Genomic DNA, 72,089 nt, shown 5'->3' with positions numbered 1-72,089 from the left:
TTTGGTTAATGCCTTTTCATCCTTTAGAACTCTACTTAAATCTTTCTTCCTCAAAAAGGATTTTTCTGAAATCTCTAATAGCCCCAAATCATCTCTGTAATCATAGCTATTAAGTGACAATGCAATTATAAGCCTAATATCTTTTCTTCCTACTAATATGTAAATTATATGAAGTCAGGGACAACATCTTCTTTTCACTGTTTTTTGAGAAACTATGTTTTAACCACAAAACAGGTACTTGGTATTTGTTGAAAGCAACATGGTGGGAAAACAGTGCTAGAGCTTTATCTGTATTTTCTTCATCTGAACATATCTCCTTTGATTTTCTACCTTAAACAAAAACTTTATCAGATGAAATATTGACTTGAACTCTTCCTTACTTATTGGTCTTCCAAGTAGCCAGATTCCTGGGGCGGTAATGCACAAAGTTGTCAGCAAGTAACATTTCCTGTCTCCATCTGTGCAACACCTCAGGTATTACTGTTATCTCCTGAAGAGACTAAAGAACATGCAATTTTTTAAAGTTTGTACCTTTAGCTATTTCTGTGTGAAATACTTTTTCCCGTTGCAAAGCACAGACCTTAGCAATATCATTCACATGCTTGTCAATTGCCTTGAATAAGAAATCTGTTTAATCTACTTCACATATCATCTTACCTTTTTCTGTACTAAAAATAGCTTCTAATTAGACCTTCCCTGGGTGCTACACCTAAAATTGCAATTACTCTCCTCTCTCACCCTGACATCTTCTTTTCCTTAGAATTCACCAGTAAATTTACTATGCATTTTATTTACCTTTTTTGGTATATCCATCAACCAAAATGAAAAACTATCAGGAAAATTGCTTTTGTTTTATCCTATTTATCCTCAACTTGACATATAACAGCTCTCAAATATTAATTGAATGAATAAACAACCTGATACTGCTCAGGGTTAAACAAAACCCCCAGATATTCCACAACACAGGAGGGTGCTCCTGTTGGGGGCACCCTACCAAACTGATCAGATTAACCCCTAACTAGCCAGGAATTAAGTACTCCATGTTACATCTTTGCTTTCAATGATGCAGGAACTTCAACTCCAGCTCTACCATCTAGCATGATGCTTGATTTGAACAAAACACTTGACAGTTCGATGAGAGTAACTGAAAGAGTAAGTAGTTTCAACTATCTCATAGTCTAAGTAGTTGAAACAATATCACTGCAGTGCAGGGTTGTGGGGTCCTTTCTTACAGTAACCTCCCAGGGGCAGCAAAACTCTGAAATCTTCATCCCTTCGCTTCCATATCCACTTTTACTTCCCAACATCATATCTGCTTTCTAGCCATTGTAAAGGAGAAAGAACATTCCTCTTCCAAGCAGAAGTGGCACATATCATTTCTGCTTATATCCTATTGGCTAGAATTCAGTTACATGTGGCCAGAATTCAGGCATATGACTTAACCTAACTCGAAGCACCAAGGACTGAAAAAATGTGTTTTCCAGATGAATGTAGGTGGTCTACAATTAAAGAAGGGGTGAACAGGGATCTGCAAAACTTCTAGCAGTTTATCACACAATAAAGGGCCTTTTCATATGAACATCATTTCTGAACTATTTATATATTGTAAATCTCTGCTTGCATTCATCATCTTCATATCCACTGACATCACTAACTTGGCCTAAACAACTCTAGGTTAATGAAAACCACATTTCACAGTTTATGTAAACAGAAAAGGCAATCAGAGAATGTTTACCATTAATTATGTTTTGAATTAATATTGACACAACTGTAGATGGGGGAAAAATCTGTCAAAGCCCACCAGACCCCAGTGCTTTTTTTCTTCCCAATTTTCTTCCCTTATACCACCCACACACACTCTTCGGCAAAAATAATCTTTTATTCTCAAGTGCAAAATATGAGTCACATATTTGGTCTGTCATATGTTCTCTCTCTCAAAGGCATTCCCAAAAGTGGCCCACCTGAGTGCCTCAGGCCTGTCCATCACATATAATAGTCAGGGAAGAACATTATGGGGCCTAGGCCAGGACACCAAAATCAAACTACAAGTTTGTTTTTTAAAACCCTCACCTCTGTAAGCTCTGAAATACAGTGCACCATTTGGGTTATTTTCTGTTGTCATCTACATCAAAGAAACTGTCCTTTCTCCTTTTTCTGGAAAAATATTAAATGGCAACAGGTTAAAGCTCCAACTTGATTGGCAATTTTATATGTTATCTGAGCAAAAAACTCAGGAACTTGATTACTTGACCCAAAAGTTCAAAGACAAAGAATTTAAGAGTGTTATAATTTCTTAGTTGTATTTCCAGCTTTCTCATGAGTTATAGTAATGAGACCTAATAAATTACTGAGCCAGAATCAATTCAACTAGCAGTTGTCATATTACATTTAAAAAAGTGAATTCTAGTATTAAAAAGGAAAACCCACTCTGCTCAGTCAACAAGTCCTGGTGTGCTGACTTACTACATGTCAGGAATTGCTCTAGCAGAGACAAAGTTCTGTCCTTAGATCTTATGTTCTCATGAGGTGTAAAAGTGTAAAGAGATATATTTTATGTGTGAAATAGTGAGAAAAGCTATGCAGAATGTTCTCTTGGTTGTATAGGAGGAAAGACTTGGAAACCAAGCCAATTTCTCTGAGAATCCTTTCAAATTAAGAAGTAATAGCCCCACCCATGATCGGCTATATATTTGTCAAAGAACATTAAAACAAATGCAAAACAAACAAACAAACAAAAAATACAAACTACCAGAACTGGTTTGAAAGGAATGTGCATAGTCAGGCATGATTGCACACACCAGTGACCAGTCACTCAGTGACTCAGGAGGCTGAGGCAGGAAGACTGCAAGTTCAAGGTTAGCCTCAGCCACTTAGCAAGATTTTCAGATAATTAGTGAGAACCCACCTCAAAATAAAAAGGGCTAGGATGTAGTTCAGTGGTAAAATATGCCCTAGTTCAATCCCCAGTATTGAAAAATCAAACAAAAGTAAATGTGTAAATGTCTAATGGTTAGCTATTGGAAGAAAGGTTTTAGTTTATGCTTTTCTGTTCTGTTAAATCCTCACCATTTATCTCAGATAAAAGTATATATTTTTTTAAATGAGCTAATGGGTGAGATTTATTGTATGGAGAAGGGATAAGAGATTAAGAAAGTTTAAGGAGTTTTCAAAAACCCATGCCCAAACATGAATAAACTGCCTCACTAGGAATTATATTCACATAACTTGGTGCAATATGAATTCTAAGAGTCTTAACCACCAGATTAAAATCACCCCTTTCCCACCTCCCATCTGACATACTATAAGATGGAGATGGTTCAGCAAGCTGGCCAAAAGCTCTTCTTTAAAATTTCCCAAAAACCCCACTACCCTAAGCTTCAAAATATGGCAATAAAAATGATTGAGGCTGAAATTTTTTTTAAAGTTTATTGAAGAATTATAAATTTGACAACAAAAATAACAGTAATATTTTATAATGTTAATTGTGGGAAGGTTTTTAAAAAATACTTCCTCCCTCTAACCATATATAGACTATGATAAACTTCTAAATAATTATTTTCTTATAGGCATTGTCCAGTCTGACAGACTTCTTATAAATGTTTATAAAATAGAGACGTGCACCAAAACTGCATTCTGGATTTTAATACGGAATAGTACTAGTCATTGAGTCTCACCATCTGAACTCATCATCTGAATGTTTGGGCTTCAGCAGTTTGAAAACTAATTATCTTAAATCTGAAATCTTTTGCCAGGAAAAGTGATTTTTGTTGTTGTTTTTTTTTTAAGAAATGCCTCTAAAATAGCCAATGAAGTTGCTACCAAGTACCTCACTAAATGCCTTTCAAAGAAAATGACAGAATGAACTCATTTGCAGTAATTGATTCTTGTAATGAAGTCTTTTCTCTAAAGAAAAGAATAAGAGCTTTCATATTTATTATTTTGAGTCAAAATATTTAGTTTAGCTTTCTCTACTTTTCTAGTCAGGGTGCATGCCACTCCCTGCCCCCAGCCACTTGGAATGAGTTTGTACCTGTTGTGTATGTAATCCAGAGGGTGGTAAAAGTATGCATCACAGTGAGGGAGATAAAAAAGCTAGTCTATGATTTACATTTTTTTCAAAACAGGATAATCAGAAACTAAAAGCGCAGCTAATTCACAAAGTGGAAAATCAAGTGTTGATCTACCAAGGACAAGCAGCCTCAGAAATAATTACTCTAAATCAAATAAATAACAGAAATGTAAAAGATATTAATTTTTAAATGAGTTCTTGTATGCCAGGTTGTTCTAAGTACTTTTATTGTTATTACTTCATTTTTCTATAAAGTGAACTTTTGTTTTACAGATGAGAAAAACTGAGGCAGAGTCGTTAAGCAACCTGCAAAAGGGCACAGAAGTATGCAGCCCAGGACTCAAATGCAGATTCTAGAGTCAGCTCTGTAAAATCTGTCTTCGTATGCTGCCTCCCAATCACCCAGCCAAGCTCCCTCATTTACAAAGACATCTAGAGAAGAAAAATTTAGTGATTAAACAACAACAACAACAACAAAAAAAAAAAAAAACACCAGAGTCTAGGTTCAAATCCTCTATCAAAACATAACAAAGCAAAACACATCAATTCCCTTACAAAGAGAAAGAAAAACAATCAATTATCCTGAGCAACCCTCACACTTAGTCAAAAGGCATGGTATATCATATTTTCAATCACTAGCACACAGATAATTCAGCAGGTTGTATCAACTGATAATCCCATCCCTCTTCTATAACTCCATTCAATGAACATAAATCAGAAAAAAATACCAAAAAGAAAAAAAGACATATTAAGCAGATTTTGAGGTTTATTAAAATAAAGTATTAGCAAACAATATGCAAAAACATATTTAAGAGTTATGGCTTTGAAACGCACAGTGTAGTAAAACATAATACATTTTTATAAGTATCAAAAGGATAGCAGAATTGAAGCATCATGCTATAATTTCGTTTTCTATAACATGAACAGAAGCAGAACAAGAACAAATAAGAAATAGTCCTACAGTGTAGCCATTGGTTTGGTCTTTATCATTTACATATGAAAGATCGTTTTAAAGAGAGTGTAGGTAGGTACATACATAAGGTTTCAATGATCTTAACCGAATTTAAAATAAGTGAATTTTAAATTGCAACTTTAAACAACCAGGTTAAAAAGAATATCTCTAGCCCAATCATCATCCTCAAGAGTTCCTCTAGTAAAATCAAAGCAACATCATTTCCAATAGTATTATACAGGAAAATCTCACCCTATAAGATTTTTTCTTTTACAAAACACTTGGGATTCTTTGGCCTAACTGGAGTTCTCTTATAGCTAACACCAGTTAGTTTTAAGACAGGCAATATCTACTAATAGCGGGTGGGGATTTATTTATACAAAATTCTGAACTTTTAAAAATTACAGCAACTTCAAATAAATCCTTAAATGATAATGGTTAATGATCATTTTAGAAATTTTAAGAACTGAGTATGTGGACAAGAACCATAAAACGCTTTTAACACTGACACGATCAAAGATCCTGCTCTTTTCAACAAAATAACTCATTACTATTTTACAGCAAATGCTACCAACAATATTACAGCATGTACTCTTACAAAATAACAATAAACAACACCAGAATATATAAAATCTCGATTATTAGTTTGCGTATACCACCTAAGTTTAGAGTGTCACTTCAATTATAATGCAGTTGTATTTTGTTTTGGAGATGAGTTTCATCATATTTTTCTCCCCACCCACCCATGGGTGGATCTAATCCAGGGTCTCCCACATGCTAGCAAATGTCTACCACTGGCCACCATTCACAGCCAGGAAAGAAAATTTCTTTTATGAATAATCCAGTTTAACAAAGGCTTTATAATACTTTTACCTCCTGTAATCAGGACACACTAAACTGCAATCCTGTGAATTCTAAAGAACTATCCAAATTTCTCTCCAGCAAGATTTGTTTATGCAGGGGAGAAAAAAAAAATGCCTTGCAAGTACATTCAAGAATCTCACCTCTATCAATGAAGAAAATAATATTGTTCAAATAATGCTGTTGGGGAGAACAGGCAGCAAAAGGAAATTACCCTCCAAAAAGCTGTCTTAGTTAATATCTGAGAAAATCATTTAGGAAAACTCACTCCCATAAAAACCATTAAACAATTCTAAGACCACCACACTATCTCACCTTAAAAGATACTTGCTTATCTTGCTGATGAAAAAAATCAGAATGAACACTTATATTTAGACTCCAGACATCAAGAGTTCTTAAAATAGGTCCAAAACTGCAACTCATCAATGAAGGCTGAATTCAATAATTATCAAAGGATTCTTCCTTCTTCAGGAAGTAAAAAGGATAATATATTTTAAATGAGAAAGATGATAGTAACTCAAAGTACCATTAAGCAAATAACTAGAAAAATTATTTAAAAAATGGACCTAGAGTGGAGTATGAGATGCTCTCTAGAACACAAGTGCAGCACTTTAATACATACTACCAAACTTTTTAGAATTCCTCTGCTATCAGTAGGATTCTGTTATTTTGTAAACTTTTTCCTCCAAAAGGACACTATTACAAGGGAAGGAAAGGTTTCTCGCAGGTACCCTCAGGTAATAACAGGGAAGGTTTTATAAGGTGAACCCTAGTTCTTATCTTGTCAATAGCCTTCAGATTTGAAGACTTAGTAATTGTTTTACATCCCCTAAAGGACGTCTTACTCTCAAAAGTTATGAAAAGCATAAATTTGTAATACTAGGTGTAGCTTGTTGAACTGAATCTTATTCTGGGTTTAACCTCAGCAACACAGCAACACAGCCAATTCAACTGCTGGGTTATATAGCAACCATGAAATGTTGAATATATATATTTTCATATTCTAATGAAGATATCTTTTTTTTTGGTGATGCTGTAGGGATTGAACCCAGAGTCTCAAGTACACTAGGAAAGCTCTCTTCCATTGAGCTATGCTCCCAGCCCCTGTATTTGACATTTTTGATGTCTTCCTTAAATTTTCTCTAGAGAAAAGTGTCAAATTCAGTATATCAGTAACATGCCTACTAGTTTATATTCCATATATTAGCCATGAAATCAATAAGATATTAGTCAAATACACTTTTTATAACCTGCTTTTTTGGCAATCAAGATCTTGTTACTTTAATTCATTATGAGATTAATTTGATTCTGTTCTGCTTTTTGCATTTACCAAACTGGCTGCAATTTCAGTATTCCCAGATTCTGTCTTTTAACTGGCATGTATTAATACAGTCTATCTGCTATAAAAAGTGATTATTGTAGTAGTACTGATATTCTTGCAAATTTGACTATAAACCAGTCTAATATTAAATAAAATCTTAATATTGTACTTTTTTGAAATAGTTTCTTTTAGAGATACTTTCTTATTGTTAGCCAGAATTTTACTTTGCTTTTTCTGTTTTCATCTTATTAATAATTTTTTATCTCATGTATGTATAATATATATATATATATATATATATATATATATATATATATATTTTATACATACATATACATATATCCTTAGGGTTTATAAGAATAGTGGAACTGAATAAAATTTTCGTTTAAAGACCATAGGTGGAAAATTGACAATCTTTAGGAAATATAACAGGTTTCTACTTCATGAAATTCTTAACAGTTAACAGCTTCAGTACTGTCATTGACAAGATAATACTTCTTAAAAAAAAACAGAGAAAAAGCCAATCACATAATACCTGCTAAGTATCTAAAAGCTGGAACAGGGTGTCTGCAAACAAAACACTTTTTAACTTGCATCTAAAAACATCTATAAAACAATTTGATGACTAAAATAATCACTAAAGTTGATTACGTGTATCTGTCATTCAACTTGAGTGAATTCTTTTTCATAAATTTGTGCCATGAGCCTTTTAAGTAAAAGAATGATAAAAATACCTACATTCTATAACTAAACAAATAATTCTCTTTCATGTGGTTCATACAACTTAGAATACATGTTACATAATACTTATGTTGAAGGCTCAGGTAACTGTCTGAAATTATTCTTCTTACCCAACAAAGAATTCTGAGCTGAAACACAAATGACATTTCACCTGAAGGCACTAAAATCATCCAATGGCTGCACTTTGAAAAAGCAATAAATAATGACACAAAAAGCAAAAGGAATAGCAAAATGCTTTCTTAAAAAATATTTTTGTGGTTTTCTTTCCTCATAAAAGCAGAAAGGGCAAAGCAGAAAGTCAAATCAAAAATAACATTTTTAACAGCCGAATGGCATGGCTCCAGATACTTACAAAGGCACTAGAAAACAAAGCTTCTCATTCTGATTAGGTACATTAGGACATTTTTCTTTTCAAAATAATTTCTGCTTTCTTGTGCCATAACTAAATGTCCATCTGACTATTCCCTAGAAAAGGTGGTTAATACTTTCAAAGCCAAAACATGATTGATTAAATGGATATTTCAGAGTTGTCATCTTTCCTTTAGAAGACTGTGTTCTGGGAGATTAGCAGCCATGCAGATACTAAAAAAGTAGAAAAAGAGCACTGATGATAAGTGAGAGAACAGTCTTTGATACGTAAATGTTTTTAAATCAGCTATCCCAACACCTACTGCCAATTCATTTAATATCAGACCAGTAGCCTCACCCTTGAGGCCCAATCAAAGAGCCTCCTCTGGCTACAGTGCATAGGTCCTTGCATGGGGAGACCAATACAAGTGAGAACAATGACATTAAGTACATGATTTTCCAACATTAATAAGACCCACAAGTCTGTAGAAATTAAAAAGGCACCTTAGTTGGAGCTACAGAAGAACAATCTTAAAACCTAGATTGAAAATAAAATACTAGAAAAAGGCCTAACTTCCGAAAACTGTAAACTATAAATTGTAGTTTGTTAATACAAAAGGGGTAACAAGGAATTCAGGATAAGCATCTAATTCCAAGTCACTTGAGTGTTTTTCCAAAGGTTACACTAAAAACTGTTACCCATAAAAGTGCAAAATAAAAGATTAATGCATGTCAAAATTACAATCCTTGCAACATTGGCCAAAAGCAGCAAACATAGCTGAACAAGGCCGTGCATGCACTGTCACTAGCTAAAAAGTAGTATTTATGACAAGATTCTGAGTAAATGACATATCCTAGAGATCAATTACTTGGCATTTTTTTTAAAGGAAATGCTTTACAAAAGATATTGAGCATGAAGTCACATTACACTGACAAACATTTAGCTATATAAATGTAAATTTTATGTCATTTAGAAAATTCACTTCGCTTTCACTGAACACTACTTGTTAGAGCAGTGCATAGTGTTCCATCAAATAAAAAAATTATTTTAGAGTTCCTTTTAAGCCCCTACCATAGGCTTTTTAAAAACTATGTGTTAAGCTTTTTGAAAGTTGGTGGGACAAAGAAATTCTTAGAAGTATAGTTTCTGGAAAATCCACAGAAGGAAGACTATTTTTCCCTATTTATAACCTCTATATCATGTGATGCATACTTTAAAAAAATTAACAAGTAAAAAACCTGTTGGGATAATAATCTAAAGCATGTTCCAGTTTAAAATCAATACCAAAATTCTGAACAGGGACATAACACTTAGTCCACGTCTTTTACAATACCTTTGAGAGTTAAGCACATGAACATGCATACAAACAAATGCAGATTCATCACAAAATACAAATGTGTTGGTCACAATTATGTAGGAAAAAAAAGCTATAAAATATGTTTTTCCATGTCAGCTCACAGTATTTGTACTGGAAGTTTCTCTAAAATTAAAATAAGTCCAGTAATAACAATTGAAACAAATATTTCTGCACTATGAAACGGAAGATATGGGATTTAAAGGAGATCCCATCTGAGTAAGGACTTTATCCAGCCACTGAAGAGGCCCATGGAAATGAATCTCAATCCAATATGGGGAGCTGGTAACATCCTGATATTCTGCTCCCCAGCCCTATGAAAATGAACAGATATCATAGTCAATCTCTCTTTAAGTTGTCAACAAGTCTAAAGCAATTATAATAACAAACAGATAGTTTAACAATAAAGATATACAGAATACTTAAATAACTATCACAAAACCAATCTTGATATTCACCATGGAATTATAAGAAAAGATTTACAATATTCAGAGATATATGAATTTTTAAACAACATATACTTCTCCTAATAGAAACACATGGCACCAGGTGTTTCATCATTTTTTTTTTAATTTTAGAAACATTATACAGTACAATATCTCATAATTAAAATATTATTTATTTCTGCTATGAGATATATTTTCACTTATTAGGATAAATAAAACCCATAAATAGCCTCACGTAACTTCATGTCAGATTATATGACCAAAAAACTTTGTTTTCAGGTTTTGTTTTTGTTACTAGGGATTGAACCCAGAGTGCTCTATCACTAAGCCAGTCCTCTTTACTTGTCAAGATAGGGCCTTGCTAAGTTGCGGAGGCTGTCCTGCAAATTTCAATCCTCCTCAGTCACTGGGATTTACAAGCATGTGTCACTGTGTCTGACTTGTTTTGATATTTTTTAAATTTTGCTTTGTTTTTATTTTTTTCTGTCACACAGGCACTGTAGATACTGATAAACACATTTATAAATAATTTAATGTAGTGATTACATAGCCATTATCCTTAAAGCTGGGAAAATAATGAGATGAAATGAACTAAAATGCTAGCTTAAAACTACAAACAAAAACACAAAGGAAAATTTTCACTTTTCTTCTATCTGGATTTATCAAGCTCTCTTTGTTAGTGCTTATTCTAGTCCTGTTCCAGGAAAATTATGGGAGGAAAAAAGGAAAAAGAATGGAGAAAATGGGGAATGCAGATAAACTAAATATGCAAAAGTCTCATTTCTATAGAGGGAGGGGAAATAACTTTAGGGTGATTGATAATTCAATGTACACATCAGATCTACAGTAAAGTATCAAGAAATCACTGGATGGATGGATGGATGGATGGATGGATGGATGAATCAATGGAAGAATGGAAGGAAGGAAGGAAAGAAACACTAGATAGGGAGTGAATGCCAAAAAGAAAAAATTCACACATGGCATATGAAAGTTGTTGTTCTTGGGCTAAAAATCTTTATGTGAATATAGTATAGGTTTCTTAAATACATCACAAATTCTTTTCAAATTCTGTTCAAGAACCATATTCAGAATATTCAATAAAATCAGGCCAAGAGGGTAAATGATGAACTTGAACTTTGCAAATTCTTAATAACAAAGCTCAGTTCAAGGAAAATAATTTTAGAACTCCAAATAATTGTCAAGTCAGTCTAATAGAATCTAATAATAATCAAAACTATCGATGCTGAGGGACTCAATAAGCAATTTTAATATTAAATGTTTTTCAATACTTTAATCATTTAACTGACATTCTTTGTAAGCTCAACCCCTGTTCAATATCAATCATGCATTTTATGTCTGGATTATAAGTTATCTTAGACTTACCATATGTTTACAATCATAAACTCAAGGATTTCATCTAAGGACCTAGTAAATCAAGTTGAAAGTAATACCCACATTTAACGATTTTTCTATTACAACCTATAGACATACATATTTACAGTGACCTATACATATTTTCAATACAGATCACACACACTTACCTTAACAAAACTTATTCGAATGGTGCACATTTTTATGAGCTCATAGACTGCCTCAAACCCATGATTGACAGACTGAGCCAGAAGCTGAGCAAATTCCTGATTATTAAAAATTTTGAGGATGCAGCTGCATCCCAGTGGTGGGATGAAAACCATGATGAAAGTTGCTGTTCCTACTCTGTACAAATATTCTGTTGTCACTGAGACACTCTGCATACACCTCCCTGCCAACATAATACAGATGAACACCTTAAAAAGATGAGTAGCATGAGTCAGTTTAACAAAGCAAAAGAGATTATATGGTATAACCAAAATACGGAGATGTTCATAGCAAACTCTCTACTATCTTTAGATAAAAGCAACCACTAGATGGCCTACTGCTGCCAAAGATAATGAAGAGGTTAATGTCTGCCTAAGTCTAACATGGTCCTCAAATAACTAAGTTAAGCCAAAAGCTGACAGCTGATTAGGTTATCTACTTTTAAGTTGTTTTCCTTTTCCAAAATCTTCTATTATCTCTATGAGAGAAAGAGATGGTTAAGAAAATAAAATTGCCTTTTCATGAATTCTTTAAATAAACAGTCATTGACATAGTTTTGCATTTTCTTTTTGTTAACAGAGGACAACAGTATTAAATAAAAATACAAACAAAACCCCCAAAGGTGCATATGTACTTTCAGGTCACCGAAAGAATTTTTAAATTGCAGACATTTTGTAATTTCGAATTATTTTTAATATATTTAAAATATATGTGTAGTGTGTATGTATGTGCGTGTGTGTGTGTATAAAAATAATGCATGAAAAGTTTCAATACAAAAATTTAAATTGTGTAAATAAAGCTGGTATTTTCCCAACATATCCATCACCTCAAATTTCTCTTCATTAAGCATAGAAATTGATATCAAAATGGTGGATATCTTTTGAACCTTTTTAAATGCATTTAATTTTATATAAATGTTTCTATGTAATTTTTGTGTGTGTGTTTGTGTGGAAGGTTGGGTGTTCTTCTTTGTTTTTTAATGTGAATGTACCACATTCTATTAATCAAAAACTTGTTCTTTCACCTTAAGCAATCTTGAAGATTCTAGTACGCTTCAAAATATAAATTTGCCACTGTATATATCCTCTAAATTCCACTTATAATTCTAGGTGAATCTACTGTCTACTTATGGACAACTTTTCATTACCACAGTGCTTTGTAGCACCATCCCTGAATACACATATCTCTCTGCACACAAGTAAGTCATAAAATTATATCAGTCTATAATAATAAAAATTCAGCTTTGATTCTGAGTAAATAAAAATGACCCATGAACAAAAGGATCCTAGAATAGTATGCTGAAAAAAAAGACAACTAATTTCAGAAATTCAAAATTTACCAAATAGATTTCACTTAAAATTATTTTTACTGGGATGGGGTGGGAAATCAATGCATAAAAGGAAGACATTTTACCACAAGCAAACAAACAAACAAACAAAACACTATCATGGCAAGTAGGCAGTGAACTCAAAAGAGAATGGGAACCTTGTATTCAACCTATTTATGACCATAATATTTTATAAAACCTTTTCTATAAAAAATGCCATCATAATTATATTTATTTGCCTTTGTTTCCACTTGTAGTAAGACCCTCTTAAGTTAAAGCAAAAAGCAGCAAGAGGTGAAAACAAAACTTCTTGATGCATGCATGAGACTCTGGCATCTCATTGCAGTGTGAGATAGTTGTTGTGGCAGCTATATTTCAGGATGAATTATACAAAAAACCTTCCTGAATTTAAAAGGTGAGGGGTGATAATAAAGCCACCAAAGAACTTCGTCATTCACACTTAGATTCTCCACCTCTAACTCCACTCCCCCAACATCATGGTAATTCTTACACATTATGGCTCAATTGAAGATGTTCCACAAATACCATAATTATGAAATCCTCATTCTTCACTAGCAGTCATGTGTTCCCCAAATATATTTGTTGTATATTTCATGAGCCAAGCACTGTCCTAGCTACTGTTATGAACATGATAAATTTCTGTGTAGTTTATATTCCATTTAGGGTAACACTCAAAAAACAAAGAAATAATTATTTCAGATCTCTAGTACTTAAGCAGAAAAACTAAACAAGATAAGGAATTGACAAGGGGAGAGTCCTTTAGCAGAAAAGGCAATATATAATGCCTGGAAACAGGAGTAGACAAGTCCAAGGAACAGAAGTCTGAGGACAGGTCATAAAGAGACCTGTTATACATGTGAAAGAAAGCCTTTAAAGAATTTTTAGTAGGGACTGACATGATTTGACATACGCTGTTTTAAATGTCATTCTGGCTGCCACATAGAAAATATAATGGGTTGAGGGGAAAGGAGAGAGAACAATTAGGAGAGTACTAAGTTGAAAGATGATGACAGTCTATTATAAAGTAGTGCTTACAGATGGTGTGAGGTGATAACATCAAGATATATTTTGAAGGTACAGTAAATAGCATTTGCTCATAGCTCAAATACAGGACTTAAGAATAAAAATGAACTTAGGCTTGGACAACAGTAATTCCATTAATACTGCCATGCACTTCAATAGAGAAACACGAGAAAAAATGATTTAGTAGGGGGAAAAATCAAAAGTCAATGTTTATTAGACATTTAAGTGGAGATGTCAAGTAGATAATTGGATGTATAAGTCTAAAACTCAAGGGAGAAGTTGACACTGGAGTTCAAAATTTAAGCATCAGCTTATAGATGATTTAACAAACATGAGGTACTTAATGCATGATAGCATTTATGATAGAATACAGAGAAAAGATCCAAGTACTAAGTCCTAAGAAACAGTAGAATAAGGCATTAAAGAGACTGAACAAGGACGGTGAGATAGGAGAATCAGGAGAAAGTAGTGTCTTGAAAGTCAAAGAGAAAAAGTTTTGAGTAGGAGGGCAGAAGACCAACTATGTCAAACTATGAGAAGGAAGTAAAACCGAGAAACAACCTTAATATGTAAAAAGGCAGTCACTAGTGATGGTGAAACTTTCAATGGTAGGGAAGAAAGACTAACTGGAAAAGTAACAAGAAAAAAGGAAAAATAAAAATGTACAGATAATGAAAATGGAGAATTCTATATAAAGACCAGAAGAAAATGCAATAGATAAGGAATAGGAGTGTGTGAATGAGGTCAGGACAGGAATTCTTTTTTAATTCTTATTTTAGGATGGGTGGTAACATAACATGATTATATGTTATCAGAAATAGTCTTGTAGAGGACAATATGATGCTGGGAAGACTGATGATATCGTTGGAACAAAATTCTTGAATAGACAAAAAGGAACAAGATCTAGTACATATCAGAAAGGAAGATCATCTAAGTGTATATATAGGTGTTTACAGTGAACAAAGAATTAGAACAAGCCAGTATCCCTCCCACATTAAGTCTTTAAAAAGACAACACAAAGTCAATAGAACCTTTCAATTTATAAACTAATTATACTCAAATCAGCCAGAGACATGTTTTTTTTTTGTTTTGTTTTTTTTCCCTTTTAGTTTTGTTTTTAATTATTCTCAGGACAATAAAACCTACCTGGACTCTCCACTCTTTTATAATGGTAAGGGTTGATACAAACTTCTTTTTGCTTAGATCCAAAAGGAAATTCACAAATATCCAATGGCTTTAGCTCATATTGACTCTGCAAATCAGGACAGCGCCAAACAAGACAATATATAACATGGGGTAAGCCCTTCCTGTGAGAAACCTGTAGGCGTCCATCTAAAGATCTGGGAAAAGTGACACATTTGCTCAGCTGTCCTGGACTGCTCAAGGCTTTCTCCAGTTCTTCCATGGCACCTTTTTTCTTTTTCATTTTTTTTCACCAAAACATTGACTGCCTTTTCTGCCCATTTTTCCTCCTCATCACCTTGTTTCCAGCCCAACAATCACTTCACTGCTGGACTAGTAAAAGAACACAAGCTGGCCATTGACATCATTTGATACAAATCTTTAGAGACCTTCCTGTAATTAAAGTCAGTAGCTACTGAAAGAACAGATCACAGGTGAAAAGTCACATACAGGTCCTAAGCAGAAGGTCCAATTAAAGGAGGAGGAGTGACATTTATCTTCACAAGTGCCATATGCTTCTTTCATTGGTTCAAGTCCTAAAAGAGAAAGCAGGAAAGGATCCTAATTTAAACCAATTCAATTTACATATATTTAAGTCAATATAACTGAAAAATGTGTTATTTGTCACTAAGAACAGAAAAGAATTACAAAGTAAAATAAAAAACAAAAATCTAGAAGAAGAAATTTTCTCTAAAGGTTCTATGACTTCTTACTTCCTTCTTCACAAATAATTAATCAACTGACAATGACATACCATAACTAAGCGTAAAAACAGGCTACTTTACTTTCTATATATTATCAAAAACAAAAACAAAAACAGACTCTATTTCCTTTGGTCAAGCTACTAAGGCCTAAAAGAGTCCTTTGCTTATGAAGTTCTTTCCTTCACCAAAATTCACATATGTTACATGCTGTCAATTCTGAACATGACATGTCCTGAGGTGATCAAAATCCCCTAAAGTTTTTGTTTGTTTGTTTGTTTGTTTTTGGTGATACTAATGATTGAACCCAGTGACACTCTACCAGAGAAGCTGAGATTATTCAAGTCACATTATCAGATGCAAATTATATTAAAAGTTGTCATAATATATACCAAACTCTCAAATCACTTATAGTACATATAACTGCCAGAAAGTGAAAAGTGTCTATTTTTAAAACTAAGAATGCTAAAGATATTTAGAGAGATTAAATATATGATTCAACCCAAAGAAGTTTATATTTTATAATTTCTACTGGCTTATATGATATTTTATGCATATTAGTTAGTGAAGATGCTCCATGTAAACTACCATTCTGACCCACTAAAAGTTCTTGGTGATGACAAGAGCAAGTGATACACAGTGGCACTCTACTGCTAAGAGTGGGTAAAAATCCCTGTACATCACTATACAACCAACTACAGACAACATGCATTTAGTGAAACATTTAAAAAAAGAATGCCAGTAACAAAAGAAACTTCCTTTCTTGTGTCATTTTACCAACCAATGCTGTAGCCTTTGACAAATGCTAGCAAATTCTATAGCCAAGATTGTTCTAGGATGGACCATATCTTCCCAGAAAAGAATACATGCACTCAGTTAAAACCAGGTAAACACACACACAAAAAAAAAAAAAAAAAAAACTGAGTTAAACATCAGGAATAATTGCTGGTTGCTTATTATGCACCATGTACTATGATCAGCCATTACGTTACGGAGCTTAAAAAAAAAAAAGAAAAAGTCACACCAAATAGGTTTCTTCTTAAGAATCAACAGATTAATTCATTCAGCATATACTTGCTGAGAGCCTGTAAGTGCCAGGTGTTGTTCTGCATGCTGATGGTGGTGACTAACAGCAGTGGCTGTCCATCCTGCTAAGCTGTAACCATGAGAGAGGGGTACAAGAAACTAAAGATATACTTCTAATGTTAGGATCCTGTGTAGGATGTTTTTGCCAGGCAAGCAAACCTGGCTACATTAAACTAGAGATATAACAAGAAAAAGCATATTTTTCTGTAATAGGCATATATAAAGGAGCTATAAGAAGAGCTGAGCTCAGTCATAGTTACATTGAGGATGTAGGATCAGAAAGTAAAGGCAGTGTTTGTCTCAGATGAGAAAAGAAATTCCAAAGACAAAGAGACACTAACAACAACAACAACAAACAAACAAACAAACAAAAACAGGCAGACATAAACAGAGCATTTCCTGACCACAAAGAAGAAAAAAAAATAAACTGGATGATTGAGATCTTATTGAGGAATAAAAGTTCACAGTGGGGTCTAGACAGAGGGTGTGTGTGGGGGTGGGTGTGTGTGTGTGTGTGTGTGTGTGTGTGTATGAAAGAGGGAGAGACATGAGAGGAACTTATAAACCACAATTCAGAATACACAGCTTATTCTAAATGTTGCAGTGATTATAGAAACATTATGATTAACTAAGTTTAAATGAGATATAGTATAAGAATGCTATATAACCATTAGAATAACATAGATACTATAACTTTTAAGGAAGGTGTTTCTCCTTGTTTCTACATCTAAATTACAACTATGCAGGGTGCATAGAAAGTACCTAATAAATTTTAACTATTCATCTATTATCATCATCATTCAAAATATGGGGGAAAAAGTTAATTGTGTATATAAACAGAGAATAAGGACCAGAAGGCTATGTACTAAATTATTCATTGCACTTATCTCTGGGAAGAGGCAGAAGAAAGACATCCTGTATAACTTGTTCCATATACTTCTCTACTGTTTTAACCTTTTAACAACAAGAGCCTATTAAGGCATTATTTAAATAGTGCTAAAATAAAAACAGTATCTAAAATCAAATTATAGTAACAGAATGAAATTAAGAGTGCTCACTGGTACAAAAACCAAGTTTAAAAAAATGCCTCCTAGTAGAGGTTAAGATGGTGGTGATCCTAAAAAGGGAAAGGTAACAACTATTAGAGAATCTGAGGGATTTCTACTATCCTGATACAGTTTGTGCTTATAGTTCTAGATGGTTATATATAAGATTTCAGTTTGTGAAAATTCAACTGGTTGGGTACTACTTATAGGAACACTTTTCTGCATGATTTTAATATATTCTATTGACATATAAAAAGTGAACTCTGATCTGATTTCTCATCCCCATTTTCTCCATCATCAGTTCCCCATCTCACAGGTAATCCCTTTTATTTGCCTTTAATGTTCTTCCAAAGAAATATTACATAACCACAATGTGAATGTATATTTTTCTTTACATAAGTAGTTACATACTGAAAAAAAGTATAAAAAAGTGTTGAAATTTATCTTTAAGATCTTTCCATATTAGATGCAGATCTTTATCTATAGTTTCCACATTCTTCTCTACAAAACAGAATTCAGTGTAAAATTAATTCAATTAGTAGATCAAAGCATAATATTTCCCTGCTCAAAAGAATCATCTAGTGGCTTCTCATGACACTCAAAATCTAAACTCCTTATATTATTTTACAGGACCTACATGATCTGGCCTCTGGCTTCTTCTTACAATCTCATTTCATAACCATTCTTCCAGCTAACTCTACACTTAACTACACTTGACTTCTTTCCATTTCTCAAGGACTCTAAGGTAATTTCTACTTCAAGGCATCTGTACTTGATATTCCCTCCTGTGGAATTCTCTTCTCCCAGATCTTAACATGGCTCATTTTCTCAATTAATTCATTTTCTCACATGACAACTCCTGAAAGAGAAATTGCCTGACCACTTTATCAAAAATAGATTTCAATCCACTTCACAAAACCCTATCCCAACCCTGTCCATCCCTCATAACATTTACCCTAAAAAACCGGATACCATAGTATCAATTTTATTTATTTACCACTGAATTGTTAGGAGGGAGATAATCTTATCTTCACTACCCACCACCAGATCTCTTGGACCTAGAGTAGTGTCTATTTATAAAATATAAACCAGTGAGTAAAAAGAAGCAACTTGAAAAAATATGTGGACACCACCAGCCAGAGGCAGTGGCCAATCCCTGTAATCCCAGCTACTCAGGAAGTTCAAGAATCTGAAGTTCAAGGCCAGCTTGGGCAACTTGGCAAGACACTGTCTCAAAATAAAATAAAAGGGGCTAGGGATACCAAAATCCTAGAATGTTCAAATTCCTTATATAAAATAATATAGCATCTGCATATAATCTATGCATATCCAAATATATACTTCCTCATCTCCAAATTGTCTATAATACTTAATACCTCATATAAATGCTATTAAATAGTGGTTATAAAGTATTGTTTAGGGAAAAATGAAAAAGCCTGTACAAATTCAGTACAGGCATAATTTTTTCTTGTAATGTTGTTTACATTGGTGGTCTTTCTCAGTACAAAACCTGTGGATGTGAAGGAGCAACCATACATAATGTACATAATATTTAAAATAAAATTTGTCATTATAGATATGTACATATATAATGAGAGAATAAAATATGAATAGAAATGACACACACTAACCTTATACTAAATACTAATTGTCTCCAGTGAGCAGAGACAGAAGAATGAAGATAGAAAAATCTTTAGTTGTTTTTGTAAACTAGATTTGAATAGGCAAATCATCTATTGTGATAAAGGTTTTTTTTTCTTACTTTTCTATAAATTTAAGTATTTCAAAATTTAAAAACCCACTAGTTTTGATTTTAAAAAATAGTATAATGAAAGCATAGAGGAGATCAGATTCTACCCTTCACTAAGGGCAGGACTAGGTATCTAGAGAGGGTCATTTCAAAGTCACTAAAATGTTGAAACAATAAAGTAGTAATGTATATATTATACATACTTTATAAACTGAAGAGTGCTATTCGAACACAAATAATGATCATTACCATTCAAAGGGAAGAGCCAAGACTTAAGAGACTGGATGAATTTATTCACAATCTAACCACTCATCACTGTACCAGTATATGTATACACCTTCTGATCAGCCCAAATTCCTATAACTTGTCTGCTTATCTGTATCTTCCAAGAGAAATCTTAGATTAAGCTCAAATCCATCCCTTCCTATGAAGAGTTTCAGCACTACCTTACCCTAAAGAAGTTACTATGGCTATGGCTAAGAAGACATTGATAAGAACTTATCTACTTCCCCAAATGGAATACAAAATCCTTCCAAGAGTCTGGAGTACCTGGCATTATTCCATGCACTGAACTGCGTACTTTAATGAACAGCCATTGATTTTTCTATCAGGTGCTGCCACGGTTTGGATATGGTTTGAGTGTGTCTCCACGGAAGTGTGTCTCGACGGAAGCTTAGTCTTCAATGTGATAGTGTACAAGATAAAAAAAAAACTTTAAAAGGTGGGACATAGTAGAAAATAATTGAGTCACTGGGGGTATTGTCCTTGAGAGGGTCTAAGATAGTTCCTGTGAGACCCTGAGTTAGTTCTCCCAAGAGCTAGTTGTTATAAAAGAGCAAAACTGGACCCTACCCACATGATGGCTTCCTGTCATGCCACATAAACATTCCTTCTCACTTGCATTTCCACCAGGATGCCATCTGCTGTGATATAAAATAGCCAGGGAGAGCCTTGCAAAAGCTAGTATGATACTGTTAAGATTTCAACCTCCAAAACTGAAGCTAAATAAACTTTTTGTTTTATATGTTACCTAGCCTCAGGTATTTTGTTATAATAACTAAAAAAGAACTGCTATAGTTTGAATATTGAATATTCCCCAAAGGCCCACATGCTAAAGGTTCCCAGAATGTTGCTACTGGGAGGTGAAACTTTTGGGAGATAAGGCCTTTTGGGAGGTATTTAGGCCAATGGAAGTGTGCTCCCAAAAAGAAAACTGAGGGACTCCAACCCCTTTCTGTCTTTCCTCTATTTCCTGGCTCATGAGGTAAGTAGTTTGCTGTACCATATGCTCCCATTACCATGTACTGCCCTTGCCAGAGGACCAAAGCTCTGGGCTACTCAATCTTTAATTGCAATCTCCAGAACCATGAGCCAAAATAAACTTTTCTCTTTATAAGCTAATTGCCTGAGATATTTTGTTATAGTAATGGAAATCTGACTAATACAAGGGCCAAATTGACTGTACCTTAGAGATAACTTGAGTTTTTGCAGGCAAGTGAACATAGACTGCACTGCTATTGACTGAAGAGAAAAAAGGGCAATAAACCTTAAAAGATCACTTACAGAGGTAGACTTTTGGACATTTGACTTTTAAAAAATAATATAGCCATATCAAAGATTTCAATAGCTTCCTTTCTTAAAAAAGTCAATTATTTAAGCAAAAGAATCATAATATTCTTTTGATAATAATAAGAGTAATTATAAAACCACTAACATTTATTGAGCACTCACTATGACAAACACCATTGAGGATTTTACAACATTTAGAAACTGAAAATAATTAAATTCAAAGCAGCAATATGTGGTAAATTGCATTATTCTCATTTTACAGATGAGAAAACAGGCAAAGGGAGACTAAATATAACTTGCTAACTTGTTTAGATAGGAAGAAATACAGCTAGGAATTGAACCCTGGGAGTCCAGCTCTAGAACCCACACTTACACCCACTGTATTACTAAAAGAAAGTCTCTTGCCAAGGAATATTCTTCCCTTAAAGAGCCTCTCCTAAAGATTCAGCTACGACACTATGGAATGTTATTCAGCAATTAAAATGAAGAAGGTATTGATATATGCTACACCCTGATTAAAAGTTAAAAAATGTGAAAGACAATCACAAAAGCCTACATGTTGTAAGATTCCATTGCTATGAGATGTGATGTTAAGAATAGACAAATCCACAGACACAGAAAATAGATTAATGGTTGCCAGGGAGTGGGGGAAGAAGAAAATGGGAAGTGACTACTAATAGGTATGGGGTTTCTTTGTTCAGAGATGAAAATATTCTAACATTGATTATGGTGATTATTCAACAACATAAAATTCTTACTTGTATACTATAAGTGGGCAGACTGTATAATATGTGAATTATATCCCAATTAAGTTGTTATACTTAAAAAATTAAATTGTTCATATTACAGCAAGGCTCACATCCTCATTCTCTTATGCATCAACTGATTTTATTTAAATAACTCTTTTTTTTAAAAAAAGGTCTTCCCTAATGCTCTATCCCTTGACTTCTCCAAAATATCCAAATCATTGTATACTGAAATAAATTTATAAAGTTTAAGAGACCAAGAATAATACAATTCAATGTGCTTATTTTCAAATTGATTTAATATATCAATGGACTTTTAACCCAATCTTCTCTCATTTGAGCTAAGTCAATTAGTAGAAATGACAGGTCTATCAATGCATGAGCGGAAAAACAAATTGTTTCTCCTATTATACCTTATAACATAGAACACTTCACTAACCAAATGTAGGGAAGAGTTTTCCCCATACTCCAAGACACATATACTTCAGATTCCACAGGTTGAAGACCTCATGCCAACAAGACTCCCTTACCTCTTTCTGATGACAACTGAAAACTCGAAAGAGATTTTTTTAACTATGCTTCAGAAGGTCCACAAATTTTCTAGAGTGACTCACAGAACTCAGAGAAACACTTACTTGTACTTATTTATAAAGGATCGGTATCACAGATTGAACCCAGAGGCACTTAACCACTAAGACACATCCCCAGCCCATTTTTATATTTTATTTAGAGAAGGGTCTATCTAGCTAGGCTGCTTTAGGGCCTTGCTGAGTTGCTAAAGCAGGCTTTGAACTTGTGATCTTCCTGCCTCAGCCTCCCAAGCAGCAGGGATTACAGGCATGTGCTAACAAGCCCAGCTGTAAAGGAGGACATAAGTTATCAGCCGGATGAGAGTTCACAGGATGAGGTCTAGAAGAATCTTGCAAGCAGAGCTTCCATCCTCATGTAGTTGGGGTATACCACCCTCCCAGCATGCAGATGTGCTCTTGTCCACCTTGCTGGAAGCCCTCATGTGTTTGGCTTTCTGTAAACTCATGGAACCATTATTTAGGCATAAATTATTACATCACTGGAATTGATTTAACCTTCAGTTCCCTCTCTTCCTCCCAGGAAGATTGGGAGATGGGGCTGTAAGTTCCAATTCTCTGAACACATGACTGGTTCCCCTATCAATAAACCCCTTCATTCAGTTGTTACCTAAGCTCAGGTATGTTTGAAAGAGCTTGTCATAAATAAGACCACAAATGTTGCAGAAACAAAAAGTCCAAATATTTTAACAAAAGATACTCTTATTGTCTAGTCACTTGGGAAGAGGCTACAGGAACTATGAGCCATGAAACAAGGAGGAGAACCAATAAATAAATTGAATAGGAAGAAAGAGCGATTATACCATTAGTACTGTAAAGTGAAAAAGAAAAAAGTGAAAATATTATATACTTATAAGACTGCTTAAGAAGAAATTAACTGGGCTGCAAGTGGCCAGGAACAGATAAAAACCAGAGGCTTAGCAGAAATCCTACCTCAGATAAACTCTATATCCTCTGCTACCCCCTAACACAAATACACTACAGAGAATTTAATAAGATATGTAGATGAGGCATGGGTAACTACTAACCATAATAGCACAAATTTTTAGAGTGAATACCAAATAGAAATATGACAATCTGTAATTCATAGTCCACTTAGTGAGAAAGGAGAAGAGCAAGAGAAATCAAGTTAAAAGGAGACAATCAGCCAAATGGAAGGGCACCATCACAGAACAAAGCCAAACAGGGAAAAACTGAATACAAAAGCCTCAGACTGACAGAAGTAATCCTATGGGCATTGCAGTTCTTTATTATCAGGAAGATAAGTTCAAAGACACATTTCAAAAGACAAAAATGGTAACAACGCATGACCAAGTAAAAGACTAACCGGGTGGGCAAAGAGGGCAAATCGAAAATGTGGTAGTAAGCCAATCATAAGAAGAACACACACACACCAGGGCAGTGATACACAGACCAGTAGAGACAGAAAAGGAAAAGATATGAAGGGATTACAAATAAACAATTGATAGTACCTTAGTGATCAAAGAGGGCAAAGAAGAAAGGAAAAGGTTTAAAAGCTGAAAGAATAATGATGTAACTTACAAAAAAGGGAAGTTCTAGTTATGTCCAAAAAGGGACAAGAAAGTGATAGTAGAGTGGTACAAAAAAGCAAGCACTGACATACATTCATGAAGATATAAAATCAAAGCTCAAGTGAAAAAGAATAAATATGTTGATTTGAAGGACCATATGAATATATATGAAAACTGAATCTTTGACAGTAGATACTTGATTTTTTCCAAAGTTTTTGGGTTCTTACTACACATCAGGCATACTACATGCTAGGAACTTCACTTAAATATACTACCCATAATCTCTAAATTCTTAGTAATGGGAAGAGAGAAAGAATAAACAACTTCATATGGCTTTTGGTACATCATTTAAATTTACCCAAGGCTTATTTCAATATGATAGTCAATAGCGATACAACATTAGAGAAAGAACAGGAAGCACAGAGGATCAGTAACTAAGCAGAGCAGACAGGAATATTTGCTACTCCTTATGTCAGAAATTGGGGGATGAAAGTTAGTAACTATGAACCTATTATTTGCATTTATCTTGCCCTTTTATAAATTGCCTCTGACTTATAAAGACCTGACAATACTTTTATTAACGTATTTTTTTTCATTTCTTAGAGAAAAAAAACCTAAGTGCCAGAAAGAAAACCTGGATAATAACATTTAGAAATCTCTATCGATGTTAGCGTCTCGAAATTTCTTTCGATGTAATCCTACACTGAGTAATAACATCACATAGAAATCCCTAAGAAATGCAATACTACTTCAACCATAAATGAAAACCTTGTAAATTTAGAGACACCGTGTATTACAAAAGAATCTACCACAATACAAATCAATCCCCCTTCCTTCCCCTTCTCTCCCTTCCCCCCCACCACCACTTCTCTTAAGGAAGCATTGCCAGACCATCCTTTTTAGGGGAAATCCCCCCATTATGTGTATCTCTTACCTCTACCTTGTAGCTCTTGCCATACCTATATTTTTACATTTATCCACCTAATCTGCCTCACAAAAACGTAAATTCTAAGAGCCATATCAGTTTTAACTCATCACTGCATGCTAGTAATATATATGCTCCAAAATACCTGTTTAATAAGAGAAAGTTAAAGTACATAAGGAACCTGTAAAAGTAAACATTTCCTAGAGAGGGAAAAAACAGATTTTAAAACTAGAGGAAGCTGTGCCTCAGCCATATTAAAACCCTCAATAGAGGGCTGGGATTGTGGCTCAGCAGGAGAGCGCTTGCCTAGCATGGGCGGGACCCAGGTTGGATCCTCAGCACCACATAGAAATAAAGACATTGTGCTGTGTCCATTTACGCCTAAAAAATAAATATAAAAGTCCTCACTAGAAAAGAGAATTCACATTATCAAAAGTCATTCATAGCAGATATGGTGAACCCCTATACTCCCAGTGACCTGGGAGCTTAGGTGGAAGGATCAAAATTTTAAGGCCAGCCTCAGCAACTTAGCAAGACTCTGTCTCAAAATTAAAAAAAAAAAAAAAAAAAAAAAAACAGGGAATGGAGTTCAGTGGTAAAGTGCCCCTGGTTTTAATTCCCAGTATCAAAAAAAAAGAAGAAGTTATTCATATTTCAAAAAAATTCCCTCTAGGGGCTGGGGATGTGGCTCAAGCGGTAGCACGCTCGCCTGGCATGCGTGCGGCCCGGGTTCGATCCTCAGCACCACATACCAACAAAGATATTGTGTCCGCCGAGAACTAAAAAATAAATATTAAAAAAATTCTCTCTCTCTCTCTCTCTCTCTCTCTCTCTCTCTCTCTCCTCTCTCACTCTCTCTTAAAAAAAATTCCCTCTAATATATTTAGTGGTTTTAAAATTTGGAGATTAGAATTAATTTAAAGTGAAATAAACCAGAAACTGGTAGCACATATTTCCATAACTAAAATACTCTAGGTAAATCAATAGAAAAACAGAAATGGTTATCATATGGCAAACCTATATCTGAAAGTACATTACCTGAAATAGCTGTCATAAATAGTTCTGGATCATTAAACATTTATTGAGCACCTACTATCTTCCAGACATTGTAGTACATTGTGGATTTATCAGAACTATGATGTCAGGTGATGCAATCTATTCACTGTGCAAGGATGAAGGAGGAAGTGAAGATGCTTTTTTCTAAGTCCCATACAAAAGTACTGTACAAGTGAGTAGCAGAGATAACAAAAACACACATGGCACAGAATCTCCCTTCATAGAGTAATCTTGCACAACAGACATCAAACTATACCATGTATACTAAGTACAATGAAACTACACTCACAGTACTACACAAGAGGGACAGAGGAGGGGCATCTAATTCAAACTTTTCATTGATATATCCTCTTACCACAAATGAGATGGTAGTTCCTCAAAACAATGAAAACTCTGGAAATAATATTCTGGCACCCAATAAATATCAGAAAGAATTCATTGCTCAAAAGCACTTCTCTTCCTGTACTGGAGTATCTTTTATACTTCTGATTTTACAAATGCGATTTTCTGCCCATTACACAATGCTCAAGCCCCAATTACCAATTTCTAGATCATTCTTCTAATTTCAGCATTAGCTATCATCTCAAGCTCTTCCCATAACCCTATAGAAAGTAGGTTTTCCTCACTCTTTAATCCAATACTTAATTCATCTCCTTCACTTGATAAATCAATTTCTAATAATCTGTTAATTCACTAGCCTTGCCACTCTCACTAGAATGCCATATTTAAGATATACTAGCACATGTACATTGAGATAACCTGTTCAATTTACTCAAGTCCTTCATTCAATTTTCAATATTTACCAAATAGTTTATTAAAATTAATAATAGAATTGCTAAGAATAAATTCAACATTTAATTAAGGTAGCATTTCAGGAGCTGGTAATATAAAAGGGAACAAAACCTTGTCCTCATGTAGCTTACATTCCAGCGGAGAAAGGTAGACAAAATACAGCGATAGGTTTGTTAAAAACTGTTACAGAAAAAAATTAAAGCACTAGAATAGATGTGCTATCAGAGAGGTGTCATTTCAAAAAAGATGACTAGGCTAGGCCTTCTGGAAAGTGCCAAATGAATCAAAATTTTATGTAAAAAAAGACAGTGAACAGGCAATACAAAGATCCCAAGACAGGACAGACCTCATACATTCAAGGAACTAGAAGACCACTGTAATCTGAGAATAAACTGAGCTAGAAGGAGAAGGTAAGAAATTGTGTCAAAGCGGAGGGGTGCCAGACTGGCTAGAATGGCTGTGATAAGGGTTTTAGGTCTTATTCTTTGAAGTAAATATGGTGCCAGAGAGCTCTGGATGACGATGCAACATTTGCTGGTTTATATTACTATGGAACTTCTCTAGTTGGTGTGCTAAGATAAAGGGGAATAAGGCATGGGGGAGTGTGGAAAGCAAGAGTAAAGCAAGGAGCTCAGATCAGAGTTGAAGTAATCTAACAGAGATGATGATGGTTTAGACAAGGGTGATAGCACTGACCTGGTAAGAAGCAAATGTGAGAGACAATAGGCTTCCTGATGGAAGAGATATGGGCATGTGAGAACAGGAGAGCCAATAATGATTCCTAGATGTCAGCCTGAGCAACTGGAAGAACAGTGTTTGTCATCAACTGACTTGGGAAAGGCTAATAAGGAGGTTAAAGAAAGATGAGGAGTTAAATTGTATGCACATTTAATGTATGAATAAAATGTTGCTCAGCTTCACGAGGCTTCCATCTTAAATGAAAGCATAACAACCCAAAGGTCCTGATTTTCCCTCAAACCACTGAAGTAGGACATACCACAAACCCCATGAACACACACACACACACATGCACACACAAACACTCTAAACACCCTCCCCCAGTAACAGACACATACTGCGGGCTCATACTCAGACTTCTAAATTCACATACACATCTCTTTTACTTTCTACTTCAGCATCTGATTGTTTCAATACAAAATAAAAGGCAAATGAAAAAATGCTCCCAATTCTCTCATCACTATTAGCGAAAACAAAATATCCTGAACACATCATCCTATTTAGATGAATGTCCATATGGACTACAACCCACCATCATCTATGCCAAACCTGTAGGAAAGTATTACAGGTAAGACTGAGTACAGTGGCACACACCTGTAGTCCTAGTTGCCTAGGATCACTTGAGCCAAAGAGAGAATTAAAAAAAAAAAAGAATCACAAGTGAGCACTTAAAAAAATCACTCAAACCATCTCTAAAAATTCATTCATTAAGCTTAGAAGTAAGTAGGGCCCTACCTCTCATATTTTTAGTAAGAATCACATGTTGAGATGGGAACATTGCTCAGTTGATAGAGTGCTTGCATCATGTGCACAATGCCCTGGGTTTAATCCCCAGCACCAGACACCCACAAAAAAGAGTCATATGTTATGCAATAGGTTTAAGAATCGAGAAGCTCAGGATCATGAGAAAAAGAAGGAAGCCTCATGCACATATACATCCAAGGGAAACTTACTAGGGGATTTGTAGAGTAAAGCTTTAAAAATTGTCTTACCCTCATGGGTATTTCTTTTGTTTTGTTTTGATACAGGAACTGAACCCAGGAACACTTAACCACTGAGCCTCATCCCCAGCCCTCTCTTTTTTTATATTTTATTTAGAGACACAGTCCCACTGAGTTGCTGAGGTGGGCATTGAACTTGCAATCCTCCTGCCTCAGCCTCCCAAGTGTATGGGATTACAGGTATGTACTACCACACCTGGCACCCTTGTGGTTCTAATGTCAACAGCAGTCATCAAGAATCTCCAAGAATAGAGACTTATGACAACTATCAAAGCAACCTAAATCCAATTACTACATTGGATTTATACGATAACTATAGAACTTAGAAGTTACATTCATGATTGCAGGCAGAAAAGAGAAAAACCAAAAGCCCATATTTCTTCTTGTTTCAGAAATTCTTTTCTTTTTGAGAATATCTATAAGGAAGACAGAATACTATCATATGGGCACCCAAAATTATTTTCCTATAGAAACACTTAAATCACCATTTTTCCCAGTTGTACCCTCCAATTTGCAAAGACATTAAAAGTTCTCAAAGCAGATTGAAAGCTCTTCAGGAGCTGAACTCATGATCCCTAACACTTTCCACTATATAATTTTCTTGCCTATTATTTGTGCCCACACAAGTCTCTACTTTTCTATCTCCCACACCAGACTTTTGTTTCTCAGTTTTTAATCACTCTTTAACCTTCACCTGCTCCTTTTAAATCCTCTAATTAAGCAGAGTCTGATCTAGATGTATCACTCACCTCCACAGAGCCTGCAAGATTTCCTACATTGCTACCAGAAGTTTTTGAGTGTGCCTCTACAGGCTTGCAGGAACAGGATCAGACACAGAACTGGTCAATCTTCACAGTGCTTTTTTTAAATTATACAATCCACAAATGCAGATATCAAATTATTACTGTTAGATGTATATCTGAAGAATAAAAAGCTAACCTGGGCCCACAACATATATTCCAATGCAAAAGACGTTCTCTAGTTATTTCATACATCCCAGAGTTCAAGTCCCTCACTTAGTAGAAAAATGAGTAAATAAGGCTCAGGGTAACTTTTCAGTTCTAGTCATTATTCATTTCATTTATATTCAACTCCAAAGAGTGGGAAATGATCAATAAATCAACTATATATTCAAGCGGGGCAAAAGATATGAATAAAGGAGAAAAAAACAGAATAATGACTTTGAATTTTTTCTGTAGTACCCCCTCTTTCTGGGAATACACAAACCAGAATAACTAGATCCCAAGTTATACAGCCTACCAGATAGGATGCTAGATGAGGCAAACACAGCATGAAAACAAAACTGAACAAAACAAAACTTGCCTTGAAAATACAAGCCATATTTTGATATCATGGTTAAATTTGAAAAGTATAAACCTCCTCTCAGCACACCAGTTGCTATGCTCTGAGAAAGCTGGGAAGGGGACACAGTTTTTTTTTTTTTTCCTGTTACATTCAGTTAAAATCTCACTACAACAGATAAAACCATTTTCATATTTCCATAGAGTACCAATCTACAAATTACAGACATTTTATAGACAGAAGTGGGCCCCCCAAAGGATTCAAGAGACAAACCTATTTACAAAATGTACCTCAGCCTTCCAAAATATTATCTCAACTAAGTTAAGATACAATAAAAGCAGGAGGGAAAGTCACTGAAAATACTAAACCAATACCTTCCCTACCTTCCCAGTTCACCACAGAATAGATATATGCATACTGAGAAATGTGTGTGTACATATATGTATATATACACATATGTGTGTGCATATATATACCTCACAAACAGCCCAGATTTAGCTGAATATTTATAAAAAAACCTAAGAACTCTGTAATGACTCTATCTTTCTAAGCTCTGAAACAAAAACTATTAGAATATATAAGCTATGAGATGGAATTCAGCTGGTCCTAATAATACTCCAGCTTTTCATAATTCTTTCAAAAGAGTTATAAATCTTGACCTTCTACTTAAAATTTAAAAAAAAATCTTTCAGGTTCAGAGTTTTGAGTAGAGGTAAAAGGCATATGGCAGTGGTAATGAGCTAAAACACCCAGCACTGACACTTACAATTACTATTATTCTAACTTCAGAAATAAAAAAAAAACAACAAGGTGTAAGACACGGGTCAGCTTCCAGGGATCCTTCATCATCCTTTTGCAAAAAAGCTTCTGTATCTTGAGTCCAGCTATCTTGAGTCCTACCTACCCAGATACTCTTTTCTCCAATATATAGATTGGTAGAGATACAAATAATTCCTCTGTTATACTTCTGTTCTTTACAAAATGGAATGTTCTCCAATGTCTAACAGACTGAGTAGACAGAAGGCCCAACCATACAATATAAGGTGCCTATAGTATCTAAAGAAATACAAATGTTGGCTTCTTTTTTGTAAGCACAAAAAGGAGACAAGGAACATAGGCTCTCTAGAAATAAAGAAAATATGGAAGACTGATAACCCAGGGAGAAAAAGGTACTTATATCCTTCAGTGTATTCATATCAGCTCTGAAATTCACCCAGATGTGGAGCTCACTGCCTAAACCAACAAATACATCTGGCAACAATAAACATTGATATGTCATAAACAAAAAAGAGTTTTTTTTTTTAATTCAAAGATTCTACAAGCTACTAATAATATTAAAATTTACATAAAACATAATCAAAGAATATATTAAGAAATGAAGTTTTTATATGGTTTTTAAAAATAAGTTCCTAAGAAATGAGAAATGGTTCGGATTTTTACTGCCCAGTTTTCAAAACACTAAATTCTTTGATTTGACCAAGTTACAAATCTATTTTCAGCAGAGAGGAAAAACACATTGACTGTATTTAACCCAAAGGACAAAAAAAGATCATCACTGCAAATCATAATGTTTGAGTTCATGATGAAAACAGGAAACAGGTTGCCCAGGTATAATTATGGTTTCACTCTTAATGTGCCTTCAGGTTCAGCCAAGAATTAAAATCCAGTGAAGAGGGTAAGCAGAATGAACTTGCCTTTCTACCTTGCTACAGAATGCCACTTTTAATAATATTCCCAGCAACATGTTACATAACCAACAGTAAACAACAATCTGATTCAAACCTCATTAGTAACAACATTCTGCCACTGTCTCCCACTGAAATTAATAGCTCACTTTGCCAGAGGGAAAAGAAATGAGAATATCAATCTACCCATTTCTGTGGCGCCTACCCCAGCAAGCCAGACAAAAAGATAATACTACTAGATGTGTATAGAACCTAAAATTTTCATTTTTTCCAGTTCTCTTCCTTTTTTTAACTAAACCATATCATATGGACACATTTAAAATTTAAGAGGAAAGTCAGTCCACCTTTACTTCCTATTTCAGCTATGATTTGAAAGTAATAGAAACACAAAATGATGAATGGGCATTTATGATAAACAACAGTTTATGTGCTAACAGCAATTAGGTAACAAGGACTGACTGCAGGAGCAGCACATAGAGGGAAGGAAAGAGGATGCATATTGATGATCACACAATGATAAACAAAAATAAAATTTTGAAAATCTAGACATAATATGTATAATCCAAAATTTTAAAGCCTGAGCACATATATAACTACTATGAAAGTTAGAATTTGTTAAACTGTCTCTTTCTTAGTTGTTTTATATTTTTATAATTTGAGGGTTTACCTTAGACACCTCCTTCAAAAAAAGTTAACCAAAGGGGTTAAATTTTAAAAAAACATATATAGAATATATACAAAGAATATGTAATAGATCCACAAATAACTTCTTACAGAATTTGGAATACATTAATTTCAAAATGATATCAGATCCATGTGTGATATACTGAGTGTAGGTATTGCTTCTGCAAACAGACACTACCACATTGGCATTTGGCAGAAATATTAAACTATTTGGAATGTTACTAATCTACTGCAACTAAGGCTTTCAACTTTTAAATTAAAATTAAAACTAGTCCACTTAGCATTCTGAGTTCTCTAAGGAAATTTAAGGACTCTAGTTTTTAAAAGAATTAAAACAACACTTGTTGCTGGTACAGTGGCACATGCCTGTAAAATTTCCAGGGACTCCGGAGGTTGAGGCAGGATGATGGCCAAGTTCAAGGCCAGCCTCAGCAATTTAGCAAAACCCTGTGTCTAAATAAAAAAAGATAAAAAGGGCTAGGAATGTAACTCAGTAGTAAAGTGTCCCTGGGTTCAATCCCCAGTGCCAAAACAAAACAAAACAAAAAAACCACTTGGACCCTTTCCCTCAACTTCAGTGAAGCCAAGCCTCAATCTCCACCTATCCAGTCTTTGTTACTAGATAAGAATACTTTTGGTAGTGCTAGGCAACAGGCATGATGTGACAAACCCAACCAGACTTCCAAAACTTTTTCCAATAGAAAGACAAGCTAAACAAGATATACTTAGCACCACACCCATTTAAACGCAAAATGGCCAGGAATGCTCCCTGCTCCCACCCACCAGACCTCCAGCTGGTCAGGAAACATTGTGTTTACAGTTCAGATAAAAATCTGGCCTAGGGTGTTCAGGCATTCCTCACCTCTAGGCTGGCCTATGTTCCATTTTCCAACGTCATCAAGACCAGAATTGAAACATTTGGTCAGGAAACGGGCAAATCTCCAAATACCCCAACTATCTTCACCCGTGTTCTTTTTTGCAACCCCAATCTGTTTTTGGTATTGAGCATGCTCAGACTCAAGACAGACGCCACATGGGAGTTTTCAAAGCTTAGGCTCCAAACTCCACGTAATAAAAGCAGTTGAAAAGGGAAGAAGGAAAAAGGGAAGGTGGAGGGAGACTGGAAAATGAATTTAGTTTTAATATTTAAGGACCTGGCAGGGGCGAACATGGTGATGGGAAGGAAACATTGCTTAGGCATTCTCCTTTGCAGATTACGGAAGTTTATATTAAGTACAAGAAATCTTTGCAATGCTGAAAGCTGACATGACAAGTGGTGGAAACCAGATCTAAGTACCAGCTGAGTGCAGCAGCAGGTCACCGATGCCCAGAGTGTAATTCCCACCGATAAGCGTGGATCCTTATCTTTGAAACACAAAGAAACAGCGGCATGGATTCATGAGACCATTGGACAGCTTTGTGGTGCAGCAGACTTAGCTGCTCCACTGAACAGGGCAATCCTATCAGGGGTGTGTATCAGGGGTTGTGCTGAGAAGCGGTAGGGTAGCAAACTGCTCCCCTGGACATAAGTGGGAGCCCTTCGGGGTCGTCCAGAACGCTTGCCACCACCTTCCAGGAGCCAAAGGCGGAGGTGAGACAAGGGCCAGAACCGGCCCCGCCTCAGGACATCCCAGACCGCAGGTGAGGCCTCCGCAGAAGGCTGGGCAGTCTCATCCCTGCTCGCCCGGACCCGAGAGGCTGGACTAGGCCTACCACCCGCCCCACAGGCCCTGGGCCCTTACTGCCCCGGCCTGCGACCGAACGCCCCAGCCTCAGCAGGAGCCCAACTAGGGCCTGAGGACAAGCCGCGTCCAGACGGAGCCCTCAGCTTCCGACCCCGTTCGCCAGCCCGAGGCCCCTCACTCACTCGCTGCGCAGCTGAGCACGCTCTTCTGGCTCCTTAGCTGCGCTTTCCAGCGCTGCAACTTTATTAGCAGCTGGGCCGCAGGACAGGCGCAAGGCGCCCGCTTGCCCAGGACCCGGATGAGGGAGGGAGGGAAGGGAGGAGTAAGCCTGGAAGGACGCCCGCTGAAGTTGGCGCAGGCTCTCCAGAGCCTAGTGACTGCTGTGGGGAAGAAGGGAGGGCTGCCTTCCCCTGGCAGCCCAAAGAAGCCACCGTGCTTGGCTTTGAGCCTGCAAACCCTAACTTCTGATCAGTCCTAGGCTCCTGGCATCAATGGCCATGCCTGCGAGTGGGAGTCTGTTGTAGGCAGTAGCTCCCTCTACAAAACAAATGCACACATATTATCATAAATTGTCCTGGGTATGGACAGTTGGAGATTTCTCTGCTATATAAAGTGCAAGCAAAGGTATTTTCAAACATAAGTTCGCAATTTTATTTATTTATAATATAAATCTGAAGGGAAAAGAGTCCTCTTTCTGTGGAAAAGTTGCTTCAAAGCAAGTTTCTGAACAATATACAGCTTCCTCCTGGATGCAGCCATAACTGAAGAAGGACAATCTTGAAGCCCTGGAATTCTCACTCCTCAACCTCCTGGATATGCAGGCCTGGACAAGTGGCCCATGGTTGCAGAGAGGACTCTCACAGGCCGATAAACAAAGGTCACCCCTCTGTTCCCAGTGAATGAGATTCTCCCCTTTACCCTCCAAATTCCCCAAAGTGTTAGCATTTCCCAGAATATGATATTGAAACCACCTAGGGCACCTGATTTGGAAAGCACTAGTGAGGAAAATTTTTAAATATTTTTGTTTTAATTTTAAAAGGTCAATACTGATTTTCCACTATTCCATTATAGGTTTCTCTTTAAATCAATTAAAAATCAATCCTGGGGCGGGCACGGGGGAGCACACTTGTGATCCCAGCGGCTTGGGAGACAGACAGGAGGATCTTGAGTTCAAAGCCCGTCTCAGCAATTTAGCAAACCCTAAGCAACTCAGCAACTGGCTCCACAAATATAAAAGAAAGCTGGGGATGTGGATCAGTGGTTAAGGGCCCCTGGGTTCAACCCCTGATTGAAGGAAGGGAGGGAGGGAGGGAAAGGAAAGGAAAGAAGAAAGAAAGAATGAAAAGAAAGAAAGAAGGAAAGAGGGCTGAGGCTTTGGCACAGCAGTAGCACGCTTGCCTAGCATGCATGAAGCCCTGGGTTCGATTCTCAGCACCACATACAAATAAGTGAAAATGAAAGTTCATCAACAACTAAAGAAATTTTTAAAAAGAAAAATTGAAATCATAGTTTAATCCATTCCCAGACTAATACAATTCATCAGTCCTAATAAATCTGCCTTCAAACACTGTACAACATAAATCTGACAATTTCTCATCACCTTTATTGCCATCTCCATTACCAGAGCTATTGTCATATCACAAATGGGGCCGCCATTTTGTTTGTTTGTCTTTGTTTTTGTTCCAGGCTCTAGTAAGCTGTTTCCATAAAGACCAAAGAAATGTTGCAAAATTCTCAGCGTTGAAGTGGCCACCTCAAATGGTGACAGCCTGGTGAGGGAGAAATTGAGCCAGAAAGTGAGCCAGAGTCGGGAACCAGAGAGTGTCTGCTCCCACCAAAGAGAACAGCTGCTGTTCCACTCTAGCCAACTGTTACCAGGGGGAAATGCAGGGATAAGGGCCCAGTGTTGGCAAATCTTATTTTTCAAAGGAAGCTGAAAACTTGTATTTTTTATGCAAAAAACAAATATCAGTTTATCTCTTTAGCAATCTCTCCTTCCACACTCACCCTTTCTCTCCTCCCCCTTCTTCTCCCTCTCTTAGACATTCAGGAGGCCAACCCTGTATAAGCCAAACAAAACAAATCCATGGTCCAATTTAGTCTGCTGGCCAACAATTTGCAATCTCAGGTCTACATCAGGTCTGCATGTTAAACTTCTTTACTACATCATAAACTTTGTGAAAGTAAAGTCTGTGTGGTTTAACTCTTTGTCACACACTGATTATTTGTTGTTAATTCAGAAATTTCCAACTCTTGGAAGGCACATATTTCTGGAGCCTGCATGGATTTACAGCTCCCAGAACTGCCTTGACCCTGCCTTAGAGGATACCTTTTATTCAGAACTGGTGTTTACGGAGTGCTTTGTTGAACATTACAGAACATAATAATTTGGTTTAAATATTTCATATGCTAGAGCCACTCCTCATTTCAAACAGCCAGTAAAATCCCTACCCAAACAAATTGTTTGCACATATGTAAGAACAATTTGTCACTACAGGATTCCTTTTAAATAGTTACATATGTAATCCTAAAGCTAACAGATTTACTTCCTGAACTATGAGTTCACATATTGATAAAATCAACCAGAGACTCCAAACTCTCTGAGTTACAATGTCAGCTTAGGTCTTTAGTTGGAAGAGATAATTATATAGAAGGGAAGAATGGAGACTCCAGCAGCCAGCATGAGCCTTCCAAAAGGTTTGAGAAATTATCCAGACTTCAAAGGTATAGGAAGGCCGAGGTTCGCTATCTATATAATGTCAAGAAGATTATCAAATGATCAGGCTTGCCAGAGCCTTGGGAATGGAATAAGGAAGACCTTGGTTTTGATCTAAGAACAAATATAGAACAGGATGCTCTGAACATGTAGATACAATCCATGTGCCACAGTCTGGCTGGGCACAAATCACGAGCCACACAAGCAGGAACAAACTTTATTTTCCGAACTTCCGGGAACACCACCTATGCGGCCCTCCTAGGCACACCACACACCAACCAGAACTCCCTCCACCAGAACTTCACAAACAATGCAAACTCCCCAAGAATCCCCGTGAGAACTCCAAAGTAGTGGGGGCCCAAGGCGCACAGCAGGGGTCTATATATAGTTGAATACTCAACCGGTTTCAATCCAGCATCATCTTAATGGCTTACCTCTCAAACATTACTTCTGGCAAAATGCCAGAGGCCATTCCAATTTGGCTGTGGCTCTCAACATCTTCCCCCTTCTTTTTAATTAAACAACAAGCATGTGGCTTAGGGAACGTGCCTGTCTTAGGTTGTCCAATACAACATATGGTCCTTACCCGTCATTGGATGAGCTGACCTCAAGGTGTCAGCCTAATGTCTTAGGTTGATACCATTGTAATTGGATCTTACCCATCATTGGCTACCGGTCCAGCATACAGCCATACTTGTCCATAGGCCTTTACAGCAGTGTGGGGGGGTGAGGTTCTTTGCCTCACCTCTGTTGGCCCCCAAATTTGGCCTTGGTGCCAGTGGAGGGGTGAGGTTCTTTGCCTCACCTCTGTTGGCCCCCAAATTTTAGACCATCACCAGCAGAAGGGAGGAGGATGCAAAATGTCATGACACCAAGCCAAATGATGGCTCCTTTTAGAAAAATTGTACCACCAATGACACCATCAGCAAAGATACCCCAGCAATACCACAATTCGCTGCACCAACAGATAGTTCACAATGCATACAAGTGATACATAGTCCAGGCAAGTTCTGCAAGGAGTTCAAAGCAGAGGAATCCATCAATATGTCCATTTCCTCCCAAAGTAAATTGACTCCTTGATTGAACATCACTTGTTGAGTTATTATTCATTGATGCATCAGTTTATACAGTTTACTGTGATAGCTATCAAAGAAGCTGTAGTTTGATTTTATCTTTGTCTTCACCGGAACTGGGATGAAGATAGGAATTCTGGCAATGATGGCTAAAAAGAAATTATGTAACATTCCAGCAGGCACTAAGAAAACAATTTTCTGAACAATTTACATTATCCTGAACAGAATTATTAAATATAATGAAAAGGAAAGGTGAAAGTAAACAAACAGGTCTGTTAACCTCCTTTTTTGTTTACATATTAAAACAATCCTCAACAGCTCTTTACCCAATTTAAATTAAACCATTTAAATAACGTGAATAAAACAAAATTTGGATCCATTTTTTCATGAGCGCTCCTCATATATATGGACATACACACATACTGACATACAACACAAAACAGAAGTGTGCACACATAATACAACACATAATAGTAAAGGCCTTGTATCTTTTCACAGGTGAAATCTTCATTGCAATGTTTAAAAACTCCACAGTCAAAAAATAGAACTGATCAGAAAAACATTAACCTAGGTCTGTATGAGCTCAAAAAATAAAACAAAACTTCATGATGTGGGAAAAAGTAATAATAAAATAGACATTGAAAAAGCCATCCTGGTTACCACCTGGGTTTGACTCTTCTTTGGATATCCCATCCTTTTTTCCTGTAACTTGCATAATGGGTCTGAAGGTATTCCCACAAGCAAGCCCCAAGGTTTTTTTTTTACATTTGAAATAGGCTATAATGGTGTTTATTATTCATAGCTTCCAGGTGTGGGAGAATCACTGTTGCAGATGTAAGGATATCAACTGTTAGGGATTTCAGCCAAGTCATCCTCATTTTGGTCTGTAAAAATCACTTTAGTTAGTCTCTCCGGAATCCAAATAGGCTGCTGTTCTTCCTGTGGAAACATGAAAATAGACCCCCAACTCCAGACAATCACTGGGTCTGGACCTTTCCATTGTCCTGATAGAATATCCTTCCAAAGTACCTTGGGTTTATGTACATTTTTTGGACACATATGCCTTTCCGCAGCACTAAGCCCTGATGAATCCAAATTTAAAAAGTTTAGAGTAAAAAAGATTATTTTAAGTTTATTTTGGGGGAATATATATACCCCCTTCCCAATTCTCTATTTTTGCTTTAATAAGTACACTTTAATAGTTTGATGAGCTCTTTCAACTATGCCTTGTCCCTGTGGATTGTATGGGATTCCTGTTATATGAGTAATGCCAAATGATGAGCAAAATTGTTTAAACGAGGTAGAAGTATAGCCAGGACCATTATCTGTTTTTAACTGTTTTGGAACGCCCACAGTGGCAAAATTTTGTAAGCAATGAGCTATAATATCTTTAGTTTTTTCTCCAGCATGAAGTGAGCCCATTAAAAATCCGGAAGAAGTATCAACTGTAACATGCAAATATTTTAATTTTCCAAATTCTGGCAAGTGTGTGAAGTCCATCTGCCAAATATGGTTAGGTATCCTAGAGGACAGACTCCAAGATTAACTTGTGGTAAAAAGGTCACACAATTTTGACATTGTTTTATTATTTGTCTAGCTGGTTCCTTAGTTATTTTAAAACACTTTTGTAAAGTATTAGCATTGACATGGAACCTTTTATGAAAATTTGTAGCTTCTTCTAGTGTAGAGAAAATATGTATGTCATGTGTGGTTTTATCTGCTAAATCATTGCCCAAACTAAGGGCTCCAGGCAATCCTGTATGTCCTATAAAGAATGGATCTTTTCTGTTCCAGATTAGACTTTATATAGTGGAAAACAAAGAGAAAACAGTAGAGGAAGGAGAAATCCTACCAGTATCTTCAAGGGATACTATAGCATTAACTATATACTGACTATCAGAAAATAAATTAAATACAGAATCTTTAAACATCACAAAAGTTTGTAATACTGCATTGAGCTCTACCTTTTGAGACAACAAAATAGACAAGCTGCTTTTTCAGTTTAGACACCTACTTGATCAAGAAGATCAACAGCTTCAATACTCAATTTTACTTTACTAGTAGAGAGAGTTATTTCTGGATAATTTAGGCCACTGCTTTTCAACCAAGAGTGACCGCACCCAGGAAACATTTGGCAGTTTGAACCCTTTCTTGGTTGCCACAAGGAGGAGGGCAGTGCTACTGGCACCTAGTGGGCAGAGGCCAGGGATGTTGCTAAACATCCTGTAATGCAAGAGCAGGCACCTTCTTCCAACAATTATCCAGCCCAATATGTCAATAGTGCAGAGGTTAAGAAACCTTGATTTAAACCCCAGATAGTTTTTCTTTAATTGGGTGTTAAAAAGGCAATGGACCTTTTCTTTCAAAAATTTCAAAAGGCTTATTCATTTCACATAGAGAATTAGCCTCAATGTTTAGTTCACATCTTGAATTGTCTAGATCTAAGAAGGAGGCAATTTTCAGGAAATGTGGGACAATGCATGGAACATGAAAAATTGGAAATAACCTACTTCATATTATTTTTAAGGTTTATTTTTATATGTCAAGTCATTGAGCCAATTTGGTTTGGTTTTGAATATCCTTAAAAATATCTCAATTCTACAAGTTGCCATAGTAGCTCAGAAGTTTCTGCCTAAATAACTCTCATGCCACAGTAGAGCTGGAAGAATGCAATGGCATTTGGGGGGTATTGCACACCATAGATGTATCAGCAATTGACATCACAAGGATCCTCAAAGGTCTCTGGGTAGATACGTCAAAGACACCTCACATGTACAGACAGCCATGAAAAGTGGACATCAGTTTGTATGGCTCCTCCAGACAGGATCCTTTGAAACAATAAAACTTCCATCCCCAACTCTGAGAAATCCTTGTATGTCCTTCTATTGGCAGAGCAACCCCTTCCCCTATCCTTAATATTGAAAACAGTGCTAGAGCCAGATCTAAACAGAAAAGAGTTCCAAGAAGGGCGAGTTCCCAAGAAATGATGCACAAACACATACTCCACAGTTCAGAGAGAGAGAGAAAAATCACTATGTTAAAAGGCCAGAAGAAATTTCATGTTTATCTTTAAAAGAATGAACCCAAATTCCATGTCAACCAGAGATTACACTAAAGTGATTTTATAGAATATTTGAAAGGCTTTTTTTCCAGTGAATCTTTGGTGATCCCGCATGAAATTCTTCCGTAAGAGTCCACAGCACATCCCTTTATTTTCACAACTGAGAAGTTGAAATCATAATGTACTGGGAAGAGGAAAGAAAAAGAATGGAAGCTGCCTCCATTGAATCACAGGGATAGTGGAGCTTCAGGGAAAGTGTCAGAGAATCCATGAGCCCCTTGGGTACATTTTTCATTTATACCTATGTACGAATTTTCTGCAGAAAAAGCCCATAGCTTTCATCATATTCTCAAAGGCTCTCCTGATCTCCACGTTTGCAGATGCTCAAAAGAGTGGTTGCATTGCATATGGTGTATGTTTAATTTTCCCATTTTAACTTATCTCTTTCTTTTTCAGAACAACATAATTAGGAGACTTCTCTCTGGGGAAGGCAGCTTGTTTTAGAGTGGAAGAACCTGTCTCCCCTGTCTCCAGCTGTCTGCTACATTAAAGAAGGCCTCCTATGGCTGGAATCCAAAACACAAAATTAAAAGGGTTGCTTGCACCCAGAGTCACAAAACAAAGAGGCTTTCTAAAGCAGGGCTTGGAGCGAACACTTGTTTCTTCCAGACTGAAGCAGCATCTGTTTCTCCTGCTGGCCACCAAGCCACCCTACCCCTGAGTTAACTCCACTAACCTCCATGGTTCAACATTCTCAGTTTTCATCCTCAGAGACGTGAGTCTCAGAGGAGCCAAACCACATGTGTACTCCACCACAAATCCAGAGCTTCACGTGAAAATCTGGGAGTGCTACAGAATTGGGGAATAGGGGACAGACAAAATTTCACATTTTCTAGAAAGACTTTTAACTGCATGAAATTTTATTTCTAAGAACTCCAGAGATGACTTCTTAGTTTTAAAACAGACTGTTGACATACTACCTGTGTACCTCAGACAAGTTTTGTACCTAATCTGTGGTTCAGTCTTCTCATCTGTAAAATGGAGATGACAGTAATATCAATTTTACAAAATGTTTGTGAGGATTGTAAGACACTTAGAACAGTGTTGGCATATAGTAAGTGCACCACAGGTGTTCGTTTTAAAAACATGCATTTCCTCATAATATACCAGAAATGTCTACAATGTCTACAAATTGATTTGTTACATAAAATATGCATTCATTTTACAGCACAATGGGCCCTCTTCCCTTCTCACTCCAATAGGTAATATCATTCTATCAGGCCTCTTGGTACTACCTGTTACAGACCATACCTAAATTTGTCTTCCATTGGACTTGGCTAATGAATTTCAGATGCTTAAATTCAACTACTGTGTTAGTCTACTTTCTACCACTGTAACAAATACCTGAGAAAGGTTTATTTGGGTTAATGGTTTCAGAAGTTTCACTTCATGGTCAAGTGACCTGTTGCTTTTGGACATGTAGGAAAGCAGTGCATCATAGTGGGAGCACATAGGGGAGGAGAACTTTTCACCTCATGGCACTTGGGCAGCAAAAAGAGAAAGAAAAAGGAGTGGCCAAGGACTCAATATCCCTTCAAAGGCATGCTCCCAATGACCTAACTTCTTTCCACCCAGTCCTTTCTCATAAAAGTTTCACCAACTCCTAAGGATGCCATGGGATGACAGCCAAGCCATAGGCTTTTGGGAGACATTCCAGGTCCAAAATAAAGCAACTACCATCTTAACTTCCTTAACTGATTATATTAGTTAAATTTTGCCTGTCCTCATATTTTACAATCCTCTCTCTCTTGCTTCTTTTTAGTTGCCATTCCTCTTCTATAGTTACCACAATCTTGACACCCAACCCCAGAGATGACCCAGAAGGGTTATCATAATATCCCAGCTACACAGGCCATTATAAATGGCTTATCAATGGACATGTGACCTCAGTGAAATAACATGCATAACATGCATCATTTCTTAGGTGATGTATGACATTGAAAGAGAAAAGTTCTCCTTCTTTCTGTCATCACTAAACTAAGGGTGATTCTGAGGATGCCAGGGTCCATCCTGTTACTTCATAATATCTCAATGAAGCCAAAATAATGACAACAGAGAAACTAAAGCTAAACAAATTCCTTTTGAGATATTTTGAAACCCTGGATTCAGATACACCTGAAGCTCTACAGATCCTCATTAGATTTTTCAATTACATTATCCAGAACAATCTGCTATGTTTCAGCTAGTTATACTCCTACTTTTGCAACATATGGTATTGACAGTCTCACTGGATTTCTCAGGTCCAAATTTGAACTCCTGATATTTATCATATGCCCTCCCCTACCTGGTCCTGCTCTGGTCTTCCCTAAATTGATAAGTGGCAATTTCACCCCTTAGTTGCTGAAGCCAGATCTGGCAGTCATATTGATAGATTGTGTTATTGTTTCTAAATTTTCACTCCTTCCCTGTTGTGATATAACACACTCCTTTTCCAAGTGGCTTTGCAGTATCCCCCATTGGAGAAGGTAAAATATGCTCTCTTGAAGTTGAATTTGGCCATGATGACTTTGGCCAGTAGATATGACATGAACATAACCTTTAAATATGCTTGATGGTTTGACTTTGTCTTTTTTTCTGTTATCCATCTTTAAAAGATCAGACCCCAGTAACAAATGGTCTAATGATAATGAAAATGTACAGAGACAGAGTCATCCCACACCCCAGTAAGAAGCCACCTCAATAGAACTGCGGCCTGAAGCACTGCTACCCAAGCTGTTTCACATATTCATGAGTGAGAAAAATCAATATTTATCTTTATACACTACAAAGATTCTGGGCCTGTTTGTTAAGTAGCAATAGCCAACTAAAAAACATCCATACATATCCCCGTCTCCCACCCTCATTTATTTCTTTACTTATTCCTTAGTTCAATAAGATGATAAATTTTTATTGAACACCTAGTATATATCAAGCATCATCAAATATATACTGTGAAACAAAACAGACAAAAGTCCAAGTAATAATAAATAGGTCATTTTTTAAAAAAATATGAAAACAAGTAACATTTAGTTTGTCCCATGGTAATAAGTACCTGCAAGAAAATAAAGCCATGAGTAGAGATTGGGGGAGATACTGCTGGCATGAAGAGCAACAACGCTGCTGTCTTGATGCAGTACTCAGGGTTAATTAAGCTTGCCCTTCCACTTTTGGTTAGTGTCAAGTCTTACTAGCACTATGTCAAACCATATCTCAAATCTACCCACTTTTTTCCATGACCTCTGTCCATAGATAGTCAGCACCACCTCACAATTACATCTCCCCCCAGATCATCATACAGCCTTGCTCTGTCTCTTTATCTCCCAGAAGCTATCATACATTGAAAAAGCAAATGAGTTGAGTTGGGGAAATAACTCGTGGTAGAGTGTTTGCCTAGCATGCTTGATGCTCTGGGTTTGATTCCCAATACCCGCATCTGAATTTTAAATAAGATTATGGCCACCCCTGAATAAAAGTACTACAATCCCATTGCATTTGAGATAAAACCTGAAACCCCACCCGTGGCCCTCCCCTGAGTGATATGGTCCCTGCTGTCACCAATATTTTTGCATGTGTCTTGCTCACATGGGCCTTATTTCTGTTCCTCACATTTCACAAGCTTTTCTCCAAATCAGGATTTGTGTCTGCTGTTCCCTCACTTATTCTCTCTCTCCATCTTGGAAAGAAGGTATGGAAGGCTGTGCCCAGGTAGTACTTTTACCCTGTCTGCCTACTTCTCATCAACTGTAAGTCTCAGCTTAAAAACCACTTGCTAACAAAGGCCATCCCTGTCCACATCCACTCTCCCTCCCACCCCATCCCACCTAGATTGGGTCCCCCCCTTACATATTTACAGAGCATCCAGCTCTTGCTATGCTGGGACTCGCTTCTCACATGTCTTAACTTGATCAAAATCTATATTCCCCACTGTAATTAAGCTCCTCTTCATAATTGAATCTTTAACACTGAGATCAGGCCTGACATGCTGCAAATCCTCAATAAAGAGCCATTTGATTTTCTGCTTCAGTTTTGGTCTTATGTTTGCTCCTAGTTAAAATCAAATTGTTTACATCTATTTTTTTTTCTAAATTTCCTAATTCAATATTAGTATGCAATGGGTGTGACTCCCCTTACCTCCCAAGCAGAACCCAGCCCTTGGATTCAGGTTTCATTCATTCATTTATTCAATCAATATAAAAACATGCATGTGGTATCCACAGTGTACCAGTCACTATGACAAGCAGTGAGAATACAATGGTAATTCCCTGCCCTGGTGAAACTCAGCCCCCTGGGTACATTTGCTTTTCTTCTGTCTTTAAAACCCTTGAAAACTTGATGTAAGATCTAGAAACTAAAAAAATCAAAATCTGTCATTTTAAAACTGTTAACTCAAGGGTTCACAGTGGAGGAGAACCTACTTCTCATTAAGTAGCTCCTTGGTTTGTAAAGATCTCCTATGTTAACACACCATTTAATCATGAACATGCAAAACAAGCACCTTTTTCTAAGGTGGAGAGTTTAGCACTAAGGGGTTAAACTATTCAGCACAATCATTCAAAAGTGGTTACAAGTATAACTGTATCTTACTGAACTACATTTCCTACTTTTCATTGCTAAGTATGGATTTAAAAAAAATAAACCTTTTTGGTTTTTATAAAAATGACACAACGTTTATTGGGAAAATTCAAATTATAGAGAAAAGGTTAAGAATAGTAAAAAATTAATTGAAATTCCATGAATTAGAAATGACCGTGATTAAAAAGTTGATGTAACACTTTGCCAGACCTCTTTGCATACATATGTACTTACAATAATAGCCAATATTGATCAAGCACTTACTTTAGGCAAACTGTTGAGAAATGTACTTATATATTTTATAAACAGCAACCGTAATCTTACCATGAGGTTCCAATTACTAAAATCATCATTCTCCCCCACCACACATACACACACACTAAGAAAAATAAGATACAAGCCATGAAAGGACTAACTATTGTGGATGCACATATTTCTACAGCAGATGTGGGTTTACAACACCCAAATATTTCTGGCCCTGCCTTAGAGTATATCTTTTAAAAGAACTGGTGTTTGCTCATCTTTAGAGAATATAACAGAATTCTTTTGAAATGGTTTGTTGAGGAGGCTTATTTCTCACTTTGCATACTCTGTAAAATTTTGCATACTCTGCTTCCCACAAACCAGTCCCTTACCACCTCCCCATCCATTTCCCTTTATACTCTCTTTCACCTGTCATCAAACTTTTCTCTGTGCTGCCTGCACTGCTCCCAACTCCCAACTGGCCATCACATTTCCATCAACACACCTTTCTTTCACAATAATCTCTCTGGAAGAAATGCTGCCTCTCACTGTCTTTCCTTCTCAGGCCAATTTATATTCCTCTTCCTCCTTCATGAGGCCTGTGTGGTCCTCAAGGATCTTCTCTTGATGCTTGGCATTCTGAGTGGTGTATAAATAGGAACAGAGGAGCAATGTTGAGATGGTGAGAGATAAGGGGGGCCAGAGAGGTCAAGTCCATTCCTGAATTTGTGTAAATAGTAAGGGAGCTTGAATTCACATCAAGTGGAGCTAAACTCCCAAACTCCTGCTCTAATCACTACACATAGTTATCTGCTGTCTTGATGCACTCTTACCAAAACACAGACCTGCACTACACTATTGCATCCCCCAAAAAAATGGTTCTTATGAATCCTATGATAAATGTCAGTGAATCACAGTACTGTGCAAACTGGATTGGGAAAACAATAGGTTATTAAGTAAGATAATAAATGTGTTGATGTATACAATTGCAATTTCTAACCTGAATCTGTGACCTTCAGTGATGACAAAATCACATAGAGCAAGTAAACCGTAAAATTTTATAAGTGTTCTAACAGCCACGTGAAGGCCCTGAGCAAGTTCAAAGAGCCCAAAGTGACTGGAGTTAGTGTTCCAACAGGTTTATCTTGAAGTGTAGTGAAACATATTCATTCTGTTTTTATAGTGACTAATACTCCTGTGGATGTGTCATTGACAATATGGGGGCATCACTAATGTTCCACATTAGAGGTAATTTGTACTGATGAATCAAATCAGTTAAGCTTCTCGAAGTCCACTCTGACTTCCCAAGTCATGCAGTGTACTGTTTCCATCCTTGAGAGGAGCCATGCTAAGTAGTCCAGAGATGTTGATCTGATATGTTGCTTCCACAAAACTTGCTTTTGTAAAGCACTGTTGCACTGTGTACAAAAAAACAAATTCGACGTCAGGCCCAGCAACCTGTGGAGGGACAGAGCTGCCCCACGTGCCTGCAGGGTAGGCGGACCTGCGACCCACCAGCACAGCAGGTCCAGCGGCCTGCTGAGGGGCAGGCCCGCCCTTCCCCCCATGCCTGCAAGGTAGGGGGAACTCTGACCACCGGCAGAGCAGGCCAAGCAGCCTGCTGAGGGGCGGAGCCGCCCCCTCCCCCCGCACCTGCAAGGTAGGCAGACCTGCGACCCACCAGCAGGTCAGGCCCAGCAACCTGTGTAGTGACAGAGCTGCCCCACGCACCTGCAGGGTAGGCGGACCTGCGACCCACCAGCAGAGCAGACCTAGCAGCCTGCCAGAGTGGTAGACAGATCACCCCAATTGGAGCAGGATCACAGCCACTACCTTCCCTGCAAGGGAGTTTTTTCAACTATACAAGAGCAATATAAATAAATAGAGGGAAAATTTCAAAAACACAACAGTTTCACCAAGCAGAAAGAAACGTGAGCAGTATGAAAAGACAAGGAAAGAAAGGACCACAAGCAATGCAGGTCAACTCAACTCTAGAAGAGGTAATAGCTGCAACAGATGGAATGTCAGACAAAGAATTAAGGATATACATGCTTCAGATGATATGGAGTCTCAAGGAAGACATGAGACAGCAAAATCAAACAATGAAAGATCACTTTGACAATGAATTACATAAACAAATCCAAGAAGCAAAAGATCAATTACACAGGGAGATAGAGGTAATAAAAAACAAACAAATAGAAATCCTATAAATGCAGGAAGCAATAAACCAACTTAAAAATTCAATTGAGAATACTACCAGCAGAGTAGAACACTTAGAAGATAGAACATTGGACAATGAAGACAAAGTATTTCAACTTGAAAAGAACATAGACAGCTCAGCAAGACTGTTAAGAAACAATGAGCAGAACATCCAAGAAATATGGGATAACATAAAGAGACCAAACTTAAGAGTCATTGGGATACAGGAAGGCATAGAGGTCCAAACCAAATGAATAAATATTCTATTCAATGAAATAATACGAGGAAACTTCCCAGACTTGAAGAATGAGACAGAATCCCAAATCCTAGAAGCCTACAGGATGTCGAATGTGCAAAACCATAAGAGATCCACACCTAGACACATTATAATGAAGATGCCCAACATACAGAATAAGGAGAGAATTTTAAAAGCTACAAGAGAACTGAAGCAGATTACATTTAGGGGTAAACCAATCAGGATAACAGCTGATCTTTCAACACAGACTCTGAAAGCTAGAAGATCCTGGAATAACATATTTCAAACACTGAAAGAAAATGGGTTCCAACCAAGAATCATGTATCCAGCGAAATTAAGCTTCAGGATGGAAGATGAAATTAAAACCTTCCACGATAAACAAAAGTTAAAAGAATTGGCAGCTAGAAAACCATCTCTTCATAAAATCCTTGGCAAAACATTACAGGAAGAGGAAATGGAAAATAACAATGAAAACCAACAGTGGGAGGTAGGACAGTAAAGGGGGGAAATAATCAAAGAGGAAAACAAATCAGGTTTAGTAACATTAATAAACAAATATGGCTGGAAGAACAAACCATATCTCAATAATAACCCTAAATGTTAATGGCTTAAACTCACCAATTAAGAGACACAGACTAGTTGAATGGATCACAAAACAAGGCTCAACAATATGCTGCCTACAGGAGACGCATTTGATAGGAAAAGATATACATAGACTGAAGGTAAAAGGTTGGGAAAAATCATATCACTCATCTGGACTGCAGAAACAAGCAGGAGTGTCCCTACTCATATCAAATAAAATAGATTTCAAGCCAAAGTTAACCAAAAGGGATAAAGAGGGACACTACATACTGCTCAAGGGAACCATACACCAACAAGACATAACAATCATAAATATATATGCCCCAAACAAAGGTGCTGCTATGTTCATCAATCAAACTCTTCTCTAGTTCAAGAGTCTAATAGACTACCATTCAATAATCATGGGAGACTTCAACACACCTCTCTCACCACTGGACAGATCTTCCAAACAAAAGTTGAATAAGGAAACTATAGAACTCAATAACACAATTAACAACTTAGACTTAATTGACATATATAGAATATACCACCCAACATCAAGCAGTTACACTTTTTTCTCAGCAACACATGGATCCTTCTCAAAAATAGATCATATATTATGTCACAGGGCAACTCTTAGACAATATAAAGGAGTAGAGATAATACCATGCATCTTATCTGATCATAATGGAATGAAACTGAAAATCAACGATAAAAGAAGGAAGGAAAAATCATGCATTACTTGGAGAATGAACAATATGTTACTGAATGATCAATGGGTTTTAGAAGACATCAAGGAGGAAATTAAAAAATTCTTAGAGTTAAATGAAAACACAGACACAACATATTGGAATCTATGGGACACATTGAAACCAGTTCTAAGAGGAAAATTCATTGCTTTGAGTTCATTCCTTAAAAAAAAAGAAAAAACCAACAAATAAATGATCTCATACTTCATCTCAAAATCCTAGAAAAAGAAGAGCAAAACAACAGCAAAAAAAGTAGAAGGCAAGAAATAATTAAAATCAGAGCTGAAATTAATGAAATAGAAACAAAAGAAACAATTGAAAAAATTGACAAAACTAAAAGTTGGTTCTTTGAAAAAATAAATAAAATCGACAGACCCCTTAGCCATGCTAACAAAGAGAAGAAGAGAGAGAACTCAAATTACTAGCATACGGGATGAAAGAGGCAATATCACAACAGACACTTCAGAAATACAGAAGATAATCAGAAATTATTTTGAATCCTTATACTCCAATAAAATAGAAGATAGTGAAGGCATCGATAAATATCTTAAGTCATATAATCTGCCCAGATTGAGTCAGGAGGATATAGACAATCTAAATAGACCAATATCAATTGAGGAAATAGAAGAAACCATCAAAAGATTACCATCTAAGAAAAACCCAGGACCAGATGGGTATACAGCAGAGTTTTACAAAACTTTAAAGAGGAATTAATACCAATACTTTTCAAGCTATTTCAGGAAATAGAAAAAGAGCGAGAACTTCCAAATTCATTCTACGAGGCCAACATCACCCTGATTCCAAAACCAGACAAAGACACTTCAAAGAAAGAAAACTACAGACCAATATCTCTAATGAACCTAGATGCAAAAAGCCTCAATAAAATTCTGGCGAATCAGATACAAAAACATATCAAAAAAATTGTGCACCATGATCAAGTAGGATTCATCCCTGGATGCAAGGCTGGTTCAATATATGGAAATGAATAAATGTTATTCACCACATCAATAGACTTAAAAATAAGAACCATATGATCATCTTGATAGATGCGGAAAAAGCATTCGACAAAGTACAGCATCCCTTTATGTTCAAAACTCTCAAAAAACTAGGGATAACAGGAACATACCTCAACATTGTAAAAGCAATCTATGCTAAGCCTCACGCTAGCATCATTCTGAATGGAGAAAAATTGAAGGCATTCCCTCTAAAATCTGGAACAAGACAGGGATGCCCTCTCTCACCACTTCTGTTCAACATAGTTCTCAAACACTGGCCAGACAAAAGAAATTAAAGGCATAAAATAGGAAAAGAAAAAAAATTGGAAAAGAAGAACTTAAATTATCACTATTTGCAGATGATATGATTCTATACCTAGCAGACCCAAAAGGGTCTACAAAGAAACTATTAGAGCTAATAAATGAATTCAGCAAAGTGGCAGGATATAAAATCAACACGCATAAATCAAAGGCATTCCTGTATATCAGCGACAAATCCTCTGAAATGGAAATGAGGACAACCACTCCATTCACAATATCCTCAAAAATAATAAAATACTTGGGAATCAACAAAAGAGGTGAAAGACTTATTCAATGAAAACTACAGAACCCTAAAGAGAGATATAGAAGAAGACCTTAGAAGATGGAAAAATATACCCTTTTCATGGATAGGCAGAACTAACATCATCAAAATGGCGATATTACCAAAAGTTCTCTATAAGTTCAATATAATGCCAATCAAAATCCCAACAGCATTTCTTGTAGAAATAGATAAAACAATCATGAAATTCATATGGAAAAATAAAAGACCCAGAATAGCAAAAACAATGCTAAGCAGGAAGTGTGAATCAGGCGGTATAGCGATACCAGACTTAAAACAATACTATAGAGCAATAGTAACAAAAACAGCATGGTACTGGTACTAAAACAGGCGGGGGGACCAATGGTACAGAATAGAGGACACAGAAACCAATCCACAAAATTACAACTATCTTATATTTGATAAAGGGGCTAAAAGCATGCAATGGAGGAAGGATAGCATCTTCAACAAATGGTGCTGGGAAAACTGGAAATCCATATGCAACAAAATGAAATTGAATCCCTTTCTCTCACCATGAACAAAAGTTAACTCAAAATGGATCAAGGAGCTTGATATTAAATCAGAGACGCGGCATCTGATAGAAGAAAAAGTTGGCTATGATCTACATACTGTGGTGTCGGGCTCCAAATTCCTCAATAGGACACCGATAGCGCAAGAGTTAACAACTAGAATCAACAAATGGGACTTAAACTAAAAAGTTTTTTCTCAGCAAAAGAAACAATAAGAGAGGTAAACAGGGAGCCTACATCCTGGGAACAAATCTTTACTCCTCACACTTCAGATAGAGCCCTAATATCCAGAGTATACAAAGAACTCAAAAAATTAGACAATAAGATAACAAATAACCCAGTCAACAAATGGGCAAAGGACCTGAACAGACACTTCTCAGAGGAGGACATACAATCAATCAATAAGTACATGAAAAAATGCTCACCATCGCTAGCAGTCAGAGAAATGCAAATCAAAACCACCTTAAGATACCATCTCACTCCAGTAAGATTGGCAGCCATTAGGAAGTCCAACAACAACAAGTGCTGGAGAGGATGTGGGGAAAAGGGTACACTTGTTCATTGTTGGTGGGACTTCAAATTGGTGCAGCCAATTTGGAAAGCAGTATGGAGATTTCTTGGAAAGTTGGGAATGGAACCACCATTTGACCCAGCTATTCCCCTTCTCGGTCTATTCCCTAAAGATCTAATAAGAGCATGTTACAGGGACACTGCTACATCGATGTTCATAGCAGCACAATTCACGATAGCAAGATTGTGGAACCAACCTAGATGCCCCTCAATAGATGAATGGATTAAAAAATGTGGCATTTATACACAATGGAGTATTACTCTGCATTAAGAAACGACAAAATCATAGAATTTGGAGGGAAATGGATGGCATTAGAGCAGATTATGCTAAGTGAAGCTAGCCAATCCTTAAAAAACAAATGCCAAATGACTTCATTGATATAAGGGGAGTAACTAAAGACAGGGTAGGGATGAAGAGCTAGAGAAGAAGATTAACATTAAACAGGGATGAGAGGTGGGAGGGAAAGGGAGAGAGAAGGGAAATTGCATGAAAATGGAAGTTGATCCTCAGGGTTATACAAAATTACATATAAGAGGAAAGGAGGGGTAAGAGAAGAATAATACAAGTGGAAGAAATGATTTACAGTAGAGGGGGTAGAGAGAGAAGAGGGGAGGGGAGGGGAGGGGAGGGGGATAGTAGAGAATAGCATAGACAGCAGAATACATCAGACACTAGAATGACAATATGTAAATCAATGGAAGTGTAACTGATGTGATACAGCAATCTGTATACGGGGTAAAAATGGGAGTTCATAACCCACATGAATCAAACTGTGAAATATGATACATTAAGAACTGTGTAATGTTTTGAACTACCAACAATAAAAATTAAAAAAAGAAATAAATAAAACTAACAGAAAAAAAAATAAAAACCAAATTCAAGTGTATAAAAAGCCAGATAACAAGTCCACAAAGTCCTCTGTCCCAAATGCATATTGATGGAGTATAAGGAGCCCCCTGCTGGGTCATTCTGACAGAAATGGGAACTCACATGATACTGGAGCTCCAATGTGGTTGTGGTTTAATGTCTCTGAGGTCAGAGCAAAAATCATCTGGGGACTGCTTCTGGCTTTAGAACGACAGGAAAGAATTCTATCTTTTATCTAAGATAAAAAATTTATTTTACTTACTTGTGATTGATGGATGAGATTCTATATATACCAGGAACTATAATGGTAAGGAATTATTTCATACATTCCTCTGTTTATTTATGAAAAATAAGGACATTCAGAGATAAAGAAAAGTGAAAAAGAACACCCATCTCTCTACTTGAATCTTCTGTCCCATCACATCCTTCAGTCATTTCTCAGATCTGATCTCTGGTATCATGATTGCAACTTCCTTTCTTTTCATTTATGGCTGAACAAACATTTACTGAGTGCCTGTTACAGGCCCTAGGCTCAACACCGAGGCTGATTAGAGAACAAACACACGCAGAGGTCTTGTTGTCATGAAATGTAATCAAGTCAGAGAGACTTGTCCCATCTCTAGCCTGCCTAGGATGATCCATGGACACCTGCTTTATTCTTCTGATAATCATCAGCTGAGCTCAACTTTTTCAATGGAAAAATTATTTTCTTCACTTTGTTTATCTTGTCTCCTCATCACCTGACTGATATTCATTTTTGAGGTCTATATCCAACCTCATGGAGATAGATCCAATGATGCCTTTCTTAATGATTTGGCAGCACTGACACACCCACAAAAAAATTGGAGTAACTAGATTCACCTGGACACTAACATCCACCCTTGCTTTGAATTCTTTAGGACTTGGAACTTGGGTGTTTTGGTTAGTGCTGCTGACTCACAAACACATCTTGTCTTCATCTAGCTGTGATATTTCACCTTAAGGACCCCAACTGTGCTGGAACCATGAGAATGTCATGAATGATTTCATCAGCAGGTCAATGTCCCAGAGCTAAATGAACATCCTTAAGGAGGAGCCAGTTTCATTCCTCATCCTCACACTTCACTTAGATTGTTCTTACTCCTTCCATGTGAGACAAGAGGATGAATGCTAGCTCCCAGTGACCATGGATGCACATGACAAGGGCATCAGGGAATGTGTGGTTGCAAGGAATGTGATTTCCTTGTCCATAAATTTCCTTTGGTACCAGGGCTATAGAGAGTGGATTGTCCAGCAGGCTTTTAGAACAATAGCTTAAGGCAGGTTGGGGTTAGAGCCTGCCCTAGAGAAGACCTCCTGCTCTTTTATTTCCTTTTCTAGAATTCACAGTAGTTGACCTCTCTTGAGAAACTCTCAAGTTTGCCACTGCCCAGACGAAGTCTCAGTATTTGGCAAATTTCATGCCAAGCCTCCTTGGAATGTATTGGCTTCTATCATAACTAGTTGTTTGCAATTTGGCATGGCACATGTCAGTCCTTAACTGGGCAGCTGTGGTCAGAGCTATAGGGCTGCTTCCACTCCAACTGTACAGCACATGACAAAGCCCCTGATATAGGAAGGAATTGGCTTAGGTCACTTTCCTGATGAGGCAGTCATGGCATGGCAGACACCATGGGCTTCCTGAACTCCACTGCTGCCAGGCCAGCACACAAAGTGAGATCCAGGGATCTGCTTGGTCTGTGTAGATTTCCCCACACTGGGCACACATTGTTCATCAGTCACCTGCACACTTGTCATAGTCTTACTGGTAGCCTACTACATGGCAGGCTCTGTAAAGACTGGTGCCAGACACCATGAGTGAAAAACAGACCCATCCCTGTCCACACAGATTCTCTAACTCAGTGGAGAAAATGGTCAATAATCAAATAATCACACTGTATCAAAAGAGCACAGGCCATGAGGGCACAGAACTAGGGGCAGGACAGGCTGCTCTAACCAATGGATGTTAGGGGAGACCTGAAAGATGAACAGGAGTGAATTAAATGATGGGAGATGTTTGGGTGTGGTTAAAGTGAGCAGAGCATTCTAGGCAGATGGACTGATGGGTATCAAGACCCTAGCAACATAGGGCAGCATGGTGGTGACAATGAGAAACTAAAGAAAGATCAATGTGTTGGTCAGAGGAAAAAACAAGGAGAGATGGGCCTGTAGAGGTGGGTAGGACAGTCCAGGGCTTGGGAGGCCATGGTTGTGTGTTAGAGCTATACTAACTGTGCACCACTAGATTGCCAGGTTCTTCTGGGCCCCGGGGAGTTACCTTCACAATGAGATGGAAGGCTGGAGGTATTAGAGAAGAGATAGATAGAAAGGGGAATAAGGTCAAAAGATGGGAGTTCTCTAAGGACAAGCCCTCCTAAAACATTTCAGGAGCACCATCATTATCTTACCTGTGAATTCTACTTAAGCCCAGCTCAGGACCATTCTGCCATCCCACGTCTACCCAGTTGGCACTCCCAAGGCTTTCCACATCTCCCCTGCTGTGGTGTAGTGTGATCAATGTCCCCCCATCTGCACACCTGATAATGGACAGAGCAGGAAAACGGGAACAAGGTACAATGAGGACACACAGGCCCCAGAGACTGAGCCCCCAGACACTATTTTCACCATTAAAGGAAGTGTCAAATATTACTTCCTCCCACGACTCCTAGATGACATGACATCCTGGAGCATCTGTGGGAAGACACATCGCACCTGAACTATTTCTGTAATGTAGGGTAGGCATACGGAGCGTCTAGTTCTTTACCGTGATGTCTGCCACATTGTGGTGCATTGTAGACTATAGTAAATGTTTATGAATTGAATTATAATGCCAAACATGTAAAAATTTATTTTCTCTTTTTATCTTGAGGGGAAAGTTTGGAGAAATACCCAAACTAAAAGTGAAAACAATTTTCTTATGCTCAGGAAAGAGAAGGGTGAGTTCATCAAATGTTTTGTTCGTCCCTGTAGGTTCCTCTCTTCTCTAGTGACCAAGAAGGCCCCAGTTCTGGCTCATCAGTGAGTCGACAGCATATTTAGTCCAGGGCATGGGGTGCAGCATGTAGACTTTTCCCTTACAAAACATCATACTTAGCACTTTACTCACCTCTGGACTCAAAGAGAAATTCTCGCTCTGGAGCCACAATTTAAATGACAGGAGAGAGGAAGGGCCCCTGATTTGGGGGATTGCCTCCTAATAATACTCATTCACTGGCTATTTCTCTGCAACCAGGACCTGGGGACTGGACCCAGGAGGAGACTAGGATTCTCTATCCACTGAGCATGGAGATGGGGGAACTGTGTACTCACCTGCCTGCCTAATGGAGCCAGAGCCCCGGCCTCTGCCTGATGGAGTCCTGCTGATATATGCAGAGCTTTGTACAGTTTTCCACACATAAATTTTTCTGGTGAAAGGATCCTTAGCCTGTCCTAAGGTTTTATGATCCCTCAAAAACTAAGAACCTCTTATCTTTATAAAGGAAATTCTTCACATTTTATCTTATATTTCAGAATATCCACTGAGCCTGGCTTTGTTCCTGCTTGATAATCTCAGTTTCTGAACAAAGTGCATAGTGCATAGTGTCCTCGATTGCTCACCAAGAATGAAGGTGACCAACTAGGAAACTTCCTGTGGATTAGAAGGCAGCTTTTCCTAGAAGAACCAGTGCTCCCTTGAAAGGACACTTAATACTCAGAGCTTTCTCTCTGTGGACCAAGCCTCCATTTCTATTCTGCTATACAAACTAAAAAGCTCCAAGACTCTAGTGCCAGGGGAGCACCTGCCACTGATAATAGCCCCCTTCCCTGTTCTAGGTAGCACTATGGATCTTCCTTCTTTGGGGAGGGCTCAAGATTGAGGAAAAAGTGGGAGAAGGGAGAGGGTCTTGAGAGTCTGTTCTTTTCTTCTCCCTGTACTCACAGACTCCAGCCCAGGGAATCCAGCCAGAGGGGCCTTGAGGAGTTTGACCCATGACAAAAAAATAAAGTGACAGAGTAAAGCATCAAGTCCAAGGGTGAGGTTTGGAATTCATGGAGAGCTTGAGGAGGACTCTGCCTCGCCAAGAAGAGGCTGCAGGTTGGCTGGGGTGGGATCAGGGTGGGATCAGGTATCAGGCATCAGAGTCAACAAAAGAGAAAGGAGTAGGGGTCTGTGAGGTGAGAGAAGGCTGGGTTCCCTGGCAGGGAGAGAAGCTCCAGGGCTTGAATCACGAGCTCTTTGGATTGAAGAGGGGAGAGGTCCAGGAGCTGGAGCCTGTGGCAGCAGCCTAGGCTTCCAGAGGAAGGAAGAAGGCCCAGGAGTCTGGATGAAAAGTGCACAGTATTGAACTAGACAGTCTGGAAGTGTAGATTCCCGTCCAGCAACAAGAACAAAGATTACATACTATATACCATTCAGTGTACATTTTTATTATGTTTATTTCAGCTCCTCTTTATCTTTGTTCCTCACTGTTTCTAAATTAGCAGGAACTTGATCAAATCAACTCAGTTTCTGCCTCTGTGAAGGATCAACTTGTTAGTAAAGAAAAGGATCTCCAAGAAATCTTTTGGCCTTGATAAGTGGAATTTACATTTCCAAGTCAGACGTGCAGAGGCAGTATGTGTGCGTGTGTGTGTGTGTGTGTGTGTGTGTGTGTGTGTTGGGGTAGTGGTGGCAGTCATGTACCTCCATAAGAATTCTTTGTCTTCCTCATTGTCCTCCTTCTCATCTCTATCCACATCTTCTCCCTCTTCCCTGCTGTTCCCCCAGCTCACAGCACCATCCTCTGTGTAGGAGGTCAACAGGGATCTCCTCCATCCCTTCTTGATCTCCCCATGTGTCTTCCACATAGTAGATGGAGTAATATTGTCAAATGTACTATAATCTTGTCATATACCCATCACCTTCAGGTTTATACCCTTCAAAATTCTTCCCAGTGCTTTTAGAATGTGGTGCACCAGGAACTGGTGATATGGCTCAGTGGTGAAACACATATCTGGCATGTGTGAGGTCCTGGGTTCAAGCCCAAGAATAGCAAAAAGAAAAGAAAAAAATAGAATAAGGGGGATCCTCACTGCTCCCAGCTCCCATGCTTCTCTCCTTTAATTCTGCATCCCTTCACACTGGCCGTCACCTGGTTCCTTCCAAAGCACTTTCTCCCTCCCCCTCCTTGGACGGCATGCTCACTCCCGAAGTCCCCACTCCTGTCCATTTCTGATCATCCTTCAGCTTTTAGAGTTGCTTCCTTAGGAAGCTCTTCATGTCCTCTCAATACGGAGTGGCCCCCTCAGTCTAGATTGCCACAGATCTTATTTTTGTTTTCAGAGCATGTATTTCCCTTTGCTATTATATACTAAGGATGGTAATTATTTGGTGGAGAGGTGTTTCTTCACTCAGCTGTAAGCACCACGAAGTTGGACATGCCTGTCGATGTATACCAGTTCATCCCTAGAAGCTAGATGGGGACTGATCCCAGCAGTTACTCAAGAAAATATATGGTAAATATATAAATAAATAAAGGTGGCTGGAAACAACTTATTTATTCATTCATTAGCCAACAGAAATATGAAAGAGGGACTACTATGTGCCAGGAACCGTGTATTTCATAGCAAACCTAACATATGTCTGTCTTCCAGGAACTTAAAACTTAAGAAAAAGATGTATCTTCTTTAATGATGTCACATTTGAGATGACATCAAAGCTACAGTGGAAGTTTTCCAGGCCAAGAAAGGAGGGGAAGGTATTCCAGGACAAGTGTACAGCAGATAGGGGGGCTGGAGGAAGGGAAAAAATTAAGAGTATGAAGAAATCAAAGAAGACCAAAGTGATTGAAAAGTAAAGATGAGCAAAGGAGAGTGCAGAGAGAGATGAGGTTGGACAAGGAATAAGGGACAGATCCCTACTGTCTTAGAGGTCCTGGGGGAAAGCTTGTGTTTTCTCCTGTGCACAATGGGAAATCATCCAAGGTACAGTGACATGGGGCAGGCTCTGCTCATGGGTCTGCTGGCAGAGAATGCACTGCAAAGGGTGAGAATGGAAGATGGTGAATAGTCAGGAGGCTATTGCATTTGTACAGTCAAAAGAATGACCACTTGCTCTGTATCAGCTTGTGACAGTAGAGATGGACAGGAAGGCAAAATAAAGAAAAGTTTTCATGGTAGAGTTGAAAGAATTAAGTGGCAGACTGGATGTGGGTTTGGGGTGGTGATGAAGAATAGTGAGCCATTAAAAATGACTCCTAGCAACTCAGAAAGTCCCTGTCTCTAAATAAAATACATTAAAGAGAGGGCTGGGGATGTGCCTCAGTGGTTAACCACCCCCACCTGGGTTCAATCCCCAATACCAAAAAAAAAAAAAAGAATAAAAGAATGACTCCTGATGCTGGGTGCAGTGGCACATGCCTGAAATCTCAGCAACTCAGGAGGCTGAGGCAGGAAGATTGCAAGTTTGAAGCCAAACTCAGAAACTTAATGAGACCTGTCTCAAAATAAAAAGTAAAAAGGAGTGGGGATGTGGCTCAGTGGTAAAATGCCCTTGGATTTAATCCCTGGTACAAAAAAAGAAAAGACTCCTGTGTTTCTGGCTTGAGTAACTAAGTGGTTAAAGTATGTGCAGATGAGAACAATAAGTGAAAGAGTGAGTTTAGAAATAAAGGTCTGTTTCAAATATGTAAACTGTGCATAGTTGTAAGAGATACCCAAGTGGTTTTAAGTAGATAGTATACATTTGGCATTTAAGGATTTGTTGGGTAATTTTTAGAAATTGTCAGTGTAAAAATGATGCTTAAAGCGCTGTGTATCAAGTAGGGTATGGTAGTATACACCTGTAATCTCATATGCTCAGGAGGCTGAAGCAGGAGGATCACAAGTTTGAGGCCAACCTGGGCAACTTATTGAGACTCTGTCTCAAAATTAAAATTAAAAAGGCCTTGGGGTGTATACCAGTGTCAGAGTGCCACTGGGTTCAATCTATGACAAAAAAAAGCCATCCATGTATATCAGGGAGCCTCTGCTGTGTAATAAATTACCCTAAAATTTAGTGACAGAAGACAACCATTTTGTTTTTTTGTATTGTTTTGTTTTTGTAGTACTGGGAATTAAACTCAGGGCCTTGCATATCCTAGGTAAGCCCTCTACTGTTAAGCTACATCCCCAGCTCTTTTTATTTTATTTTGAGACAGGTCCTGCTGAATTGCCAAGTTGGCCTTGAACTTGAACTATTTCCTCAGCTACCCAGCTGGGATCACTGGTGTTCACCACCATATCATGTACAACCATTGTTTACTAGCTCACAAATATTTGAGTTGGTAATTTGGTCTGGGATTAGCGGGCTGGTTAGTCTTCTGGTCTGTCCAGGTGAAAATGGTTTGAAATAACCTCACTCACAAGTTTGTTAGGCTGTTGGCTAGAGCATCTCAGTTTTTCTCCTTGTGACCCCTTCTACAGGCTAGCTAAGGCTTCTTCACAAAGTGATTTTAGTATCTGAAGTAAAGCAAGAACCTGCACGTATCAATATACAAATGCTTTTAAGTCTTGGTTTGTATCACTTTTATAAAATACCTGTTAGCCAAAGCAAGCCCAGATCCTAGAAGTAGAAAAATACATTGTATCTTTTGGTAAGAGAAATGGAAAATTCACATTGCAAGATGAGTATGAGAGTAGCATGGAAGTAAGATGAGCTCACTCAGAGTAACAGTGTAAACATAGAAGGGAAGTGTTCTGAGGGGCACCACCCTGTAATGGCAGAGATAGAAAGTGGGAACTGCCAAGTAGGGGCAGGAGCAGCCAGTCAAGAGAAATCCAGAACCATTGGCTTGTGTATCCTGCAGGAAAGGAGCATTTCAAGAAGGCAGGAGTGGTATACCGTATGGCAGGAGGTAAACTTCGGTGAGGACAGGAAACTAGATGTGAATAATGGGGTAGGATTCATCAGTGGGAGGCAAAGCAGGAACAATGGACTGAATTCAGTTGGACAAGCAATCCAAGCTGCTTCTTAGCCCCCCCCCCCACCCAGCCCCACTTTACCCCAGTCCTGTACATTGCCAAAGTAGTGAGTGAACAGAGATTATAGCCCCCTGGTACACCTCCTATCCTTCTTGACCCTTGTAGCCACTGTTTACCTTCCATATATCCATGAAGCTCCTACTAGGGATCAATCATACCCCACTGGTGCAAAGGCCTATCCACAAGTATGGCTGTATGCTGGACTAGTAGTCAATGATGGGTAAGATCCAATTGCAATGGTACCAACCTAAGACAGGAGGCTGATGTCTTGAGGTCAGCTCATGTGATGACGGGTAAGGATCATATGTAGTTTTGGACATCCTAAGACAGACAGGGTCTCTAAGCCACATGCTTTTTGTTTAATTAAACAGAAGAGGGGAGATGTTGAGAGACATAGCCAAGTCGGTGTGGCACCTGGCCTTTTGCCAAAGGGAGTGGTTGAGAGGTGAGCCATTGAGATGATGATTGTTTAGTTAAGCTGTGTATTCACTTGTATATAGAACTTTGCTGTCCAGCAATTGGGTGGCTCCTGCTGCCTCCGGCACAAGCTACTTTGGAGTTCCCCTTGAGTTCTTGCGGGGTTCCAAGAGACTGCGGGCAGAACATTGTGGAGGGTGAGAGTGCTCCCAGGGAGTGTATGTGGAGTGCCGGTGAGAGTTCAGGAATAAAGAGTTGCTGTTTGAACCTACAAGTGCCTCATGGTGGCTCACTTATTTGTGCCCAGCCAGACTGCGGCAGAAAAGTCAGTCCATCCAGCAGAATGATTACTAACCCAATCCAACATGTTATTAAACCTAACCATGCACTGTTCCCTCAATCTAACTTTACAGAAGAGCAGGTACAGTGTGGATCTTACAATACAGGAATTTAGGGCATCCTACACCTACTGAGAACCTCAAAGGTAGATGCAGAAATGATCCCTGGAGAAGATGTAGGCAGCTATGTAGGTCCTGAGAGAGCAAAACTCATCTTCCATGGCAAACAACCCGGTTAGAATGAAGGGATGTGTCTGAATCAGCCTCTCTCTTCTCAATGCAGTGAAGATAGACCAAACCAGGCCTGTGTGGAAAGCTTTTCCCAGGTGCCTATGGTTTATATACCATTCTAACTTGTGAAAGTGTCACAGGAAGATGGGGCAGCCTCCACCTAATGGGACCCTTGGAAGCAACTGTTAGGACAAAGTGGTTACCAAGGCAATGACCTCATTCAGTTCATTGAAGGAAGTGACCTTAGCCCACTATCCTGGTTTGGGAATTCTTTGAACTTGGGATCCAGGTATCGAGGCAGTCCCAGTCCCAGTCCCAGTCCCAGTGGTCTCACTTGTTTGGATTTATCAAGGAAAGAGTCAGTATTTCTTGGTGCCTACTGACGTGAGGATTGGCAAATGCCAGGAAAGCTCTGAAGAGCAGCCTTTCCTGAGAAAGAAGGTAGTGACTCATTGCTGGCTCCTGACAACTTCACAGAGTTGGCCAAGGAGCCCAGATCTGAGACAGGACAGGCCACTTCTGGGGAACATCATATGGCCCAACAGTCAGAGGACACTCCATACAGTCACAGAAAAACTTAAGGGAAGGAGGTGACTTTGTGGGTGTGTGTTTGAATTTGTGGTTTTTGTTTTATGTACTGAGAAAATGTAGGAAAGGCAGTTTGTTCGGTTTGGAGTGTACTGTTTCTAGTGAGTCATTGGCTCAAGGCGATTGTTTCTATGTTTATGTATCCCACTGTGTCTGTGGTTATAGACATTAGAAAACAGAATGCATCAATGGATGTGTCCTGTCTAGTGGAAAGCTTCCCAACATTCATCTGGCCCAATTTATGAATGGACTGTGGCTTGCCTTATCAATGGGCAACACCTACTATTTCCTAAGTTCCTATATTCTTCCTGAATTCTGGCCACTCTCCAGAACAGGCTCATGGTTTTGTGTTCAAGATATGTACTTGAGGTGTCCAAGCTCTGTGATATGGCCATGTACTAAATAGCTGAAGAGAATTCTGAGGATCTCAGAAAACTCAGACATCAGTGTGACCAGTAAAGTCTCAGTGGAGACTACATAAAAACTCGGCTACATAAAAACCCAAGTAGCATGATCAAGAGCTGTCAGTGCCATAGTTTTAATTTTGTGGAAAAGTCTGTCCCTGGGCCTTTTTCTTACCTATTGTTCGGCTGCCCTGAATGTCAGGCAGGTCTTTGCCTCAGGCCATCCCTTTGTAAAGCCTGAAGAAAACAGTTTCCAAATGGAAATTAAAGGGCATCAACTGTGGCTCTTTGGTTAATTGCTTTGGAAAGGGATGTGTCTGTATCATCCTCTTGGCCCTGTGTGAGGCTGTGGCTTAGATTCTCAGCACCAGATGGAACTAAATAAAGATCCCATGTGTGCATCCAAAACAAAAATGGCACAAAGAGCAGTCATTGTGGATGAAGTCTCTTGCCTTCCTCTGTAAGGTTCCTGACCTCCATGAAGTGAGAATAGGGATCCTTTTGGTAAATTAATTCTTCACAGCCCTGCAGCGGCTAGCCCATAGGTGCTTGGATTTTCTTATGACTCCAATTCACATAAAGAATCTATACCCAACAGCCAGTAGGCCTCAAATTTGAGAAGTGGAGCAGTATTAATGGCAGGCCTATTTGATTTACCCTGGTTCTCAGGATGGGTGTCCAGGCCACCATGACTTTAGGCAAATGAGGGGCATGGGAGCTTATTTTGGACACTGTCTTGGGCTGCACCCCTCATGGAAACCTCCAGCCATAGGTTATGATGATTGTCTATATAAAAGAAGATGAGGGTCATGTGGGAGTGTTTTTGTTTTAAATGAGGTCATTTGTGTGGTGGTTGGAAGAGATGACGGGGTAAACATCAGCTTGAACTCTGGTTTCATTCATTTTGCAGACTGAGTTAAGGAAATGAACTCAGAGAATTATTGCCATGAATTGTGTTGGGATTTTAGGAGTACACGCATGAGAGTCACCAGTGGAACCTGAGATCTAGGCTCAGGGTGGCTTTCCACACAGCACTGGGAATCTCAGCCAGGGTATCACATGATTTATTCTTAAAGACTTGGCAGCCATAGTTGAGAGTCAAAACACACATGGACCTCACATAGGCCTGGTTTCATGTGACCTTTTGGCACTCTTTGGGAAGCCTTGCCTGTGACAGTTCTCCAGAGCTTTCATTAAAAGGAGATTAATCACCATTTAATGGTTCCTGAATGAATGGAAACCCAAATCATCCTACTTCATCCTTGAAATATGGCTAGATAAACACCATGAAATTTTTGAAATTCCCATGACCAGCTGGCACAGGAGAACCATTGGATGTCCTGTTGCTGATCATGACTGCACCAGAAAGTGCCTTGATTGACTGGATTTCATGAAAATGGTGTAGAACAGAGATGCCAGTAAGTTGGAGCCTGCTGAGAAGTGGGCCTTGAGCAATGGAGAGCAGGTGTGTGATAAAACATTGGTGGTGGAGCCATGTGGATCTGCCATTGGCTTCCAAATGACTTGTGATAGACATGGTGCAGCCAGCAGACCCTCATATGTAAAACATCTTGTTATGTTGAGAGGTTTCAGGGCAATGTTCAGAATCAGGTTACTACGGTCAAGTGGGTAAACTGTATGGAATAGAGGCATGGTTGGTGTATTCTCCTGCAGACCCTGACCCACCACACGTGACATAACTTCCTTCAGCACTGCTTCAGTTGAACTCCTTATATTTCATGAAATAAATATCAAACTCCCAGTGCAGCTGAAGAAACACCATGAAAAGTGGAGAATGACCAAATGGCTTCAGAGTCCATACAGGGAGACACTAAGACCCCAGTGGCCACAGTTTATCTACAAAGAGAGGATTCAGCATTGCTGCCTTATGTTCAATGGAAAACAAGAAACCATGTACTCCAGTTCACATAGATGCATACCCAGCTTTGATGGACTCATTACAAAGGAAGCTAAAGCTCCTGATAACATATATTTCAAGTGCCCAACCTCAGAGGCAGTTTCTCAAGAAGTCATTAGGCCAGCAGAGCTCCATTTTTGGGGAGTGTTTACCCTGTCCCATACTTTTTGAATCTCCTCTACCACCTCCAAGGTTGTGAACTGCTGAACATTTTTCATTCCATATATGTATTCACAGAGTTTCTTCCTCTTCTCCTCTAATTGTGTCTTACTTGGGGGATGGTAAGGTCAAGGCAGTGTTCTGGATGAGAGTGGGAAGATTTTTGTGTAGCACATGTTTGCATACACATTGGATTCATTTTCCTATATTCCATTCAAAATACAGAATCCCTGACACTAACCCATACCCTTCTAGACTCTGACTACTTATTGAAACATGATGGAGAAAATAAACCTAAAAGAAAAGAAGTACAGGCAGTTCATAGGAGGCATGATGTATACTTGGACGTGCCTTTTGCTTTATCAAGGCTATGTGTTATCAATCTAGTCAACTTTTCATTGTAATATTTCTATATGAGTTTTGAAAGTTAACAAATATGTAAATCCCTGTCTTTCTTTCTCTGTAGCCTATTTAGCACATGTATTTTTATATGCATATATAGAATCCTACCTGGTATCACACATACATTCTTGTGTGGTTGCTAACTTTGGCAGGTACAAATTGTGAGAAGATATCACTCCCCCTAAATGCTGATGGAACTGAAAATTCAACCTATGGGTGAGCTTCATAGTTGAACAACAGTATAAATAAAACAATGTTCAGTAAAATGAATATTTTTGGATCTGTGGATGATATATATTTCTGATGAATTTCAATTGGCATATATATTGCTACATTATATGTATATATATATATATATATATACATATATACACACACACACTTATATATGTATGTATATACTATCCAGATTTTTCAAAATATAAAATATATGTGTCTTTTATTATACACTTTCTAAATTCATTTATGTTCATGTATGTGGATTTATAATCAACTTTTCCCAAGATTATTCTCAGAAATATTCATTTTCCTGAAATACATATTTGTTTACTAGTACTGAAAACTAACTTCAGTGAATGTTGCATACAAATCCTAATATTTCTACAGTAACTGACCCCAGTTTAACATCAATGCAAGTAAATAACTATGGGACATTGTGTATTTTGATGTTAATTTTTATTCAACATTGGTACATTACTATTTCTTCAGTTTATGTACATCATAGGATATATGTTTTCATCCACAAGTTTACAAATTTATATAGGCATTTGATTCACTTTCAATCACTTCCTGCTTCAGAACACATGTATTCCTCCATGTTTCTTGACTGGCCTTTTCATGAGACTTCTTTCCAAACACATTATTTTAATTTCCATAAACATTTTTGAAGCAAAACTCACACACTCTTCATGATAAACAGTAACACTAATATTACCATTAGATGTATAACTGGTTGGAATGAATGCATGTATATCAATATGAGATTTCACGTATATTTTCAGATCAATTCAATCCATTATTTAAAGTTGGAAACAGTTATTTACTCACAGTATGGTCTATTCATGCATCATCTCTCTATTCATAGACACAGGGTACACCTATTTGTATCCCCAATATAAATTTATAGAACTTCAAAATATTGCTCAGAGAAATGGTGTAAGAAATACTCATGTTACCTGATCTACATATTCATTTCATCACAGTAATATTCTTGACACAAAATGCCAAGTTCATACTTATGATTGTACCAAAGCCTAAATTGAAGGTGAGCAGGATTACTAAAAACATCCATGTCCATGTTGCCTAATGCTTTCAAATTTCAATCCTATTCATTACTACATATTTGTTTCTTCCTAAGTTTATATATTCAACCTTCCACCTGTTGAAAATGTCTAATCTTATCACTTACTTTACACTTTGCCTGATTTCCTAATGTCTATATTGATATCTGCATTCCTAAATATTTTCCCCAGTTCATCATTGTGACTAACTCTTTACATGTGCTTACATTTACATTCACTCTCTAATGGAAGCTCTATTGTAAAAGAACTTTTGGTCCAAATCCTATACTCATTCTTCTTCCTAAACCTACCGACTATCTTCCTAATTCTACCGACTATCCCTTTTTGACTGCATGTTCTCTTCTACATTCAACAATCCGAGGTACAAGATGCTATGCCATTGTATATTGATTTATCTTATACATCTGTGAAGAACGTAATTCAAACCTATGTGTCCCAATCATGGGCCCAATGCCCATATGTGCTTCAAATCTTACCTAGATTTCTGTTTCTATGCTTATATTTCCCCTGTATATTCTTATAAATATTGCAGGTTCCCAATACCAGTATTCATCCATCAGAATGATTCCTAACCCAAATCTCACATGTTATTAACCCTAACCATACACTCTTTCTCAATCTAACTTTACAGAAGAGCAGGTACAGAGTTGATCTTACAATACAGGAATGTAGGGGATTGTACACCTGCTGAGAACCTCAAAGGTAGAATCAGAAATGAACCCTGGAGAAGATGTAGGCAACAATATAGGACCTAAGAGAGCAAAAGTCATCTTCCATGGCAAACAACCTGGTCAGGATGAAGGGATGTGTCTGAATCAGCCTATGTCTTCTCAATACAGGGAAGATGGACCAAACCAGGCCTGTGTGGATAGCTGTTCCTGGGTACATATGGTTTATATACCATTCTAACTTGTGAAAGTGTCACAGGAAGATGGGGCAGCCTCCATCTCATGGGACACTTGGAAGCAACTGTTAGGACAAAGTGGTTGCCAAGGCAGTGACCTCATTCAGTTCCTTGAAGGAAGTTACCTCACCTTACTTCCTTGGTGATGGAACTCTCTGAACTTGGGATCCAGGTAGCAAGGCACACAGAGCCAGTCCCAGTCCTAGTCCCAGTGGCCTCACTTGTTTGTATTTACCAAGGACAGAGTCAGTCTTTCTTGGTACCTACTTATGTGAGGATGGCCAAATGCGATTAAAGCTCTGAAGTGGGGCCTTTCCTGAGAAAGAAGGTAGTGGCTCATTGCTGGCTCCTGACAAATTCACAGAGTTGGCCAAGATTTGAGACAGGACAGGCCACTGCTTGGGAACATAATATGGCCCAACAGTCAGAGGACACTCCGTATATTTGCAGACCTACTTGGGGAAAGGAGGTTCCTTTGTGGGTGTGTGTTTGAATTTGTGGTTTTGTCTCATGTTCTGAGAATATGTAGGAAAGGTGGTTTATTTGGTTTAGAGTTGACTGTTTCTAGTGAGTCATTGGCTTAAGGTGAGTCTTTCTATGTCTATGTATCCCACTGCATCTGTGGTTGTAGACATTAGAAAACAGAATGCATCAATGGATGTGTCCTGTCTAGGGGAAAGCTTTTCAGCATTCATCCTGCCCAATTTATGAATGGACTGTGGCTTGCCTTATCAATGGGCAACAACTTCTATCTTCCTAAGTTCCTGTATTCTTCCTGAATTCTGGCCACTCTCCAGAACAGGCTCATGGTTTTGTGTCCAAGATATATACTCTTAGACCAGGATGCAAGAAAAGACCACTGACTCCAATTAAATTCAAATTAGAGGAAGCTTATTATTTCGACTGGCTGGGCTGCCCCTCTGACCCAAAACCGCGGGAACAAGAGAGCAGCAGCAGCTTTCCTTCAGCCTAGCTTCATAGCCCAGAAAGTTACACAAAGGGTGGTTACAGATAACAGAACTATGAGGAGCATAACAAATGGTAGTTTACATTTTTGCTGGCCCTGACATCAGAATTTCTAAAAGTCATTAGAGCCTCAGAGAGGGTCGTTATCTGGCCAGGGAAGGTCAGGATTTGTGAGGCATCACTAAAGTTTCAGAGAGGGCTGCTATCTGGTCAGAGAGCCAGGCATGGGGGAGTTCAAGGCACAAGCAGGCATTCCAAGCAGTTTCACAATTTGCAGTAATTTATAGTAAGGCCAAAATTATCTTTTCATGGCTTTGTGACAAGATGGCTCCCTATTTTAAGTAAAGATCAGGTTGTGTCTATCATTGCCCCTTTTCTTATGTGTCCCTTTCAAATCTTTTTATAGGGTAGGGGAAGAGCACTGAGGGAATTTTAATCCCTCAGGTAACAGTCTCCAACTCTTTTTGAACTCACCCAAAATTGGTCTCTCTGATTTGATCTGATTTAATTAATTACTTATATTGACAGTCTATTTATTTTTGGCTCCATTGTTAGAAGAGGGGTGTTGCTCCTTTTGGCTTCTTCTGAGCTGAGAGGGGGTGACTTGAGGGGGCATGGTTGAGGGACATGAGTTTCCTTTTAGAAGTCTGTTTGGTTTGGAGTCTGGTTGGGGAAGAACAGTTTGTAAAGTCATCTGGGGATGGGTGCTTCTATGAGAGAAACAAAAACCATGAGTACTGAATAAATGTTGCAGCAGCTGGAACATGTCACTGTATACAAGTTCCCTCACCAGGAGGTGTGAGGGATGAGAAGTTAGTGTGTGTATATATATATATATATATATATATATATATATATATATATATATATATACCAGGAGAAGCTGTCTCCATAATAGGGCCAGAGTGGACAAGGCCTTTATATAGAATGTAAATCTTTAACAGTTTTAAAGTTATCAGGAATGTAAACACAACATTAAACTTTTAGTTTTACAGATGTCCTTTTCCATATGATACAGTTTAATAATATCATCTGATCATGTAAAATTCTTTTACTAGTATGACCTCTGTGTCTAATAGAGAGGCCTTTAATTCTCTTACTCAGGGCTGGATAATCATACTAGCAAACACCAAGCCTACCTGTGTAGGTTAGGAATATCTGTAGGCCTTAAAATAAAAACTTCTGTCTCAGGCAGCTCCTCTATGTAGTCTCGTTTTATAGTTATCAGGCATTTCTGTCTGAGAATCCTTCTTTGTAGACTCCAGTCTTACTTATTTTGGGAGGCTAACCTAAAGTGTATACCTTAAAATATTATTATTATTATTATTATCATTATTATTTAAAATGCCCAGGAATGGCTGTGTTTTGGTTTTGATGTCTTTGATCAGTGTTTAAGATGAAGCAGTCAAACTGACTTTTGTTTCTATCTATTGTTAACAGTCAGCTGATTTTTTATGGGAGTCATTCCTGGGGAAACTTGAGAGCAGCTTCTCAGTTATGCTAGTGCCATTTGCGGTAGGATGGGTCCAGGTCTTGCTTGACCATGTGGCTTCCCTTGGAAGCATGAGGGATGTCTCCCTTCTCTGATGACCCTCCTCTTCATAGCAAATGTACTGATTGGCTTTTGGTTCTCCAGTGGTCTCATTAATCTTCCTGATTGGGAGGTTATGTGGTCCAGAGTTGCAAAGCTCTTTAGAGAAGTCCCCTCTTCCCTGGATTCAGACTGACTCAGAGGGCAAGAGCCAAATATTGTTTTTTTGGCCCTTTTAATTTAACTTTAATTTTAAAACTTAATCTTAAACATCCAGCAAATAAATTTTAACAGCCTTATATTAAGGCTTATTTTATTATTGAGTACTGGGCTTTAATGTCTATAAATTTATAATTATTTATCTTTTTTATTAATTGGGAACTGTATTATCCTATCTGTCTTGTAGGTGATGGCTTATTATCTTAAATTAATCCAGGTTGTGTTCTTAAAGCAACACCTCTGCCAAACACTAACAGGGAATCTTTAGATCATTTATAAGGAAATTACAAAATAAAATTAACAAGAGTAAAAACATTTAGTTCATGTAATAGCTACCCTGAATTTTGGTATACATTATATCCCCTGTTTGAGATCCTAGCAATCTTGACAGAAAGAAACAACTTTTGAACATAACTTTAAATGAACTAAAATCTGGCCTACTGCTTTTGTAGTTATTCTCACATGTTGTAAGATGGGACACAGAGCATTATCTCAGGTAAGGCAGGGCTCTTCCTAAATGTTAAATGATCTAGTTCTAAAGCTGATCTTTGTTTTTTTTTAAATATCATTTTACAAAGTTTACATAAATTGTTTGAGGTCACATGAACATTAAGTAACACCATATGATATCACATTTAAAACATGAATTAAAGAAAGGCTGAAAATTTTTAACCTTTTGTGGAAAGGTAGCAAAATACTTTGTGCTTTACAATATTAACCTTTACATAGATTAGGCTCTCATCAACTTAAAAATACATTTAAATTGTTCCCCAATATAAGAAGTAATATAAAACTTTACATATCTTATTGATAACAGGTAAATAAATCCCCAATATATTTTTAAGCTTAAAATTACCATACAACTTCAGAACACCAGCTTGATATAATGGTTTTTAAAGCTTCTACCTTATAGACTTGTTTACCTGGAAGATATGAGCACATTAATAGCATCACATTTACATGGATGTTTTAATATTAACCAAGTTTAGCTTTTAAAGAAATGACAGCACAATTCTTTAAAATAACAGTTCTTATTTAACCAGTTGTTTAATTTTTATGATTTCTTGCTCTAGGAAAAAAAACTTAATAAACACAACATTATGGGTAAACGTATGTTTTAAGAAAATTTTGTCTTTTTAACACATGACTGATTGTAAAAACAAACTTATACACACCTTAGTAAATCAATCAGATATCTAACAAAAGTACTCATGAATGAGTAATCCCATATCATATTTACTTTACTTATTTTATCAAAATATTAGACAAGTGTATTGAGCAGTGTTAGCCATTTTTTTCTTGTTGAAGGAAAAGACCTAGAACCAAGGCATACTAGATATTTTAAAGACATTAATATTTTATTAGTTTTTTGAACACCTAGACAAACTTGTAAGGTTAAATATAAAGACATTTATTATTATCTGTTTATCTAATTAAAGTTGAACCATTTAAATCATGTGAATTAAAGATCTTTGAATCCATTTTTTAGAATTCTTTATGAGCGCTCCTTATATATGTTAATTTGTATATCATATATATAATAAGCGGACATATGTACATATACACATAGAACACATAACACAAGTGTGCAC

The sequence above is a fragment of the Urocitellus parryii genome, chromosome 7 (assembly GCF_045843805.1).
Source record: "Urocitellus parryii isolate mUroPar1 chromosome 7, mUroPar1.hap1, whole genome shotgun sequence".
Classification (NCBI taxonomy): Eukaryota; Metazoa; Chordata; class Mammalia; order Rodentia; family Sciuridae; genus Urocitellus; species Urocitellus parryii.
The sequence above is the reverse complement of the archived record's forward strand: the minus strand, read 5'-3'. Positions refer to the sequence as shown.